This window comes from Mercenaria mercenaria, chromosome 3 (assembly GCF_021730395.1).
Source record: "Mercenaria mercenaria strain notata chromosome 3, MADL_Memer_1, whole genome shotgun sequence".
In the NCBI taxonomy this organism is placed as follows: domain Eukaryota; kingdom Metazoa; phylum Mollusca; class Bivalvia; order Venerida; family Veneridae; genus Mercenaria; species Mercenaria mercenaria.
The window spans coordinates 59770564-59833087 of record NC_069363.1 but is presented as its reverse complement, the minus strand read 5'-3'; the positions used below and the strand labels follow the sequence as shown (position 1 = coordinate 59833087).

The 62524-nt window shown below is 34.9% G+C and overlaps 3 protein-coding genes and 1 long non-coding RNA gene across 7 annotated transcripts; all 4 read right to left on the bottom strand.

Moving 5' to 3' along the window:
* Positions 1–17244: 17244 nt before the first annotated feature.
* LOC123524611 (uncharacterized) lies at positions 17245–21545 on the bottom strand. The gene is made up of 4 exons (XM_045302927.2): positions 21369–21545; positions 20783–20867; positions 19655–19779; positions 17245–18911 (listed from the first exon to the last, which is right to left on the bottom strand). The coding sequence occupies exons 1-4, from the start codon at positions 21409–21411 to the stop codon at positions 18751–18753; spliced, it is 414 nt and encodes a 137-aa protein (XP_045158862.2). The 5' UTR covers positions 21412–21545; the 3' UTR covers positions 17245–18750.
* A 1653-nt stretch (positions 21546–23198) lies between these two features.
* On the bottom strand, positions 23199–29628 carry LOC128555655 (uncharacterized). The gene is made up of 2 exons (XR_008370247.1): positions 28162–29628; positions 23199–28074 (listed from the first exon to the last, which is right to left on the bottom strand). It is a non-coding gene; the product is annotated as an uncharacterized LOC128555655 (long non-coding RNA).
* Positions 29629–31744: 2116 nt separating this feature from the next.
* Positions 31745–38061, bottom strand: LOC123524613 (RING finger protein 11-like). 2 transcript variants are annotated; one of them, XM_045302929.2, is made up of 3 exons: positions 37851–38061; positions 32809–32972; positions 31745–32384 (listed from the first exon to the last, which is right to left on the bottom strand). In XM_045302929.2, exons 1-3 carry the CDS (start codon positions 37956–37958, stop codon positions 32213–32215), a joined length of 444 nt encoding a protein of 147 aa, XP_045158864.1. In that variant the 5' UTR covers positions 37959–38061; the 3' UTR covers positions 31745–32212. The 2 variants fall into 2 exon arrangements, with proteins under 2 accessions (XP_045158864.1, XP_045158863.2); XM_045302928.2 differs by lacking the exon at positions 37851–38061 and adding an exon at positions 34487–34980.
* An 8406-nt stretch (positions 38062–46467) lies between these two features.
* On the bottom strand, positions 46468–58677 carry LOC123524614 (plasminogen receptor (KT)-like). Of its 3 annotated transcripts, none has more exons than XM_045302931.2 (5): positions 58600–58677; positions 52352–52481; positions 51027–51157; positions 50362–50471; positions 46468–48809 (listed from the first exon to the last, which is right to left on the bottom strand). In XM_045302931.2, exons 2-5 carry the CDS (start codon positions 52430–52432, stop codon positions 48706–48708), a joined length of 426 nt encoding a protein of 141 aa, XP_045158866.1. In that variant the 5' UTR covers positions 52433–52481; positions 58600–58677; the 3' UTR covers positions 46468–48705. The 3 variants fall into 3 exon arrangements, with proteins under 3 accessions (XP_045158866.1, XP_045158865.1, XP_053394666.1); XM_045302930.2 differs by lacking the exon at positions 58600–58677 and adding an exon at positions 58281–58413; XM_053538691.1 differs by lacking the exon at positions 58600–58677 and adding an exon at positions 52765–52840.
* Between the last annotated feature and the right edge of the window lie 3847 nt (positions 58678–62524).

The window sequence follows — 62524 nt, the reverse complement described above, 5'->3', positions numbered from 1 at the left end:
AGTCGTGGTGGCAAAATATATTTACCAAAATAAAAATGCATTTTCTCTCACAAATATATTCAAGTGTAAAAAAGAAACAACAAAGTACATTGCTATTATGGAAAAGTTTCAAGCTTAACAATCATTTCAATGTTATTTAAATATATTATCAACATTTAAAACACTCACCAAAGACTGACTTTGCACCCTTATATATATTCATAAACTTATAAAAACAGACAGTTAGATACTACTAGCTCTTTAGCTGATCTACAGCTACAAAGAAGACATCTACAGTTTGCGAGGCAACAGTATGAAGAGCATCGCTGTATAATTTAATTATTTCGTGTTTATTTTTTTTTTCATAAAACAGAAGCTGCTATCAATGGCTTATAGAATAAGTATAGTTCAAGGGAAATAAATCATACATTATATTACTGAAGAAAAGATTTTGTGATGAATTTCCTTGTTCAGATGGACTTTCATTTTCGAATACAGCACTGACTTCAGTTGTAATGACGTATACATATAGATTTGATATGTTGATATATATGCTAAGATAATTTACTAACTTCTTGTTACATATCATGTTCATTTAATAATTTTCATACTTGGCATACATTTTTAGTCTTTTAAAATACTCGAAACTTGTTTGTTAAGGAAAATATGCATATGATATTCTTGATTTTTCTTGCCTAGTTTATAAATTCTATAGCTGTTATATATACTTCTGTATGAACCGCGCCATGAGAAAACCAACATAGTGGCTTTGCGATCAGCATGGATCCAGACCAGCCTGCGCATCCGCGCAGTCTGGTCAGGATCCATGCTGTTCGCTAACAGTTTCGCCAATTCCAATAGGCTTTAAAAGCGAACAGCATGGAGCCTATATAACCAGACTGCGCGGATGCGCAGGCTGGTCTGGATCCATGCTGGTCGCAAACCACCTATGTTGGTTTTCTCATGGCACGGCTCATATATTGAAGCTTTATTTAAAAAAAATCAGTTGTTGAGGGACTAATCCCATTTCCAAAACTTACAAGTTTATCTGTATATTGTATTTGTAGAAAAAAATGATATGAAACAATAAATTACTTATCTATATTAAGTCATAACATTTTAGTAATTTTATGACCCATTACCAGTATAACACCACTTTGCAGTCATTAAATTGGGATCACTTAACTCAGTCCGTATGTCCGTCCGTAGATCCTTCCAAATGCATTTTCATGTACATTTGTATTTATGGATATTTTAGGTTATCAGTTCATGTTACAAGGACCATTTATGCAATACTCGTTAGTGCACGGGTCGGTATTAAAAGGATTTTTGCTTGAAAACAGCGACGATACCTTGTTTTCTTTGCGGACATGTCCGATAGTGTTGTAGCATGTGTATGTGATAGATCTTTCAGTCTCAATTATGTTAAACAGTTGTATTATAAACGGCCAGCCGACAAGCTTTGACAAAAAAGCTTACCTTTATCTGTGTCATTATAACGCAATTCTCAAACCTAAATGCAAGTGTGTCAACCGGATTCGTAACAAATTACTATTTACAAAGCAAAGAAGGTTAACAAGTGTAATAACCTGTAGTAATATTTGCTCTGTAAAAAGTAATTTGTTACTCCAAATTCATGCCCTCATCTGTGAAAGCTGAAAGAAATAAAACACCCAGTATCATATATATGTTTTCATATGCAGCGTATGGTAACATTAGCTCTGTAAATCTTTGATTTTACTCCAAATTGATACCGTCACCCTGACATAACCAGTGAACCGAATCGGCAGTGTAACCCCTCAAATTGTAGATCACACCATATATTTTAAAGATATATCTTCAGTTGTAGAGAGGGGCAAACATTAAAGTCACAGCAGCTCGATATTAAAACAGGCTTGTAATGCGATTTCTGTATTAGCTGCGTTGAGTCGTATACGGACGCGTTTTGTGAAAAGCTGACAGAAGGTTAACAAGTGTATGGCTTTCATACGCAACTTATACTAACATTTCCTCTGTAAATAGTAATTTGTTACTCAAAAGTCATGCCCTCATCTGTGAAAGCTGAAAGAACTAGAACACCCAGTCTCATATATATGTTTTCATATGCAGCGTATGGTAACATTAGCTCTGTAAATCTTTGATTTTACTCCAAATTGATACCGTCACCCTGACCTAAACAGTGGACCGAATCGGCAGTGTAACCCCTCAAATTGTAGATCACACCATATATTTCAAAGATATATCTTCAGTGGTAGAGAGGGGCAAACATTAAAGTCACAGCAGCCCGATATTAAAACAGGCTTGTAATGCGATTTCTGTATTAGCTGCGTTGTGTCGTATACGGACGCGTTTTGTGAAAAGCTGACAAAAGGTTAACAAGTGTATTGTGGCTTTCATACGCAACCTATATTAACATTTGCTCTGTAAATAGTAATTTGTTACTCAAAAGTCATACCCTCATCTGTGAAAGCTGAAAGAAATAAAACACCCAGTATCATATATATGTTTTCATATGCAGCGTATGGTAACATTAGCTCTGTAAATCTTTGATTTTTCTCCAAATTGATACCGTCACCCTGACCTAACCAGTGAACCGAATCGGCAGTGTAAACCCTCAAATTGTAGAACACACCATATATTTCAGATATATATCTTCAATGGTAGAGAGGGACAAACATCAAAGACACAGCAGCCCGATATTTAAACAGGCTTATAATGCGATTTCTGTATTAGCTGCGTTGAGTCGTATACGGACGCGTTTTGTGAAAAGCTGACAGAAGGTTAACAAGTGTATAGGAGAGATCGCCGTGACGTCACGCGTTAACATCTGTTTATCTGGTGGTTGGCAAAACAAATGATTTTAACACCGTTTGCGTATTGAATCAGAATTTTCAATTTTTAATAACTTTTTTGCTCATTTATGGATTTTCAAAATTCAAAAAGATTTGAAATACTAACAATCTTCATATTTTTGTATCCAAATGTCTTTTTTCAATGAATAACCGTTTTAAATGACATATAATTTTAAAAGCGGCGTAGTGATTTTCACAACCTTTAGAAAAACAGTGTAAGTTAAGCGTTCATAATTAATCCATTTTATTTCGAAATAACAATTAAAAGTAATCAATAAATTGCTTGTTTTATAACCTTTCCATTGATCAAAAAATTATTTATGTAATTTGTGTTTTAAGAAAGTTTAGACCGTTAGAAAAACATCACTGTTTACAAAAAAAATATGGACGGTCGGCTTCTGCCCACCCGATCACTGTCTTATCAGTTCTAAGAATAGAATTTGTATACAAACACGATCTCTCCTATTGTGGCTTTCATACGCAACCTATAGTAACATTTGCTCTGTAAATAGTAATTTATTACTCCAAAGTCATGCTCTCATCTGTGAAAGCTGAAAGAAATAGAACACCCAGTATCATACATATATTTTCATATGCAGCGAATGGTAACATTAGCTCTGTAAATCTTTGATTTTACTCCAAATTGATACCGTCACCCTGACCTAACCCGTGAAACGAATCGGCAGTGTAACCCCTCAAATTGTAGATCACACCATATATTTCAAAGATATACCTTCAATGGTAGAGAGGGGCAAACATTAAAGTCACAGCAGCCCGATATTAAAACAGGCTTGTAATGCGATTTCCGTATTAGCTGCGTTGAATCATATACGGACGCGTTTTGTGAAAAGCTGACAGAAGGTTAACAAGTGTATTGTGGCTTTCATACGCAACCTATAGTAACATTTGCTCTGTAAATAGTAATTTATTACTCCAAAGTCATGCCCTCATCTGTGAAAGCTGAACTGAACCGGCAGTGTAACCCCTCAAATTGTAGATCACACCATATATTTCAAATTTATATCTTCAGTGGTAGAGAGGGGCAACATTAAAGTCACAGCAGCCCGATATTAAAACTGGCTTGTAATGCGATTTCTGTATTAGCTGCGTTAAAGGCAAAGAAAATCCCCTATATAAGTGCCCCCCCCCCCCCCCCAAATACCAGACTTTTTAATCCCCAATATACAAGATCCTGTCTGGTCCAGTCTGATAAGGGTCCATAAAACCCCTGTAGACTTGACATGTAGCCTAATCATTGTCAGAGAATCATAAATTTTATTGCCTACAGGTAAATTGGTTATTTCCTGTGTTTTGCATTTTATTAATTGAAATGCTGTTTTTTCAAGTCTTTTATCAGAATGTACACAAAATTATTTTAATTGATAAGATACTAATTTTGATTGCTCAGTCATGTTGAGTAATGTCCTGGCCAATTAAATTATAACTCTTATAGCAAAGCAGTTCTCACTATAAAATAATTATTCAAAACTTAATAAGAGAAATTACAAGTTTGTTTATTCAATGGTTATGATCTTTTTAGCAAAAGTAACAAAATAAGATAAGAACGAAAAAAAAGAAGATAATTGCTGGATTTTATCAGAAATTAAAGAAGCGTTCAGATGCATTTTTAATAGATAAAGAAGGTATATAGACAGAAGGATGTTATATATTAAAATGCTTAATTCCTCTTGTGTTGTCTAAATAGTGTTAACTTTCTTTTATGTAAAATAAAATCCAGCAATAAAGATATATCATTGTTCAAAATACATAATAATTTATTTCTTCTGAAAGCTATGTGCCTGAATGGGATTTTTATATTTTTGATAATAAAAAAAACAGCAATAATGAGATATAATTGTTAAAAAAATTACTTTATTAAAATATGATAAAACACTGTTTTATCTTATCACTTTTTTTATTTAGCCCCAATTCAATCAAGCTTTCTAAACTCGTTATAAAGGTGAGAACTGATTTGCTATAAAGGTGAGAAATATCACCTGCAATTTATTTACTGCACAGTAGCTATACAGTAGCTTATTATGATAAACAGAAGCAAGTCTACCAATGGTCCCGACTTGTGTATTGGCCCTTATCGCCAATACGCAGACCTTATCATCTCCATAGGCCACATACCAGGCATACCAGAATCAGTGTCTTTAAGTCGTATACGGACGCGTTTTGTGAAAAGCTGATAAAAGGTTAACAAGTGTATTGTGGCTTTCATACGCAACCTATAGTAACATTTGCTCTGTAAATAGTAATTTGTTACTCCAACGTCATGCCCTCATCTGTTAAAGCTGAAAGAAATAAAACACCCAGTATCATATATATGTTTTCATATGCAGCGTATGGTAACATTAGCTCTGTAAATTTTGATTTTACTCCAAATTGATACCGTCACCCTGACCTAACCAGTGAATCGATTCGGCAGTGTAACCTACAAATTGTAGATTACACCCTATAAATTTTTAAAAATATATCTTCAATGGTAAGAGGGGCAAACATTAAAGTCACAGCAGCCCGATATTAAAACAGGCCTGTAATGCGATTTCTGCATTAGCTGCGTTGAGTCGTATACGGACGCGTTTTGCGAAAAGCTGATAGAAGGTTAACAAGTGTATTGTGGCTTTCATACGCAACCTATAGTAACATTTGCTCTGAAAATAGTAATTTATTACTCCAAAGTCATGCTCTCATCTGTGAAAGCTGAAAAAAATAAAACACCCAGTATCATATATATGTTTTCATATGCAGCGTATTTGGGAAAAATTAGCTCTGTAAATCTTTGATTTTTCTCCAAATTGATACCGGTCACCCTGACCTAACCAGTGAACCGATTCGGCAGTGTAACCACTGAAATTGTTGATCACACCATATATTTCAAAGATATATCTGCAATGGTAGAGAGGGACAAACATTAAAGTCACAGCAGCCCGATATTAAAACTGGCTTGTAATGCGATGTCTGTATTAGCTGCGTTAAGTCGTATACGGACGCGTTTTGTGAAAAGCTGACATAAGGTTAACAAATGTATTGTGGATTTCATACGCAACCTATAGTAAAATTTGCTCTGTAAACAGTAATTTGTTACTCCAAAGTCATGCCCTCATCTGTGAAAGCTGAAAGAAATAAAACACCCAGTATCATATATATGTTTTCATATGCAGCGTATTAGTAACATTAGCTCTGTAAATTTGATTTTACTCCCAAAATTTTTACGTCACCCTGACCTAACCAGTGAATCGATTCGGCAGTGTAACCTACAAATTGTAGATTACACCATATATTTCAAAGATATATCTTCAATGGAAGAGAGGGGCAAACATTAAAGTCACAGCAGCCCGATATTAAAACTGGCTTGTAATGCGATGTCTGTATTAGCTGCGTTAAGTCGTATACGGACGCGTTTTGTGAAAAGCTGATAAAAGGTTAACAAGTGTATTGTGGCTTTCATACGCAACCTATATTAACATTTGCTCTGTAAATAGTAATTCGCTAGTCAAAAGTCCTACCCTCATCTGGTGAAAGCTGAAAGAAATAAAACACCCATACATATATATGTTTTTATATGCAGCGTATGTAACATTAGCTCTGTAAATTTTGTTTTACTCCAAATGATACCCTCACCCTGACCTACCGTGAATCGATTCGGCAGTGTAACCTACAAATTGTAGATTACACCATATATTTCAAAGATATAATCTTCAATGGAAGAGAGGGGGAAACATTAAAGTCACAGCAGCCCGATATTAAAACTGGCTTGTAATGCGATGTCTGTATTAGCTGCGTTAAGTCGTATACGGACGCGTTTTGTGAAAAGCTGATAGAAGGTTAACAAGTGTATTGTGGCTTTCATACGCAACCTATAGTAACAGTTGCTCTGTAAATAGTAATTTGTTACTCCAAAGTCATGCCCTCATCTGTTAAAGCTGAAAGAAATAAAACACCCAGTATCATATATATGTTTTCATATGCAGCGTATGGTAACATTAGCTCTGTAAATTTTGATTTTACTCCAAATTGATACCGTCACCCTGACCTAACCAGTGAATCGATTCGGCAGTGTAACCTACAAATTGTAGATTACACCATATATTTCAAAGATATATCTTCAATGGTAGAGAGGGGCAAACATTAAAGTCACAGCAGCCCGATATTAAAACAGGCCTGTAATGCGATTTCTGCATTAGCTGCGTTGAGTCGTATACGGACGCGTTTTGCGAAAAGCTGATAGAAGGTTAACAAGTGTATTGTGGCTTTCATACGCAACCTATAGTAACATTTGCTCTGAAAATAGTAATTTATTACTCCAAAGTCATGCTCTCATCTGTGAAAGCTGAAAAAAATAAAACACCCAGTATCATATATATGTTTTCATATGCAGCGTATGGTAACAATAGCTCTGTAAATCTTTGATTTTTCTCCAAATTGATACCGGTCACCCTGACCTAACCAGTGAACCGATTCGGCAGTGTAACCACTGAAATTGTTGATCACACCATATATTTCAAAGATATATCTGCAATGGTAGAGAGGGGCAAACATTAAAGTCACAGCAGCCCGATATTAAAACTGGCTTGTAATGCGATGTCTGTATTAGCTGCGTTAAGTCGTATACGGACGCGTTTTGTGAAAAGCTGACATAAGGTTAACAAATGTATTGTGGATTTCATACGCAACCTATAGTAAAATTTGCTCTGTAAACAGTAATTTGTTACTCCAAAGTCATGCCCTCATCTGTGAAAGCTGAAAGAAATAAAACACCCAGTATCATATATGTTTTCTATGCAGCATATTGTAACATTAGCTCTATAAATCTTTGATTTACTCCAAATTGATACCGTCAAACCCCGACCTAACAAGGAACCGATCGGCAGTGTAACCCCCCAAATTGTAGGTCACAACATAATATTCAAAAATATATCTTCAATTGTAGAGAGCGGCAAACATTAAAGTCACAGCAGCCCGATATAAAAACAGGCTTGTAATGCGATTTTTGTATTAGCTGCGTTGAGTCGTATACGGACGCGTTTTGTGAACAGCTGACAGAAGGTTAACAAGTGTATTGTGGATTTCATACGCAACCTATAGTAACATTTGCTCTGTAAGTAGTTATTATTTACTCCAAAGTCATGCCCTCATCTGTGAAAGCTGAAAGAAATAAAACACCCAGTATCATATATATGTTTTCATATGCAGCGTATGGTAACATTAGCTCTGTAAATCTTTGATTTTTCTCCAAATTGATACCGTCACCCTGACCTAACAAGTGAACCGAATCGGCAGTGTAACCCCTCAAATTGTTGATCACACCATATATTTCAAAGATATATCTTCAGTGGTAGAGAGGGGCAAACATTAAAGTCACAGCAGCCCGTTATTTAAACAGGTGTTTAATGCGATTTCTGTATTAGCTGTGTTGAGTCGTATACGGACGCGCTTAGTGAAAAGCTGACAGAAGGTTAACAAGTATATTGTGGCTTTCATACGCAACCTATAGTAACATTTGCTTTGTAAATAGTAATTTGTTACTCCAAAGTCATGCCCTCATCTGTGAAAGCTGAAAGAAATAAAACACCCAGTATCATATATACGTTTTCGTATACAGCGTATGGCAACATTAGCTCTGTAAATCTTTGACTTTTTTTCCAAACTGATACCGTCACCCTGACCTAACCAGTGAACCGGATCGGCAGTGTAACCCCTCAAATTATTGATCACACTATATGTTTCAAAGATATATATTCAATGGTAGAGAGGGACAAACATTTAAGCCACAGCAGCCCGATATTAAAACAGGCTTGTAATGCGATTTCTGTATTAGCTGCGTTGAGTCGTATACGGACGCGTTTTGTGAAAAGCTGACAGAAGGTTAACAAGTGTATTGTGGCTTTCATACGCAACATATAGTAACATTTGCTCTGTAAATAGTAATTTGTTACTCTAAAGTCATGCCCTCATCTGTGAAAGCTGAAAGAAATAAAACACCCAGTATCATATATACGTTTTCGTATACAGCGTATGGCAACATTAACTCAGTAAATCTTTGACTTTCTCCAAATTGATACCGTCACCCTGTCCTAACCAGTGAACCGAATCGGCATCTGTGAAAGCTGAAAGAAATAAAACACCCAGTATCATATATATATTTTTCATATGCAGCGTATGGTAACATTAGCTCTGTAAATCTTTGGGTTTTTCTCCAAATTTATACCGTCACCCTGACCCAACAAGTGAACCGAATCGGCAGTGTAACCCCTGAAATTGTGATCACACCATATATTTCAAAGATATATCTTCAGTGGTAGAGAGGGGCAATCATTATAGTCACAGCAGCCCGATATTAAAACTGGCTTGTAATGCAATTTCTGTATTAGCTGCGTTGAGTCGTATACGGACGCGCTCAGTGAAAAGCTGACAGAAGGTTAACAAGTGTATTGTGGCTTACATACGCAACATATAGTAACATTTGCTCTGTAAATAGTAATTTGTTACTCCAAAGGCATGCCCTCATCTGTGAAAGCTGAAAGAAATAAAGCACCCAGTATCATGTATGTGTTTTCATATGCAGCGTATGGTAACATTAGCTCTGTTAATTACTGACTTTTTCTCCAAACTGTTACCGTAACCCTGACCTAACCAGTGAACCGAATCGGCAGTGTAACCCCTCAAATTGTAGATCACACCATATATTTCAAAGATTTATCTTCAATGGTAGAGAGGGACAAAAAAATTCACAGCAGCCCGATTTGAAACAGGGTTGTAATGCGATTTCTGTATTTCTTTCGTTTGAGTCGTATACGGACGCGTTTTGGGAAAAGCTGACAGAAGGTTAACAAGTGTATTGGGCTTTCAAACGCAACCTATAGTAACATTTGCTCTGTAAAAAGTAATTTATTACTCCAAAGTCATGCCCTCATCTGTGAAAGATGAAAGAAATAAAACACCCAGTATCATATATACGTTTTCATATGCAGCGTATGGTAACATTAGCTCTGTAAATGTTTGATTTTTCTCGAAATTGATACCGTCAACCAGACCTAACCAGTGAACCGAATCGGCAGTGTAAACCCTCAACTTGTAGATCACACCATATATTTCAAAGATATATCTTCAATGGCAGAGTGGAGCAAGCATTAAAGTCAAAGCAGGTCGATATTAAAACAGGCTTGTAATGCGATTTCTGTATTAGCTGCGTTGAGTCGTATACGGACGCGTTTTGTGAAAAGCTTACAGAAGGTTAACAAGTGTATTGTGGCTTTCATACGCAACCTATAGTAACCCTTTGCTCTGAAATGTAATTTGTTTTTCCAAAATCATGCCCTCATCTGTGAAAGCTGAAAGAAATAAAACACCCAGTATCATGTATGTGTTTTCATATGCAGCGTATGGTAACATTAGCTCTGTAAATCTTCGACTTTTTCTCGAAATTTATACCCTCACCCTGACCTAACCAGTGAACCGAATCGGCAGTGTAACCCTCAAAATTGTAGATCCACCCCCATATATTTCAAAGTATATCTTTTAATGGTAGAGAGGGACAAACAATAAAGTCACAGCAGCCCGATAAAAACAGGGTTGTAATGGGGATTTCTGTATTAGCTGCGTTGGTCGTTTTACGGACGCGTTTTGTGGAAAAGCTGACAGAAGGTAACAAGTGTATTGTGGCTTTCATATGCAACCTATAGTAACATTTGCTCTGTAAATAGTAATTTGTTACTCAAAAGTCATGCCCTCATCTGTGAAAGCTGAAAGAAATAAAACACCCAGTATCATATATATGTTTTCATATGCAGCAATGGTAACATTAGCTCTGTAAATCTTTGATTTTTCTCGAAATTGATACCGTCAACCAGACCTAACCAGTGAACCGAATCGGCAGTGTAACACCTCAAATTGTAAATCACACCATATATTGCAAATATATATATTCAATGGTAGAGAGGGGCAAACATTAAAGTCACAGCAGCCCGATATTAAAACAGGTTTGTAATGCGATTTCTGTATTAGCTGCGTTGTGTCGTATACGGACGCGCTTAGTGAAAAGCTGACAGAAGGTTAACAAGTGTATTGTGGCTTTCATACGCAACCTATAGTAACATTTGCTCTGTAAATAGTAATTTGTTACTCAAAAGGCATGCCCTCATCTGTGAAAGCTGAAAGAAATAAAACACCCAGTATCATATATATGTTTTCATATGCAGCGTATGGTAACATTAGCTCTGTAAATCTTTGATTTTTCACGAAATTGATACCGTCAACCAGACCTAACCAGTGAACCGAATCGGCAGTGTAACCCCTCAAATTGTAGATCACACCATAAATTTCAAAGATATATCTTCAATGGAAGAGTGGAGCAAGCATTAAAGTCACAGCTGGTCGATATTAAAACAGGCTTGTAATGCCATTTCTGTATTAGCTGCGTTGAGTCGTATACGGACGCGTTTTGTGAAAAGCTAACAGAAGGTTAACAAGTGTATTGTGGCTTTCATACGCAACCTGTAGTAACATTTGCTCTGTAAATAGTAATTTGTTACTCCAAAGTCATGCCCTCATCTGTAAAGATGAAAGAAATAAAACACCCAGCGTATGGCAACATTAGCTCTGTAAATCTGTGACTTTTTCTCCAAACTGATACCGTCACCCTGACCTAACCAGTGAACCGAATCGGCAGTGTAACCCCTCAAATTGTAGATCACACCATATATTTCAAAGATATATCTTCAACGGTAGAGAGGGACAAACATCAAAGACACAGCAGCCCGATATTTAAACAGGCTTGTAATGCGATTTCTGTATTAGCTGCGTTGAGTCGTATACGGACGCGTTTTGTGAAAAGCTGACAGAAGGGGCAAAGTAGACGCTTCCGTAATCAGCATTTATTTTTGAAAATATTTCTAAAATGTCTAGATCGTTATCTCTGAAATACTGAAATATCTTACATCCGAGGCATATACTGACACTTTCAGACAACATCAAAAATTATCTTTTGAGCGATTTGACGAAGTTCTGAAAACCTCTATTTACTCTTGCTCCGTTACGGACCCCTTTGTAAGTTGTGTTCATCCCGAGCTCAAATATGTTTTTGTAGATGAAAATCTGATATGTCGTTCTAAAGTCTTGGTAATTTCAATTTGTTAGAAAACGCGGAAAATTGACTCCCTGTTAGCAAAAATAGGGAAGAAGTCCACGTGCATACATTTTGATAGGGTGACCCCTGCACGTGGTAAGATCTTAGACCCGGCCGTCTACATGGAGATAGGACGCATATTCATTTAAACAATAATTACTTGTATGCAGGAATCCTTAGTCCTATAAACATCATAAATAACCAGTTGAATATATATGCCTGTAAAGTACATCTATTTATTTTATTTAAAATACGTACCCGGGTCAAATGCGTAACTGGCCCCTTTCCACTTACTCCCGGAAAAAGCTGCAGAAGGTCGAGTGACGTCATTTTCTGTGTTGTCAAAAACATACATGTGCCTGGCGAGGTTGCATACAAAAGTGCCGGTGTAACATTAATTACCTACCGGCTTTTTGTTTCGATAAGGTCTATAAACAAGTGATAGATCACTTAAGAGGTCTTTAACAATTACCAGACCTGTCCTACTTCTACTGTTTACACGAAAATGTTAATGTTTATGACGAAAAATCTCAAGTGCATATAGTGGGAATCGAATCAGAGTCGCTCGGATGCAATTCCTGAGCCAAATTGTCGACACATATACGTACTTGTCAGAGATTAAATTTAAGGTTATGCGTAAGCGGCCGCAACAATGCAGTAGAATCATGAGAAGTCCGTGTGTGTCATAAATTTACGGTGCACACGTGATTGCATGACTCCGTGAATAAGACATCACTTGTTTCAAAAAAGTCCGTACTAAGTGAAAAATTTCCGACCAATTTTACCAAAATTGAAAATTGATCTAAACACGACTCAATCTGACTAAAGTACTTGATCTTCTAAACGAAGATCTGAGAACGACCCATTCACATTCGTCTTCTGTATATTTTGGATTTCCATTATTGCTATTTTTATGTTATCCAATCAGGCGACTTGTTCGATTGTCAAAGAGTAATAAAAATTTGCAGTTATTCCAGGACTCGAACCCGGTGTGGTGTAACAGGGTCTAAAGTTCACTATTCTAACTACAACAACAACAACTCTGTTCTCTTTAATAACTACTATTTAATATTTCCTATATGCTACGATAATATATAAACATCAAAGTCTTTCTTCATAATTCTCTAACATATTTTTCTAACATATTCACAGTTATTACAAGAACTTCTATTCTTCGACATAATAACTTCAACGTTAATTGCCTCGGTCCGTATCTAACTTATTCATTTTTGCGCGTATCGGACATACGCATCTAACCTAACTGAGTACCAGAATGATACTGAAGTTTTGTCTCAAAACTTCTGCTTATGAAAGAAATTATTCGTGACTTGAGTCATGCGGCGTGATCAAAAGACCGGGTGTTTATAATTACCCTGTCATTTATCCAGTTAGTCAGTTGTCAAAACAATATAGTAATTTTGAAACATGCATTGCTGGACAATGCATTAACTGGGCGATATAATGTAACCTGTCATTTAATGCACATGACTAATTTCTAGACCGTAAAGGTAAGTGTGAAAAGGAATGCGAAATATATTCTTAAAGTACATGACTTATTATTGACCGAAAAGCTATCTGAAAAGAATGCCTAAGAAGTATTTGGTATAATGGATTCTTTAAACCATTATATCACACTCGCCCCTTTCTTGTGAGTTTTTCTTTTAATTATCTATAAGAGAATAAAAATAAAAACAAAAACAAAGATTTACATGAGGCAATCAACAAATTAAACATGAGGCAATACATAAAACCGGCTGATTATTAATACGTAATTTTATTTTTAAAGTTTTAGCCGTAATACTGAAGATTAATGCCCTTAAGTAGAATAGAACACAATTGAATACACAAAATCAAGAATATATAAGATCAATGCATGATATAATATACGCAATCAATGAATAAGATAAAACACATGGTATTCGTAGATATCATTTTTCACAATTTCACAGATTTTTGATTCAGTCCTAGAATATTCAATTTGTTTTTGTTTCAGTCCTAGATTGTTTTTCTTGCGTTTTGAAGTCAAAACCCCATTTAATTTAAATAAAACACTGCATTACTAGCGGAACACAATTTCACAATATTTTTCACAATACTTAACAATGGTTTTTCCTCCCTTGCCCACAGGGGTTTTGCCTTCAAGATTGTAACTGAAATAGAAAATAATAATTGTTTATACACAATATAACTGTCATGAATATACCTGTCAAAAGGAATATTATCATTAAGAAATACTTCGTGTATTAGTTAGACCTGCGTAAAATGTTAATTACTGATATAAAGAAATATATAAGGTCACAAATCTCTAGAAAATACTATTAAATACGCAAAAGTAATATTAATATGAAATATCCCGTAACCTGTTGTATATTATAATGAGTTAATAAAAAAAATCTACTACTTTAGTATATGCTAAAAATGAAACAATGTTCTCAAATCTTATTTAACAATCGGAACGATACTTGTTTTTACGTGTAGACGATAAAGTGACATCATTCATTCCCGTTCCATGGTTGATATCTCTACACTGCAGTTGATTTTAGTTGGATTGGTAAGGGAGGTGACCCATCAGCTTGTCAGTTTTCTCCAAAAAGTCATGAAATATGTTCGTATGTCGCCACGCATTATTATAGCCTTCATTGTTGAGTAATAGCTTAGCCCGGCTTCAGAAGGTCGTTTTCATAGAAGGTTTGACGTGTTGCTCCAGCAGCATTCTCTCGGTTTAATGAATATACAAGCAATCATTTAACATTGTCAAAAGTTTCGTTTGTCTATATAAGAACTTTACATAAGGATGCCTTCTTAGAATCTCTAAATAGAATGTTTATAAATTTGTCTTTTGTATGCCAATCTGGTTCCTGTTTTCTGTTTTTCATTTTTCTATAGTTTTCATTTCATCTTAGTAAACAAAGCGTTGTCGTCTTAAGTCAGGACTGTTAAAAACACCGTAAACCTCTAATAACTATTCGGGATACATTTATTGTAAAATGCAAAATGTTAGTTTCTTCATAAATGTTCAAAAATAATTCTAATAACAGTTATCTCTACGCTGAAAAAATATGTATTTATCATGCACAAATTTGTCCTTAAAGCTTACACTTAGACTCATAAAAACATGTTTTATTCTCTTTCTTTACGGAATTCTGCCTTAAATAGCAGTAATGCAATGAAATATTTTACTAATGAATTTCCAGCTAATTAACAAGTACTACTAATTCATATTGAAACATAACCGCAACTACTCTGACTCATACATAAGAAGCAATCTCCAAGTCTGATTGCAAGGGTCGCATGCCTAGCGACATTATTCTCTACAACTCAACTAAATAAACTTCATGTTCCATATCAATATATGGTCGCTTTTCTAGCGACATAATTCCCCTAAGACTCATAAAATAAGAAACTTCTTGTTTCATCAACGGTCGCATTTCTTGCGACATTCTTCTATGTATAAGCATTACACATGCTCTATGATGGTTCTTGACACATCATACAACGATACATTATAATAATACATTTAGCGTTACACACGCCTCAAAGACGTTACCAACGTCATCTCAAAATCTCATGGAGTTCAGAGCATTTGGGTTATGATTCATACAATGTTATCTTGTCATTTTACTAATTGAGAGCAATTATACAACTTTACTTCCCTAAGGGTATTCCTCACTTAATATAACAAAAAAACGAAGCTGGACTACATGTATGTACACATGCTTGTCAATTTTATATTCTAATGAGTAATCTGTTTGAAATTTATCTTTACAACAATAATGCATTTTCCTTATGAAATATACCATTTTCGAAAAAATTCTATATGATATTCTTGTAAAATAATCTTAATTGTTGACTTAAATGTACGAAAATTCGTAAAATTTAAGAATAAAGTTTCTTTTGGATCGCCTGTAAAATTGTAAAAAAATGTTAAAGAGAGCTGAACATCTCTTCAAATCAAAAATGTATCTAAAGAATTCCCGAATAGCATCGTTGGTATACGAGTTAAAATGAACAGTCACTAACCTGATGGAGTATCGATTTCTTTTTCCATAACCATACACCATGGATGTTCTCTTTCCTTGCCGAGCCTTAAATTGCATCTTGTCCGTACGTTTCGTTTGTTCATGGGGGTTCTAACAGCTGTCTTAAGAGGTTTATCGGTCGTCAGTTCCATTTCCAGTCGTCTGCCAATTCGCAAGTGTTGTTATTCCATTTTATTCGTCGTGGTGGCCTCGTGGTAGTTGGTAGTACTTCTTTGTGTTGTGTCCGCGACGTTTCGAAGGTTCGTTCGAATCCTGGTTCTTTTAAGGCACCAAATAAGTCCCGTGTGGTGTAACAGGGTCTAAAGTTCACTATTCTAACTACAACAACAACAACTCTGTTCTCTTTAATAACTACTATTTAATATTTCCTATATGCTACGATAATATATAAACATCAAAGTCTTTCTTCATAATTCTCTAACATATTTTTCTAACATATTCACAGTTATTACAAGAACTTCTATTCTTCGACATAATAACTTCAACGTTAATTGCCTCGGTCCGTATCTAACTTATTCATTTTTGCGCGTATCGGACATACGCATCTAACCTAACTGAGTACCAGAATGATACTGAAGTTTTGTCTCAAAACTTCTGCTTATGAAAGAAATTATTCGTGACTTGAGTCATGCGGCGTGATCAAAAGACCGGGTGTTTATAATTACCCTGTCATTTATCCAGTTAGTCAGTTGTCAAAACAATATAGTAATTTTGAAACATGCATTGCTGGACAATGCATTAACTGGGCGATATAATGTAACCTGTCATTTAATGCACATGACTAATTTCTAGACCGTAAAGGTAAGTGTGAAAAGGAATGCGAAATATATTCTTAAAGTACATGACTTATTATTGACCGAAAAGCTATCTGAAAAGAATGCCTAAGAAGTATTTGGTATAATGGATTCTTTAAACCATTATATCACACCGGGACCCCTCGCTTACAAAGCAAGTGGCCTACCGACTGAGCTAACCGGCTATCTGATACATTACGACATAAGAATTGTAAATATCAAAAGTCAATGCTAGAGGTAGATTTGCAAGATGTTGTAAGCTAGGCTCTGATTGGCTAGTGAAAGGGCCGTCAGAACGAGGCAATGAATAGGTCGTTTTCAGATCCTATGCGTAGCGTAATAGGAGATGTACTTTAGTCAGATTGAACACGACTTTAACATTCAATTCTTAACAGGTCTTGATATTGGTTGAAAGTTAATACGTCTAAGTGGAGAAAAACACTTCATGAAACAGCACATTTTATTTTACAAAGAAAACGAATGACAATGATGTAATTGCAAAAACAACAACACAAATTTCCTCCAAGTTGATATCCATGAAAATTGTGATGATTTTCTGCACAACTTACATGGAACATAAAACTCGAAGTTGTATTTTTGAAAATAGCCCAGTTAAATGTTCGTGATTTATTTCGGACGTGTCTGAAATAAGGTAGAGAGTTTAAATATATTGGTGGGAAACTGGTCAAAGTACATTTCTCGTTTTCTGAAAATGTTCTAATTTTGCTGAATGTCGTTAATTCATATCAAATTAACGGTTGACATTTTTATGCCTTTAAATATTACGAAATATTTTGCACTGCACAAAGTTTTGTCGACCTGGCAGTCTCTTTTTGTGTAAAACGGTCAGTTTCCTGGATTTTATATTTGTATTGACTTTATATCCACAAGTAACTGACAACTTCTTTACGTGAATCAGATGAGGGGGACCAGAACGGCTTTAAAGAAATAATGTTTATTGTTTATTCAAATCGTTCCCATGTCACTGAAAACAGAGGCCTCGAACTACAAACCTGTTACTTAGTAGTACTCATTTCTTTCATTGTCAAGAAGATAGAAGGTTTTAATATCTTCTCGGATTTTTGGCACATTTCGTTGCGTCTTCTTGGCGCGCGACTGTTCAGGGTATATTAGGGTCGAATAAATTTGCCTTGGTCAGGGAAATACAGCCAGTTTCCGAAAGGAACCGAGATATTATGTCAGTACAAGTTGGGTGCAAGTTTATTGCAAAATGTGATCTCTATCGTGTTCACAAGATGGCGGATTTATTTAGTCTCTAGCTAAACATTTGAGCTGTATTTACTTATTTCTGTAAAATAATTTCTCTACCTTTTCTAGCTATTATGAAACATACAAAATTAATATATTTAAAAGGTTGTTTGCTAAATAAAGAATTCAACAGTGTATAAATGACATAATAAACACACTAAAATGGATGCCTCCATGGCCAGCCATTTTCTGAAAATTCAAGCTGCCATATCTTTTTCAATAGTGGTCCGATTTTTAAAAATTCTTTCAGCGTTATGAAAGACATGAGAAAAAAATGGCTTTCAACCATGAACATGAACTAATTGTCAGACAGTCCTTGCCCTTTAATTAATTCAATATACAAAGGCATTCCTGTTCCTCTATTTATATGTTGCAGTTCATAATCTCATTTTATTCTTACAGAAGATCTGTTACAGCAAGTTGCCTCTTCTTGAAGCTTGTTGCCTCTTCTTGAATCTTGGTTATCGCCTTCATTTTCAAGACCATAAGGATAATGGTCATCTTTAAGTAGTTACAAACTACGAAATTATTTAATTCTGACACCGCTCATCTGATAACTTCTGTTAGAAACAACAAAAGATTTCCAAGTTTGTTTTGAAAGCGACCTTGATCTTCAGTGCTTTGAGTATGAAGGCGATGAGATATTATAGAGTTATGCAAGTCTGTTATGAAAGCAGTCTTGGTCTTCAATACTTCGAGTATGGAGGTGGTGGAGATATTGATGAGTTATGCGTCTCTGGATGATAGAAAGGAAGCGTTGTATATTTGGGTGGAAAACTGATTGTAGCTAATGAGTCCCAATCTGGTAGCGGGTCCTTGACGTATTGTTTGGGTTCTTCAAACTTATCTACAAGAAAACAAAATATATGCAATAATAGGCTGCATTTACTGAAGCAAATATCATAGAAATAATGAGTAGTAAAAAATGTATTAACTTTTTACGTAATGAGATGTTTTATTGTTGTAACGCACGTTTGGGAAACGTTTGTCTACTCTGTTTTGCATATTTTTAAACTATAGGCAGGTACAAGTGGGTCTTGAACATGAACGACTTCAATCAAACCAAGTCTGGTTTTTTGTTTCTTGCTTGCGTTCTGTCCTTCCAAAAGTGATTTTTTCACAGATTTTATTGAGTTTTCGCCGTCTTTTGTCCACGCAACCGACTAGACTTGATTTCTCATTAAAATGGTGTAATATAATTACATATTTCGGCAAAGAAATATTAAAGATTTATGAGCAAAGCTAACCGTTTGTTTTTCGGTATATGCCTACTTCCTTCATTCTAGCATAACAGAGGTTCACTATGGTTCCTAGCTGAACGTTAGTCTTGGGATTTTGGCGAACCTCTGATGGATGAGAATGACTTTTTTTGCAAATATTACATTTATTGTGCGACTACGAGGTGGTTTTGATAGAGTTCCTAATGTCGCAACTGCCTGTTGCCAAGCAACGAATTTCTCGTTTCAGGAAGCTGTACAGTTTGCTTGCAGGGATCGATGGCTATATCAAGGTATGGTTTTACAAATTTGTCCCAAATGACCATTTTGGAAGGTATTTCATTTTCTGAAAACTAATGTGTTGTCAACTTACCTTGGTCTGTCTTTTCCTTCTTCCTTTTTCTGTTGTACACACAACAACCTACAATGATACCGACCACACCCACGGCTAATAAGGACGCTATTACTATCAGACACACCCTCTTCTTATAACCGCCCCTGTAAGAAATACAGCTAATAGTTCACGCGCAGTTATTTAAAGATATAAGACCTCACCAGATACTTTTCCTTTTATTTGTTTAGCGTGTGCTTTTTATTTGATCTAAACACACAGTATATGAACTTCAGAGAACGCCCATAAAATGCATTTGATTTGAAACATAAAACCATGCTTATTTGAATGGTAGTGCATTCTAAAGTGCTAATTTATAAAAATGCGATTCTTAAGAAAGTGTTCATACGTTGTTTTTAGAAAAATCTTATGACAAAAATTAAATTCTGCAAATGCCGTTATGACCCACGTGCTAGTACAATGCACTTATTAATATACTACTATTGAATAACATTTCAGAAGTTAAAGAAAATTAAATCGCAACAGCATATAACTTTTTAATTAAAAATAACACACAATAACTACATTTGGAAAACGTTTAAAGATACTAAAGTGGAACTTTTTAATTCATATGCAGAACGGTCTTATTTTGTTGCTTGCGAATCTTTTAACCCTTTGCCTGCTAAATTTCTAAAACGGACTGATTCATCATTCAATTTGGACAGTACCAATTATTATTCAAAGGGGTGTTAACTGAAATTTACTGACTGAATAGCGAACAGTGCAGACCATGTGCAGGCTGATCTTGGTCTGCACTAGTCGCCAAGGCAGAATCACTTGCCGCCAGCAGGCTAAAAGTTAAATGTATGTACTGTGAAAATAAAAAATAAAATGATAAGATTCCACCTTTTGAATACTTTTTTGTTGTTCTATATATGTCATCGTCAACATATTTTCATATGACATAATATTATGTCGGTAGTTTAGTAGATCTTGGCGATATATCAAGGCCAGGCCTGCGTCAGAAGCTTGGTACATGAGCTTCGGGCAAGAGTATAAAATGCAGCGTAGGAAAATATACATACAAGTGTATATAGGTATAAAAACGTATTCCATTTTCATATTTAAGTTATAGATTATATACGACTGAATGAGCTGGTAAATACGTACTCGTGCTGGTCACACGTGCAGTGTTTCTCTGTGCCATTGCCATTACAGTCACACTCGCTATAGTCATGCCATCCATCGCAAACCACTGCAAAATTAGTATACACAGAAGAGTTTCATATTTACAAAATGGCTTACCAGCGTGTTCTTAAAAGATGATAGAAAATAATAATAATAATAATAATAAAGAATAATAATAATAACAATAAAAAAATTGTCTTTCATAAACAAAGATAAATATATTAAGTAGGTTAAAACAGTCTTTTTTCAAATGTGACCTTCAGATAAAAAAGTGAAATTAGATAAGTCACAACACACAAAGTTTGATGCAAAATGTAAATAGCAGACATCCGGTCAACGATCGTGGAGAAGAATAACCTAGAGGGATGGAGAGAGAAGAGAGAGCAAAGAGAGAGAGAGAGAGAGAGAGAGAGAGAGAGAGTATGCATCTTTAGTGTCTAACCTATGTAATCATCATGCTGAACGACTTATGAGCGTAAAATTTATTTGAATTTATTTGTATATTTTTTCTACTATTTCTCGATATTGCTGAAAGTTTTTATTTTAATAGAGTGTCATAAAAACATACCAAGACACCAGAATGACAGCACAAGATAAAAAGTCCAATTCATATTTGACCGAATGCAAAATCCTTATGCAATCTGTATTTTTCCTTATCATATGGTTATGTGCATCTTCATTTAACAAACATGTCTCGATCCGGTGAGTTTTGGCTGCTCTCCATTTTAGATTTAATATAAAAGTGTTTATAAAAGTGTTGGATTAGATGAAACGTGACGATTAGATCTATTTTTACTTATACAGCTATACGCCTTGTTATTAAACAAACTTATGTTCTATATTTTATTCTATATTAAGCCGGACAAAATACACGATTTATTTCATGTATATAATCACGATCACGGGTAAGTTGGAAAGTAAGAGGACAAGGATAGACTCGGGTAAAATGGCACAAGCATTAAATTAATTTCAGACGGAAAATTATGGTAATCAATCAGAGGCAGCTTCATTTTGTGCTACGATGCCAAATGAATCAGTTAAAATGCCAAATAACCAATATAGGCAGTAAATGGACGCCAGTATGTTATCACGAAAGTACACCAAAGGGGACAACTGTCACTATGTCGTAATGGACTACAGGAGATGCTACAGACTAGTTTTACGATGTTCATAGGAAGTTATATAAAACGCTGGTTTTAGCTTTTGCAGCCCTAAAATGCAATCATCAAATTTGAAAGGGCCGACCAAGACTGGTGACGATCTATCAAGTGGTTCAAAAAAGAAGTTTGCAGGCCTCTAAAGAAGGACCAGCAGAAAATCCGAATGAACTTAAAAGAACCTTATGAAGATGCTACAGATCAAGATTCAAGTTGGTTGAAGATCCATCGAGTGGTTCATAATAAGCATTTGTTTAAATGGTTTTCTATTTTCAGCCCCGGCAACCCTTGAAAGGGACCAATCAGGACCATTTGAACAAATTTGACAGAAGACCTTACAAGCATGCTATAGACTAAATTTAATGAAGGTCCATCAGTTAGTTCATGACAAGATTAACTTTAAGGTTTTTCTATTTCAGCTCTGGCACCCCTAAAAAGGAACAAGAGGTACCATTTGAACAAACTTTAGAGAGAAACAAACAAGCACGTTACAGTTTAGTTGAGATCCATCAAGTGTGATTCGTAAGAATTAATTAAACGATTTTCTATTGTTAGCTCTAATGGCCCTTTCTGCCCTTTAAAGGAGCCAAACAGAACCATTTGAAAAAAAAAATCACTTAAGAGATGAACTTACATGGATGCTGCATTCCTAGTTTAGTGCGGACTGGTTAAGAAAAAGTCAATTGTAGGTTTTCCGTGTTAAGCTCTGGGTCCCATTAAAGGGGCCAAGGTTAACCCATCTGAATAAACTAAAGATGACCATAAAATTTCTATAGACCTAGTTTGATGATCACTAAATGGTTTATAGGTTTTTTTTTCCTTTTTTGATTTCAGCTGCCCCTACAAGGGGCCAAGCAGAACCACCTGAACACAGTTGACAGGGTCAAGCAAAGACGCTTTTGACCAAGTTTGGTATAGATCTATCATGTGATTAAAGAGAAAAAGTTGTTTATAGAAAAAAGCTAATGCCAGACCACGAATGACGAATAAAGTAGCATTGCAATAGTTCATTCTGAACCTGTAGTTCAGGGGAGATAAGTCTTTATCTTTTCCAAAGTAGAAACTGCTTTATACAGCCTATTTATTTCATGCTTACACTGCCTCATTTTATGTTTCAGCTGATCACATGCTCATTTATGTTTGTTTTCAGACAAAATACAATACTTACCAGCTCACTCAACCTTTTGAGAGTGGTGGTCTAACACTGGAATATTTTAATCAAAATACAGAACAAGTCAAGCTTCTGTGAAAATCTTAACATATTTTAATAAAACAAAAGCATAATTTATCAATGATTACAACCATTACAACAAATATATCATTGCACTCAACAAACATACTATGAAAAATACATACTATGAAAAATATAACAATATGAAATGACTACAGCTGAACATGTCTCGGCAGTCACCTGTATCAAGCAGCCATTTATAACACAGTCAGTTAACTTCAAAAACTGACATTTGTTGTAACTCTGATTTCTCTTGAACAGCCATCTGCCTTAAGCAGTAATGCTGTGCCCCTCCATTGGCTGCCTGCTTAATATAGGTCTGACTGTAAATATATACAACAAGCACTTTTTCATCACACGAATCCTGACTGTTTTCCTAAGTGCAAAAGGCTCAAGCTCTTACTTGAAAAAAATTGAACATTTTCTAATTGAAATGGCAAATGGTCAAATGGTAGATAACTCTTTATGGTATTGATTACTGGCTGACTAATGCACAGTAAAGTTTTAGACAGTGGTTGAATAATGCAGGAGAACTTTTAAGCAAATGGCTGAATAACACACGAGAACTTTCAGTAAATGGCTGAATAATGCTCGAGAACTTTTCAGTCGCTGGCTGAATAATGCATGAGAATTTTTCATATAGGTACCAACACATAATAACAATAATGAGAACAATAAATGATATTTTATGAAAGTTTTTAAAAGAATATAAGCAAATTTTCTTATTGTCCGAAAGCAATAAGGGGTTTCAGTTAAAATAGCTGGACATCAACTGCTCCCCTTCTCCTCTCCCCCTTCAATGCAAACACACCAAGAAAAGAAAACCCCATAAATTTTCGGCAAACATTTTGGAAACTGAACAAATAAAATATCCAGTTGATGGCCTCGAACAACACCTTTAAGAAAAGATAAGGCCACAAATTCCAGTTAACTTTCTCTATTAACAAGTAATGGTAATTTTTTAAAACTGAAAAGGAAGCTCCATCTAGCCGACTGTTACTACCCATTATGTAAAAAGAAGTGCACTGTTGCAGTATACATTTAGCACATACACTCTATGAAATAAATAAATTCAAAGCTCAACAAAACTGAAAAGAAATGAATATAAAGAAAGCACATCAAGAAATAACAAAAACTATGACACAAAACAAGAATGGAAGGCAAAATGAAATTATAATCTAGATGTAAATTATTTTGGTAAGAAGACAATTATGATGAAATGTACAAAAGCACAAATCTGGTTTAATACAATAATAGACCCAAAAAAAAAAACAGTAAGAAAAAATAATACTATTTAGTCAATTAATAGGTGATACTAAGATCAGTACCTTGCTTCATTTCATAAAAAGAGAAAATTGTGTAGCTACTGAGAGCAATTGCACAGCTTTGAAGCGACTCGTTCACACATTTTAGGTGAAAACTTTTCCCCTAAAAAAATCTATAAAATGTGGATACTGTAAAAGTGATGAATGGTACAAACTTATGATTTTCTAATAAATAACCCAAATCATTGTGCAAAAGGGAGTATACCATTGCAAAGCTTTTGAAATAAATGAAGATAATCAACAGTCTTCTTTTCATTTTACAAGTATCTAATACTTAACCCTTACCCTGCTAAATTTCTATAATAAACTTGTCCATCTTTCAATTTGGACAGTACCATTAACTGTTAAAAGGGGTGTTTACCAAAAACATACTGGCTGAATAGCGAACAGTACAGATCTTGATCAGACTGCATGGATGTTCAGGCTGATCATGATCTACACTGGTCGCAAAGGCAGAATCAATCGTGCCCAGCATGATAAGGCTTAATCACTAACTTTATCATTTTTCTATGTCATACATATATTTTATGCCAAACTTGGAACATGGAAATGCATATGTTGAAAAATTTCACCCAAACTGTGGGCGAGTAACCTTTAGCTTGCTGGCGGCAAGTGATTCTACCTTTGTGACCAGTGCAGACCAAGATCACCCTGAAAGTCAGTCTGCAGTCAGTACATTTTCAGCAAACAACCCTTTGAATAATAAGTGGTACTGCCCAAACTGAATGATGAACCAATCCATTTTAGAAATTTAGCAGGGTAATGGTTAAACAGATCAATATGAGCATCTCTATTTTTGACAATACAAAATTGATAAAATACCATATAATAAGTACACTGAATATCTGAACACAATAGAAATTTAACAAAGGTACTTCCAAACTAGCCAACTATAAACACTTACACAACACATATTATAATAATGACAATAATATTGTACATATATTCATGTATCCAAGACAAAATGAGACAAATAATAATACAAGGAATTCTGAACATTCATGCAGAAATAATACAAAACCAAGGTCAAAGGCTATAAAGTTGAGTTTTGGAGACCAGTCTCAAAATGCAGCCCTGTCACTGGTCAAGTCTGAGTTTAAAATCAACCAATCAAAAGCCGCAGTTAACGGACTGGGCTCCAAACAAAGTGCTCAATGCTTCCAAGGAGACTACCCTTACCTTTTTATAGGCTTTACTACAAATTCAGTTAAAACAATGTACTTGTATCATTAAGAACAATAAATATATAGTATATACCAAAGACTTTTCTTGTAAATTATTTCATTGAAAAATTGCATAAAATTGGACACAATCTGCTTGCAGAAATCATACAAGTCAGATTAAAATTAGTTGTTTTTTTTTTTTTTTCAGGGGGGAAATTTCCATATCAGGCATGGCTTAAGGTTCCATCTTTTGATTAGTTGTTTCTTTAACCAGCCTTGAGATCAGCCAATGACAATGTTATGTTCCATTATTGGTCTTTAACATTCAGATTAGCATCCTACAGCTTTCAAAGTATTTTTGCTTTAAAAAACCCATCATTTTAATCATATGAATATGTAAGAAACTTTAATATTTCTTGACTAGAAACCCTTCTATTAAAGACCGTATGACTGGTGAATGGTTTTTCTCACTGAAACTCGGTAATATATAATTCTTGCCAAACAGGAGATCATAATTATCACAGACCAGCCAGTAAGTCAGACAATTTCTACATTGCTTCACAGGCACTTTTAATTATTAACTCTTTGAAAGCAGGAAATACACATAAATACATATTTCTAAAACAACTGCAGAAAAAAAAATCCACTTTGTATTTTCAACATTTTCCAAATATGAATAAAGTACTGAAAGCTTAACTTATCCATACATGTTTTATCATACCATATATTCCTTAGTTAACATCCCGTATAAACGTAACACCTCTAACATTAAAAGAAGTTAATTTAGGTCATAAGTGACTAAAATTTTGCTATAAGGGCTATAATCATTCATCAAAAGCTGGACTTAAGATTTATATTTAACACTATAAAAAGAAAAATATATTTTAGGGTCTTTAGTAATTTAATAAACTTTCTCATTTGCAAAAGGTAACATCCCCTGGGGCATTAATAAGGGAATATATGGTATATTCAGCATCAGCCAAAGCTCTTATGAAGGAAAGTAATATGTAAATGAAAAACACATATCTATGATCTATTTGCATAAGCCTTGGATATTACATTACTAAATGTAAACAATTTCTATGTTGGATTTACATATTATCTACATCAGACTTACCAACAAAGGAATTCTAACATAGCAGCAAGAACATACATACTTTTTTCTAATGCACAACATAGAAAGTTTAGGTCTGGTGTCTTCGTGCAATATTCCAAAAGAAGGAATTAAGCAGTTGTAAGCATAACTTACTGATCAGCACATTTTTTTTTGTACAATCTCAAGGGTCTTTTAGTGAACTCTGCATTTTTGTAAATGCATTTTTAAGTCTACATTTTACCATCTAGAAATTCTAGAAGTGCATTATGACTATTTATGGTTAATGTAACATGAAAGACAAGAAAAAAACATTTTATGATTTGGAAACCCCACTCTCTCACATACAGACTTTGTACTGAACAATATGTATACCAACAACGTTAATACTTCCTTTAAATTTGCAGTAACAACTTCATATGACAAAAATGTAAAAATTCTAAATGGTTAATCCAAATCATGAATGGAACCATCCAACTGATACGAGGGAGAGGTCAATGTTTCTAAACAATCCTAATTTCCTTTTCTTAAATATGGTGTACAAGCCAACTTTCTCAATCTCAATCAGAGGATATCACAATATTTGTCTCATGAACTTATAGGCACTGTGATATTTAAAATTAGAATACATGTAGTTCAAAATGCTTCAAAACAGTTATTTTGTATTTTTCATTGTTTTAAAGTGAAAGGCAACACTGTTCACACATATAGCCTACTTGCTCTTAATTCATTGTGGTGAAAGAATTTTCAAAATATATCAAAGAGTAACAATGTTACAAAAAAAAAATGGCAACATAAAACAAAATTTCAGTGTAACTAAGTAAAGAAAAGTTTCTTCATGTAATAAGGCATTCATTTCCCTTTAATCTGTTACAGACAAATATAGCATATAAAACCTCTTAAAAATCACCATTGCTAGATATTCTCTTAGGCTGCAAATAGAAAACGAAAACTATGCAGTGTTAAGAAAATAATATGGTGAATACAGTATACCGGTACTTGTTTGAAAACTCTGCTCTATTTCGCAGACACTTTCTGTTGTCCTCAATCCAAAAATACAAAAAAAAAAAAAAAAAATACAAGATGGCAAATAGATGGAGAAATGTCAGGTTTCCAAATCTTAAACTTTTCTTTTAATTAGATATGTAATGTATGCTTTCTTCATTTACACACCCATTCAATGATGCTAAATATAACAGTATTTATCAATCACACTACAAACACTGGAGTTTATCCATCACTATACACTCATCAGTGTTTCATCAATGACTATACACTCATCAGTGTTTCATCAATGACTATACACTCATCAGTGTTTCATCAATGACTATACACCGTCAGTGTTTCATCAATCACTATACACTCATCAGTGTTTCATCAATCACTATACACTCATCAGTGTTTCATCAATGACTATACACTCATCAGTGTTTCATCAATGACTATACACTCATCAGTGTTTCATCAATCACTATACACTCCAGTGTTTCATCAATGACTATACACTCATCAGTGTTTCATCAATCACTATACACCATCAGTGTTTCATCAATGACTATACACTATCAGTGTTTATCAGTAGCACTGCAAATATTGATTATACACTCATCAGTGTTTATCAATATCACTACACACATTTGTGTTAATATCACTGCATATGTTTGTGTTATTCAATGACTTTACACAGTGTTTATCAATAACAAGGCAAACATTTGTGTTTATCAATGTCTTTACACTCGGAAGTGTTTAGCAATAACACTGCATACAGTTGTGTTTATCAATGATTATACACTCCATAGTGTTTATCAATAACACTGCAAACAATTGTGTTTATCAATGACTATACACTCAAAAGTGTTTATCAATAACACTGCAAACAGTTGTGTTTATCAATGACTATACACTCCATAGTGTTTACCAATAACACTGCAAACAGTTGTGTTTATCAATGACTATACACTCCATAGTGTTTATCAATAACACTGCAAACAGTTGTGTTTATCAATGACTATACACTCATCACCGACAAGTATCAAGGATAATGCATACACAGCTTCACTAACAAACATCGATGTTTATCAATATTAACTACACAACACACAATGGTTTTTATCAACAGGTTTTACACTATGCATGGCACAAATGACTGTGCATAAACAAATCACTAATTATGAGATTACGAACAAGAAAGGACATCTATCAAATGCATTGATAAGCCTTTTAAAATATGCCCAGATAAATAAAATACCAGCTCTGCAACAATTTCAGGTTAAAGCAATATTGCTGCAACGAATTAAGCAAACTTAATGTCAGCCTCCATATCAAAAACATCACTTTTTACATCAATGTGCTACCCTTAATAACCATACCCTACCTAACGGCACTGCAGGGCTGCAGATCATTTTGTAAGTCAATGACTACATTTTGTACTTTGTTCTTTAAAATGTTTCTCGTAATTTTCCCCCAAATGTTGAGTTTTAGTAGTACCCTAAAAAGAATGTGGCATCTATAATGTACATATTTATAAAACAACTGTTCTTTATACAACATTTGTATTTTTTTAAATTTTGTTTGAAGAATATGAGCGATAATGCTTTCTGTTTTCTCTAAAATCAAGCAGATTTTTTCATTCTTCATTTTTGAAAATAAACAAGTACCTGTTTGAAATGAAAGTGTAAATTATTCAAAAACTAATCTGATCTGGAGCCCTAATGGTATAAGCATAATATCAAGTTATAAATTTAGAATATTATAACATCATTTTGCTATAATGATGTAGTTCGAAACAATCCAAATGAACTGCAGAACTGGCAGGTAATGTATAGTTTACATGCAAGTACTTTAGAGCTTTTATAATATACATAGTGTTTTTCCCAGGACCAGAATGGGGCGTGGTGCTGCTGGGGCATAAGGGCACTTTTCCGCGGTTCGCTATGCAAAAAGGACATTTTATCAGTCATTTTAGATCATTGAACTTTGATGAACAAAAAGTAACAACAATGTCTTAAACACACAATTTAATTCACTCTTTTACAAAAAGAACATTATTTCATATAGTACACATAAGACCTATCAAATAAAGCATGTCAGTTAATACTATTGGTTGACTTTCTTAACATAGGCCTACTTTATATTCTTAAACACACAATTTCTTTTTCCATTTTACAAACAGATCATTAATTATATCAAAGTTAATACAATTGATCATTAATTGTAAATACATCATCATATCAAATGAAACATATGAGTTAATACAATTTGCTGACTTTCTGACCTTTGGCCAACTATAGTTTATTAAACAGCTATTTTTTAAACAGTTATAATTAATTTTATTGAAGTTAATACAATTTGCTGACTTTGTTTAGTTAATTTCCTAAACTTTCTTCAACACACAATTGAATGCAAATATTTCCAGTTTAAATATGTATCTAGCAGATTCTGGTCAAGAATCACCACTTGCTACACACAGAACAGTACATTGCCTCAAATTTATGCCCATCTGGGCTCATCTCTTTAACACACTAGCAAAGGGTGACCATCTTGCCATTTCGTGTTGAACTGGGTACCATGGCCAGAATTTTTCTTTCTTTGATCAAGGTCTGGATATTCTGTACCTTGACTCGGCTGCACAGTGGTCGGGACAGACGCATTGTCGTTTGTTGTGTCTGCACTGGCTCTGGAGAGAGAAAAAAAACACACAAAAATAAACATTAATTGCATAGACCGAATAACAGATTTTATAATTCTAGGAAGTATACAAAAATCATAAAAATGGCCTTGAATTGTTCCCGTTTCTTTTTCTTCTTACGCACGACGTATATTCTACTTCTAATAATCAGTCTTATGCATTTTTTCTCAATATTAAAAACAACCACATGAGAAGAATTTAAAAAACAACAACAACAAAAAATACGACTATGCACATACAGGCACACGTTCCGTAAGAGGCAATCATTTGCGGGTTTCGATGCCGAAATTTACATTTTACGGCGTTCATTTTATATTGTACATCTTTCTACTATTTTCACCCATTTGCTTAGTTTAATATTCTTAATTTATGTTGATACGTTAACTAAAAGAATAAAAATTCGTTTGTATGTGCGTCCCTGTAAATATCTTGTAGGAATGATAGTTTTCCCATATTTTACGAAAGAAAATGCTAATAATCATTTGCGGTTTCGATGCCGACATTTATATTTCACGGCGTTCATTTTCTTTTCTATTGTTTGACATATTTGCTTAATTTAATATTCATAATTTATAATACTAGTAATACGTTTACTAAAAGAAAAGAAAAACGTGTGTATGTGCGTCTCTGTAGATATCATGTATCAATAACAGTTTTCCAGAATTTTACGAAAGACAATACAAACAACAATTCATAAATCGTTTTACGAGAAATTTACGAGAAAAAAAAAATGGTTTTAAAAGATACTTACTCGGAATCATTCCGTGACAAAAATCCAAACACTGACATGTTGTTTTTGGCAATTTTTGCGTTTCCTTTTTCCAATTGCGAGAGCCTACGTTTAGCAGACGGCATGTTTGAATCTTAACAGAACTAATTATTACAATTAATATTGCAATATCGCATTAAACTTCCAAACAGCGAAGTGTGAAAAAATAACGCTTGAATCATTAGATTTCAACTTCGAATTTGATAATTGTTATCAATATTGATCAAAGATAAAGTGACCGAAAAGCGAGCACACGCTGTCATGATTACGTCACTCGATTCATGTCACCCGCTATGCGAATCGTGAAATACACGAGCCGGCTTCCTGTGTCGTGTGTCATTCATTAATTACGGGTAAGAAATTATTAACACAATGACATTTTTATGATAATTAGTTGTAAGTGGGCAATTCAAAAGGCACGTGGCGCATACGGACCTCTTGGAGGGCAGCGTGGCGCGCGGGAAAAGGGGCATGGCGCGGCGCCACGCTGAAAATGCCTAGGAAAAACACTAATACAGAGGAAATGCTACATAGGAAACTGACTGAATGTCATCCAAAAGCAAAAAATTTCATCAAATATTCACATTAAGTTTTTTTGACAAAATTTCCATTTTGAAAAAAATGTTAATTTTGGCAACTTTAAGATGCATGGAGAGCTAACTGCTACACTTATCACAACCTTCCAATGTGTTCATCCAATTGGCGCAAACTCTTCATGAAAAATTAATTTATTATGACCATTTTGGACATAAATGCGTCAACTGCATCTCACAATTCAATACGGTATTGTTTCAGGGCCGCTATTTACAGTACTAAGTGAAGGGTAACTATTCCTAGCTGAAACAAAAAAAATATCACTGATTACAATTCTTTAGTGAACCAGCTTAATTTTCTCTCTTTTGTCCAAACAAGTAACTGTTGCCCTTCTCCATCTACAATGAAACTGTAGCATTACGTAACATTCCAACACATTGCACACTGAATCACTAACTGGTTTCATAAGTTGATAAGAGGGCTGCGTCGACTGGTTCCATACACGATGGACAGGTGAACGATCTCATTAACCAGTCATCTATACAGTCTTTATGGTATGAATGCATACAGGGTAAAATGCGCAACTGTTCACCAACACTAAAGTCTCCCATGCATATAACACACCTGTAAACAAAACAAAAATAAAAAGTTTATGAATAATTTAAGCAACTTAATTTTACTGCCTTTTAAACATCGTAAGAACCAAATTTATGCATTGATTACTGCCTTTAAAACATCGTAAGAACCAAATTTACGCATTGATTACTGCCTTTAAAACATCTTAAGAACCAAATGCATTGATTACTGCCTTTAAAACATCTTAAGAACCAAATTTATGCATTGATTACGGCCTTTAAAACATCTTAAGAACCAAATGCATTGATTTCTGCCTTTAAAACATCGTAAGAACCAAATGCATTGATTACTGTCTTTAAAACATCGTAAGAACCAAATGCATTGATTACTGCCTTTAAAACATCGTAAAAACCAAATGCACTGATTACTGCCTTTAAAACATTGTAAGAACCACATGCATAAGTATACATACTCTTTTCCCTTCTTTGAAGTGCCATCATATATCCCTGTTGGAAGGTGACTAATAAGTCCAAGTCTCTTAGCAATTTTGACTTGTTCCTCCTCTGTCAGCTGACTGGCTGTACGGCTCACATTTGGTGAGGGATGATAAACTGGCATTCTTGGTTGGGCATGCTCCTGTAAATAAACACGAGACGTAATAAACATCACTATCAACTGTGACAATTTGATCACAATGACATTACATGTACTTGTTTCAAATGCCTCAAAATTTTTTTAGAGTTTCAACTGTCTGGCCTGATCGACCTAGATAAAACCCCTTCCAAAAAGGTTTCTTCCTATTTTTGTAGCATAATTTAGCAAGGGGGAAGTTTTAAAGGAGAAGAAATGTAAAATAACTCTTAATCTGCTGGTATATCACATCTATTTTCTATTAATTAGTTCTATAATTTCTGACCTTTGTTTCAAACATTGACAATTCTAATGTCCTACCAAAAAAAAAACAACAACAAAAAAATACAAAACAACAGAAGTACTACCCACCCTACTTATAAATTTGAGAGAAGTTTCAAACAATTATTTAGGCCTGTAATGGGTATAGGACTTATAATGCAGCTATTGCAATCCGGTCCTCAGAAAATTCTATCTCAATTTTGAGTCTTCTATGACAAAATCTGCAACCAGACAGAAATCCGATATAATAAAACTACATAATACCTATGAGGATTTTTTTCACATGCTAACCACCGTCCTCAAACATTGGGTTTTAAAAAATTCTGTTAGAATTTTGTAAAACATGGATAAGACTTTCTGCTAGAATTAGATAAATTGTTCTGACATTATCTCTAGATACTACTAGCCTATTTTGCATCAAATTCTTATAGTTGCCTGCTTATATAATGCTTAAGGATTGTTTTGCTTAAGATTAAAGTTTCATAACAAATTTCTCTACATTCTTTCCATTCCATTACTTTGATTATTTTAACCTATTTGGAGCCTCCATGGTTGAGTATTTGGAGCCTCTATGGTTGAGTATTTAAGGTTGCTCAATGCTGACACCAGGTAACTCGCCCTTTTCTTCTTTTGGTGGTTTGAACCCTGCTGGTCATGTCTTGAAGCAATCCAGTTGGCTTGAGATTAAAGGTGTGCCATTTACTGAAGGATCAATGTGTTTTACATAATACCCAACGAAGTTTTCATTTACTACTGAAACTGGAAAACCACTAAAAATTGGACTCCAATATTCTACAAATAACTGCTATCTAGGGTTATTAAAATAATATGGGCATTATACCAGTAGAGACCTATTACCCTATTATACAAATGGGGATCCGATTTTTTTTATGATATTCTAGATCATTTGCAGTGTTAACTGGTGTATTATGACAATGATCTGTTTTATTATCAAAATGACAAGTGCAGTCCAGGCAGACACATTCCTCATTATAACACAATGTAATACACCTGCTATAAAGTTTGTTAATTAATTGTTAATCAATGTTACACACATAATGACATGGAATGACACAATGAATATTAATGAGTATATCATCCCATAAACTTTGTTTAATGTTTAATATGACAGAAACAGCTTAAATACATGTACATGACATTCATTTTCCTATTAAACAAAGGCTGAAAATTGTGTGTTATTATAAAACAATTCATTTTTCTGATGTCACAATTATTACCTCATAGCCTTTATACAGCATGGTGGCGCGCTGGAAAAGAAACCAACAGAAAACAGGCAAACATTTGATGGATGTCGTCAAGGATGTACTTAAAAATCCTTGGTAACATGTTAGAATCGAAATAATATATCTCAATTTAGCTATTTGCTCTTGAATAAACTGATTGTTCGTCATTCAGATGCATAATATTGTATCACTCGGGCTGCGCCCTGCAGTGCCTCATATAATTCCATTTTATAATTATCTCTTAACTTCCAAAATGATGAAATGAAGCAATGACATGAACCTCTATCAACTTAAGTGAAAAAGCCAAAACTCTTCTACAGACCATTCTTCTGGAATCAAAGTAAAACCCAACCTGTAGATACTCATTTCACACCTCAATACCAAAAACAAGCTAAATATTTCTATCCATCAGGCAAAAGACGTATGGAAAATTAAAATAAGTGTAAGGGACAAAACTTTAGTAAAACTATCCAAAAGGATCAAAATTAGAACTTGATCTGCGGATCATTTTTATGCATCGATATAACCAATGAAGGCATTGAAGCCTTCTTCTCCAGTAACTGTTCAGAAACTTGTACCAGATCAACAAGAGATGGACAACAACTAGAATAGCATTCATAAAATGGCTAACACTGCAAATATCAATTATCTAATGCACTCTTTCTCTAGGGCTAATTGTTCAGCAGACTTTAAAAATATAAGTTGTCAATTTAAACAATTTCAACTAAGTCAAGGGCAATAATTCCAGCATGACAAAGACAATCCAGCTGGTAATCAAACCTGACCAAGACAGTATGCCTGTAAACATTCTGACTAATTTTGGGGAACTGCTCAAGTACATGTAATTAAGCAGACACTGTGACAACTTTTGCAATTTTAAGAAATTCAAGGGCAGGTTATAGAAGTTGTCCGAGATATCATGCCCATAAACAATGTCACAAAGTTTGATCAGTGAACATGGATAAGACATGCTTTAGTGAATAAGCAGACACTGTCAATTTTAAGTAAATCAAGGGTAATAACTCCAGCACCACTTGGTCAATCCAGATGTGTTATCAAACATGGCATATTATGCCAACAAACATCTTGACCCTGTCTGGTGAAAACTGGATACTGTTTAACAGAGAGCGGATTCTGTCAATACTTGCAATTTTGAGTAACTTTAAGGTCCATAACTTCAGAGAAGAGGATTTAACTTGTTATGAAACTGGGCTGAGATATTATGCACATAAACATTGTGACCAAATTTGGTGAACATATGGATAAAAGCTGCTGGAGTCAAACAGCTAACAACTTTTACGGACACTTCCCATTCGCTCGCCGACGTAGGTAATCCCATAATATGTCCCTTTTCATGTGTGTATAAAAATGACTACCCTTACTCATTCCAGTGGTTCCAAAATGCAATCTGGTTTATACCAGAGAATCTTGAAGATGAACACCACAGAAACAGTTTCACCTTTAAGATGAACACCACAGAAAATAGTTTCACCTTTACTAGTTTATACCAGAGAACCTTGAAGATGAACACCACAGAAACAGTTTCACCTTTACTAGTTTATACCAGACAACCTTGAAGATGAACACCACAGAAACAGTTTCACCTTTACTAGTTTATACCAGAGAATCTTGAAGATGAACACCACAGAAACAGTTTCACCTTTACTAGTTTATACCAGAGAACCTTGAAGATGAACACCACAGAAACAGTTTCACCTTTACTAGTTTATACCAGAGAACCTTGAAGATGAACACCACAGAAACAGTTTCACCTTTACTAGTTTATACCAGAGAACCTTGAAGACGAACACCACAGAAACAGTTTCACCTTTACTAGTTTATACCAGAGAACCTTGAAGACGAACACCACAGAAACAGTTTCACCTTTACTAGTTTATACCAGAGAACCTTGAAGACGAACACCACAGAAATTATAAGTTTCACCTTTACTAATACAATGTTTTTTGTGAGATTTACACAAGTTTACCCACCCTTACTGTTATGTTGGCACGGACTGTCTTTTTTTCCCTCATGCTTCAGTAATCTGGAATGATCTCTGTCTCATCACAATGTTGCCATGACTTGTTTGAATTCTTTCAAGCAATTAAGCTATTTGTCAGTAAAGGACCTTTTAACTTACTTTTAACTCGATCTCTCTCACTTTTACTTTACTTCCATGCACTTAACACATGCTAAATGGGTTTGCCTTTACTTTCTCACTCTTGTTACCTACTCGGAACTGTCCTTGTACAGTATTCTAATATTTACCATCACTAATTTCATGTCATACACCCCTGTCCATAATGAATGAAAGAGAGGTGTGACAGTGTCAAAAGACAAATAGTTTACTTGATCAGAGTTATTACTTTTCACCTTTATTCTATCCTTATTTTACATCATGATCAACCCATTTTAATACAGACTAGAACTTTTTTTTACGAATCTCACTTGTCCTGACATCACTCTATTTCTGAGTTCACTCTTTACTAACAGTCTCCTACCTGCACACATCATGCGAAGGATTGGCACTTAAAACCAGAGACAGATTGAAGTTTGTGTGTCTGTGTCTAATATTCTATCAATCTATCTATCACACCATAAAACCCTCCTGTGAGTGATACAGTTTAAAAAGGGAGTCAGTGGCACAGTGGTTAGCAGGTTGGACTACAATGCCAGCAGTCTGGGTTCGACTCTTGGTCACGGCTGATATCCGGACTAGTGTTTAGTGCTGGGTTATTTACTTAAATTGGTACTGTTTCCAGCAGTATCTGCCTACTACTACTAGACTGGATGCCGGGCGGGGAGGTAAATATGATGCCTGCCGTGGGCTCGGCTGAAAATAAGTTGTTCCATCCATTCCAGGTGGCGACTTTCGTCGACTACCTGCGTTAAACAAGAAACTTTACTTTTACAGGCCTGACTTGGTGCATGTCAGATTATTAGTATAAAGAGTGAAAGTAATAAAACAAGAACTTGGCAATAATCTGCCTTAAAACAATTATAATTCTGGCTAGAACCCTGAACAAATCTCCGGCAAGTCTGCACACTCCAAGCGCACATCCTGGTTTGGTATCTGGTCTGCTCAAATGAACACATGTGATAATGAACAAACAATACATATGACTCATTTAAGTCACTGAACAGCTGTTCTTTGTGTCCAAACTTCCAAAGGATGAACAAAGGAAATATAAATATCAAGCAATAATGACAACACTGTCTTAATACAGTGAAGTAAACAACCATCAACAAAACATGTAACTCATATCGTTTGACAATAATTTGTAAACAGAAACGCCGCACATGACGAATCCGAATTTACCCGAAGTGAAACCAAAATAAACAAAAACAAGAGACATGCCTGATAAGGTGGTGGGGGTCCTAGAGCTTGGTCAACGCTCTCCTGGCCATCACTGCCTCGCAGAAGAGAAATATCATCGTTACTTTGTGCTTTTAAACAGTTCCCCATCGTGTAAGTTTAGATATTTGAACGTAAATAATTGACAAATTTAGACAAAGTCATTTTCTTCCCGTCAAAACATTGACCTTATAACAACCTTCTCACGTTCATCCGAGATTTGTGACGTAAACAGCTGATAAAAGTAGTTCTAGTAACGAAATATATCAGTGTAACGTCTCTTTTGAAAAAAAAATAACCAGCAAAGCCAAACAGCAAGAAGTATATATATATTGACCCAATTCATCGCTTCAAACCAAAATAATTTGAGAAATGCTATGTCAATTTCCAACACGCAAAATGTCAACAAAATGTTATTCGGTCTGCGGACGGATATCACAGGTGCCGGTTAAGACTAAAAGTACCACGACTGAAATCACGGATGATAACGGAACGTTCCCGCCATATGTCATTATTATCTCAAATCACTGAAAATTATTCTGTGTCGGAAAGGTTTTAACAATGTAACATAAGTTATGTGTACTTTTTTACCGACATAAATCTTTTTTTACGGAAACAAAAATACAATCAATTAAAAAAGACGATCAATTGACATACACAATAAAAAGTAAAAGTAGAATAAAAAGTGAAAGAAAGATCATTGCGCACACAGCACTCACCAAGAGCTGGGTCGCCGTTCAGTTGATACCTGTTTACATGATACAGTTTATTATAATGGATCAAGTTTTAGCTACCCAAACTACCGCGACATGTCTTGCATTTTAACAAAGCGATGAAATGTCCCAGTGAAACAATTTTTTATTTCTTTTCTCTCCGCATTTATAAAGATACATACATACATACATACATACATACATACATAATTTATGGTCCATTTTAGGAACCCGCATATTTTATGAATTACTTACAGTGCACAAGTTGTAAGATCTTTTTTAAATCTGCACGAAAACAGGCTATAAGAAGAGTGTATACAGGCTCTGTTTGGCTCTTTTCGCTTATAAAGATACGTATTTTGGACATATTGCATGGTATTGTAGACTCTTTTTTGATTAGTTAAATGCATATATATGTCTGTCTCTCGGTTTGCCTAGATATTTAAACAATATTTTTTTCGAGCACTATCGACATGGGATGTACGCCGATTTGTTAGTTGATGTGGCGAGAATTTCTAAAATTCTGACAAAATCGGACAAAAATGTAATATAAGATAAGAGCATGCAAGTCTGGTAAGTGGTGAACTTGATGGTTGTCACAGTCGATATGGAAAGCACGCATAAGGTTTAAGAATGATACTATAGGGCTTGTCAGGTTATTTGAGACTGAGCGCAGGGGACTTCTACTTGCTTGAAACTAGGTGGATGCATCTGTCTGGATAATCTAAATGTTTTAGAACGTAACTTTGGAAGGTGATCAAGGTATGATAAGATAAGATAAGATGTAACTTTGGAAATTAATAGTATCAAGATGATGATACATTTTATATACTATTTAGACAAGAATATGTCTATAGTGCTTTTGCATCGTCGTAACACTGGAGAGAGGTGACAAATTGAAATGCACAACGTTGAACCATTTCTATTTGTGTGTGTTTACCTGGTGTATGTGGATGCCAGATGATAGATTTCAAACAAGAGTTTTATAAATATACTGAAATGTTGGCTTGTTCTTGGTAAAAGTGGTACATTTCTAATTTAAAAGAATACCCTGTTAAAAAAAATGCCTGGTGTAATCATTTGATCTTTGAATAGAACTATTTGAAAAGAAAGTCGGATCTATTTTGTTTTTCAGATGTGTAAAAATTCAGCTGAAGTTCTATAAGCCCCACCAGCATACATAGCCTATGGAGAAACAGTCGTGTCGTTTTATCTCTCAAAATGGATAATTGAAACAGATTTATTTATACATTTATACGAGGACAGATTCTGTTAGCAACACCAATAAATAACGAAACTGATATATCTACAACTCCTTTCCTCAAAAGAATAATTTTACGAAAATTACATTCCTAAAAAACCTGGCGGCGTGTCCTTGGGAAAGGCACTTTATCGCGATTGTCTCAGTCGACCCAGCTGTAAATTAGTATCTGATTCAGCAGATTGCTGGGGAAAGATGTCCTAATTTGTATTTAATCGTTCTCAAAATGGACTCACTCGAAGCATACATAACTTTTGTTTAGTGTTTCACATAGCGACATTAAACCAAAATCCGCCTTTACCTTTTACTTTTACCCCAACGGTTGGCTGAACGTATGCAGACTACCTTTTCAACAATATGGTAGATATCAACAAAATGACTTTGGTAAACTAACTTTAGTAACGCATTTAACAAGAATCAACCTCATAAACTTCTCTACACACCGACAGCATGGCGTTTTTCACTGAAGCTTTAGCTTTTGGCCGCTCCTTCCGGAGAGGCCGTTGTCAAACTGTTACCCTAGATGCTAGATGGTGATCACTCCACACGAGTCTTTATAATTGCCAGGATTCCAAGACTCTGCCATTTTTTCATATATAAATACCAACTTCCTTCTTCTATCTCTTATTCTAATTTCGTAATTTCGACTCTTTACTGCTGATACTGTGGTCTACCGAAGGCATCGGTCCACAGTATTCTTGCTTGTTTTGTCCTTGCTGTCTGAAAGTTTTACCTACTGTCAGTTTTTCCACATTCTTACGTAGATGTTACAATACGTAGGTTCCTGGCAAACTGGACAGAACTGAATGGGCCATATATGTTCTTACGACTAATGGGCGTAACAGAAATTGAAGAGGACAGCATTTTAATAATGAAAAATCCCAAATGCCTGTGGCGGGATTCGAACTCGGGTCGTCCGGGTGGAACTTCAATGCCCTAACCACTGAGCCAAAGAGTTGACTTCCTGACGCGGTTGTAAGAGATTGGTTAAACTTACAAGTTATGTGTAAGCGACCGTAACATTATGATTGATGTGATAGTCATTCTGGCATAGAAAGTGCCATTTTCGGCACGAGATAAAGCCCGTTCCCGGACGAGCTGTCATCTTACGACTTTTGGGCGAAACAGAAATTGTAGATAGCATTTTAATGGTGAAAAAAATTGAAAGTACCTGTGGCGGGATTCGAACCCAGGTCGCACGGGTGGATGTCCAATGCTCCAACTCCTACTAGAAAGGAAGATGTACGGAGGCATAAACATTCGTCAGCTTATGATCGGAAATTGTTCATTCTGGGCTCAACCGTCTGCAATGACTAAGCAATCTCCAGTTACATACCACAAACCATTTTCAAGCCAATGGACACTGTGACCTTGATCTATAACAAACTGCGCGTCGAAACACAGTACTCATCTACTCAACCCAACAGTTCAAACAGTGGAAACTAAACTGCAGACAGATAGATGATCACTTTGACCGTAACGTTTGACTACGAAACCACAACATCAAGAGGGATCCATGGTGTATTTATTTTTGAAGTAATAGTCACTTGTGATTTTAACCTTAGTTCTATTTAGCAGAAACAGGTTTTGTACTAACAGTCACTGTGACCTTGATCTTTGACCCATCGACCTCAAGCTCGAAAGCGGTTATCTTCTGTCCACTGACAATGCACATGCAATGTTTGAGGGTCGTAAGTCAACACGACCTTTGACCTCAAAATCAATAGGAGTCATCCACTACCCATGGACAATGCACCTAGGAAGTAAGAGGACTGAAGTTTAAGGGTCACTGTGGGTTTCACGTTTAACCTTAAAATCAACTGGGGAAATGAACAGCCCTGAAAAAAAATCCTGCCAGGTTTAAGGGGTTCTCAAGAACTTCTGCAGAAACAGTTTTTGTACTACTAGTCACTGTGACCTTGAACCATGACCTAAAATCAATAGCGATGAGCAATGTACCTGCTAGTGTCAATGCATTGAACTGAAATGTTTTTTTTGTACTAACAGTGATCGTGAGTTTGATCTTTGACCTCAGAATAAATAGGGTTATCCACTGCCCATTGGCAATGTGCCCGACAAGAGGATCGTAGATCAAGTGGTTCTCGAGAATTTAGGAAGAAAATATGTTTGTATTAACAGTCACTGTGACCTTGACTTTTGACCTACTGACCTTAAGATCAATAGGTGTAATGCACTACCCATGAGCAGGGTTGTAGTAATGCTAATGGTAATGCATTAGTAATGCATTATTTTTTTCAAATAATGCCAAGTAATGATAAATGCCACAATTTTAGCATTGAAAATAATGCTAATTTAATGCCAAAGTAAGTAATGCTAATGCTTAGCATTACTTAGGCATTATTTTTTGTATCACTGGAAAAAAATAATACACATGTATGCTGTTATTTATACAGGTTATAGTAGTTCTCTAATAGATTTTTGTTTGATTTTAATAAACTGTCTGATGATATAATTGCCTTTTGTTCAATGTACACCTGAAAGATTTTGAACAAGAGCTGTCTCCATAGGATGACACATGCCTCCGATGGCACTTTAAATGAATAGTTATGGCCGAAGTTTGAGTTTAGGACCTTTGACCTACGGAGCTGGGTCTTGCGCGCGACACGTGGTCTTACTGTGTCACACATTTATGCGTAGTTATTTTAAAATCCATGCATGAATGACAAAGATATGGACCGGACACGCCCATCAATGCACTATCATGAAAAAAGACCTTTAACATCTAAGTGTGACCTTGACCTTTGAGCTACGGACCTGGGTCTTGCGCATGACACGTCGTCTTACTGTGGTACACATTCATGCCAAGTTATTTGAAAATCCATCCAACGATGACAAAGATATGGACCGGACACGCCCATCAATGCACTATCCCTTAATGTCTAAGTGTGACCTTGACCTTTGAGATATGGACCTGGGTCTTGCGCGTGACACGTCGTCTTACTGTGGTACACATTCATGCCAAGTTATTTGAAAATCCATCCATCGATGACAAAGATATGGACCGGACACGCCCATCAATGCACCATCCCTTAATGTCTAAGTGTGACCTTGACCTTTGAGCTACGGACCTGGGTCTTGCATGCGACACATCGTCTTACTGTGGTACACATTCATGCCAAGTTATTTGAAAATCCATCCATCGATGACAAAGATATGGACCGGACACGCCCATCAATGCAATAACCTTTAATGTCTAAGTGTGACCTTGACCTTTGAGCTACGGACCTGGGTCTTGCGCGCGACACGTCGTCTTACTGTGGTACACATTCATGCCAAGTTATTTGAAAATCCATCCATCGATGACAAAGATATGGACCGGACACGAAAAATGCGGACAGACCGACAGACTGACAGACCGACAGACCGACAGTTCAAAAACTATATGCCTCCCTTCGGGGGCATAAAAATACATTTAAAACCTTGGACAACTCCAAGGTGCAAATTTTTAATAGCCATAGAAGTGTGACATAATAAGATTTGTCACCCAAAATATCAAACAGCATCTATTATCTTTTGACACCTTTTTATCAATTAACACTATGCCATTGATAGTGATGTTTAAGACCTGTTTAAGGCAGCTAGCTTTTACATATCATGTTAAATTAGGCTGTTAGGGAGCCATTAAACAGGTACTTGACTTTCTCTAACAGTTTAAATGCTCATGCATGCTGTACTTCCAACATTAGGTATTTTTATTTTTTTTTTATTATTTTTTTATAAAGTAATGGTAAAAGAAAAAAAATCAGATATAATACCAGGAAGTCATACACGTATTTAACTATTCATGTAGACGACCTAGACCTAGGTAAACTAAAATGATTTAATGAAAAACAGTGTATGTGATAATAACATGCAATGATTCTCAAAAAGTAATGGTAATGCTAATGCTAATGCACCCTATGTAATGCTAATTTAATGCATTATTTTGATAAAAATGAGTAATGCTAATGCTAATTTAATGCCATCTTTTTCCAAGTAATGCTAATTTAATGCATTACTATTGCAAGTCATTATTAACAACCCTGCCCATGAGCAATGTGCCATTCTAGGCAAACAGGTTCTGAGGACACTATGCAGAAATATTTTTGTAATAAGTCACTGTGACCTTGACCTTTGACACTGACCTCAAAATCAAGAGGGATCCTCCAATACCAATGTGCAATGTGCCTGCAAAGTTCAAGAATTGTAGATCAAGGCACTCTCAATATAATGATAGGAACCTTTTTCATACTAGCAGTCACTTTGACCTTAAGCTACTGACCTCAAAATCAATAGGGGACAACCAGTGCCCATGAACCATGTTCACATCAAATATGTGGATCAAAATTAAAGTTGTTAGCAGAAATGACATTGTTAACACATGGATGACCTACAGCATCACATATGTCCCGAAGGGCATGTAAAAACATTCCTTGAAGAAAGAGTTGTCTTTAATTCTGCATTTATATTTACCTTTACCAAATGTGTTGTAACAAGAATCATGTCAACATTGTCTGACAAATGCCAACTAAAAATGCTTGATAGAATAATAAATGAGCCATGCCATGAGAAAACCAACATAGTGGCTTTGCGACCAGCATGGATCCAGACCACCAGTCTGCGCATCCGCGCAGACTGGTCAGGATCCATGCTATTCGCTAACAGTTTCTCTAATTACAATAGGCTTTGAAAGCGAACAGCATGGATCCTGACCAGACTGCGCGGATGCAAAGCCACAATGTTGGTTTTCTCATGGCGTGGCTCAAATAAAGTCCACATCATGACCATAACTCTTAAAATAATCAGACATAAAAGTCCCATCAATACGCATATGCCCACTTCGTGCTGATGAAGTATACCAAGTTTCACTTCTGTTGGAGAGAAACAGTAGGAGGAGTTGAGTACACAATGTTTTCATGTTGTTGTAACATTTCAAAGTCAAACTACAAAAACAATAATTGGATTGTATGTCCTGACAATATGTGCACATCAACTTAACATTGACGATGTACTAGTATATAAAGTCTCATTTCAGTTGGATAAGAAGTTGAATACACAGTGTTCTGATGTAGTTTAATAGGTCAGTCTAGAAAAGGGCGATAACTCCAAATTAAATTATCAGACAAAAAAGTCCCGATAATATGCACACATCCACTTCATACTGAATGAAGTTTACAAAGTTCATTTCAGTTGGTTGAAAACTGTAGGAGTCGAGTACACAAAGCGTATGACAGACAGACTGATGGACTGACAGTTCAAACACTATATGCCATCCTCCCATGTCTTCAACACAATGGGCAAAATAACAAGAGCTGTCCGTAAGACAGCCAAGCTCGACTATTCGAAATATTGTCCCAGAAGCAGGAAAATATTACCCAAAAAGGTTAAATATTAAAAGAGTTTTAAGTTCAAAAGGGGGCATAATTTGACCAAAATGCATATCAGTTATGGGAATTGCTGCTATCAACTAGTTTTATAACCCCGAAGGCACATGTGAAGTTTTAATTCAATATCTGCATTAGTTTTGGAGATAGAAACTCGCATGTAAAACTTTAACCAGAAAGGGGGCATAATTTGCCCAAATTACATGCCAGAGTTATGGTACTTGACCCAGTGAGGTTGGTAATTGATCTAGAAAAAAAAAAAAAAAAGAGTTTCAAATCTATATGCCTTTTAGTAATTGCTATATGTACTTGCACGCAAAACTTTAACCAGGATTTTCTAAGTCCAAAAAGGGGAATAATTTGCTCAAAATACATGTCAGAGTTATGGGACTTGATCCAGTGAGGTTAGTAATTGATCTAGAAAAAGAAAAAAATAAATTTCAAATCTATATGCCTTTTAGTAATAGCTGTATGTACTTGCATGCAAAACTTTAACCAGAATTTGCTAAGTCCAAAAGGGGGCATAATTTGGCCAAAATGAAGGTCAGAGTTATGGGACTTGCTGCTATCAACTAGTTTTATAACCACAAAGACACATGTGAAGTTTCAAATCAATATCTGCATTAGTTTTGGAAATAGTAACTTGCATGTAAAACTTTAACCAAAATTTTCTAAGTCTAAAAGGGGGCATAATTTTCCCAAAATACATGTCAGAGTTATGGGACTTGATCCAGTGAGGTTGGTAATTGATGTAGAAAAAGAAAAAATAAGTTTAAAATCTATATGCCTTTTAGAAATAGCTGTATGTACTAACATGCAAAACTTTAATCAGAATTTTCTAAGTCCAAAAGGGGATATAATTTGGCCAAAATGAAGGTCAGAGTTATGGGACTTGCTGCTATCAACTAGTTTTATAACCCGAAGACACATGTGAAGTTTCAAATCAATATCTGCATTAGTTTTGGAGATGGTAAATTGCATGTAAAACTTTAACCTTTTAACCAAAATTTTCTAAGTCCAAAAGGGGGCATAATTTGCTCAAAATACATGTCAGAGTTATGGGACTTGACCCAGAGAGGTTGGTAATTGACCTAGAAAAAGATAAAATAAGTTTCAAAGCTATATGCCTTTAATTGATGGCTGTATGTACTTGCATGCAAAAACTTAACCAAGGTGTGACGCCGACGCCGACGCCAGGGTGAGTAGAATAGCTAGACTATTCTTTGAATAGTCGAGCTAAAAATTAAACATTTTGATCAGAGTCTTGCTGATATTTTTATTACATAAGTATACATAGAAATTGTATAAACACCAAAATCTTGCAGCATACGGCCCTGTTTTATAATATTTATCCCTTCAAAGTGAATTCATGAAAACATAATATAGTGTGAATCATAAATCCCCTGAGAGAATCAAATATAGACTAAACTGAATAAAGTTTGCCCAGCATAATGTTAATAGTGTTGCACCAACAAGCCATATAACAGAATAAAATATTTGATCAATAGTACAAGTGTTAGCATGTTATTAATAATATATCTTAAGAATATGTTTTAACTTCTTTTCAGTTCAATAATTTTGTCTTTTGAAAAGAAAACATCCAACAACATGTACAGTTCTATACATGTTTAACCCTTACCCTGCTAAATTTCTATAATAAACTTGTCCATCTTTCAATTTAGACAGTACCATTAACTGTTAAAAGGGGTGCATACCAAAAAGATACTGACTGAATGGTGAACAGTGCAGATAATGATCAGACTACACAGACGTGCAGGCTGATCATGATCTACACTGGTCGCAAAGGCAGAATCAATTGCCGCCAACAGGCTAAAGGTTAATTTGTCAACAGCTTCAATTATACAGACTGATCTTTACTACAAAAATGGATTCTAAATGCTTAATTTACAAGGGCAATAATTTCAACAAACATCACTGTTTTTTAAAAAAGGAGGTTCAGATTACCTGTTTATATTCAAATTATCCACCCTCCCAGATAAGCCTACTCCCAAAAAAGATTTATGTCACACAAAATCCAATTTATACAGTCTCTACTGATCATATCAAAAATTGAAGTCCACCACCTCAGTTAACCAGATAAATATTATTAAGAATTAGCAAAATTATCTGTTTCTGTTGCTACATCTAATGCAATGCTTCTATTTGGCACAGATGAAGATGATCTGCATGAAATTTTAGAACACGTAAGATAGAAGTGCCGCCCAATATTTAGGAGAATGATTTAATTTGAAGTTGATATGACTTCGGTTTCTTGAGATGTTTTTTATGAGTTATAAGACAATTCAACAGGGTTTTTATGCTAGCATGTTGAATAAATCAAGCTTGAAAGTGACTTCTTAGATTTACATACAGGATTCAATTAAATTTCTTTACATTTAAATAAGTTAAATCTAGCATCAACATGATTCTTAGATATACGTACAGCATTCCACAAAGTGCCCTTACCTCCTTAAGACTTAAATCAAGCTTCAACATGATTCTTAGATTCAACACAGTTCCTTTGCATTTAAATAAGTTAAAAAATCAAGCTTCAACATGATTCTTAGATTCAACAGAGTTCCATTACATTTAAATAAGTTAAATCAAGCTTCAACATGATTCTTAGATTCAACAGAGTTCCTTTACATTTAAATAAGTTAAAAAATCAAGCTTCAACATGATTCTTAGATTCAACACAGTTCCTTTGCATTTAAATAAGTTTAATCAAGCTTCAACACAATTTCTTTAGATGTGTGAAATTACCATATGATTCAAGTAACAACATGCTAAAATACCCCTAAACTTCAATTAGATATGCTTCTTAATGAAAACATTGAATACTCCATGAAACCATTTTTTAAAGGTCCAATACTAAGGAAAGTGAACATTTTAATTTCTTTTAAAAAGCACAGAAACTATTTCATTTTATTGGAAAATGAAAGTTGGTATGTAGAAATTCGAAATAAATCGCAGTATATGTACAATTATTTTTCTATGAAGTATGAAGAAAGTTAAAAAGACCTGGGGGGTCATTCTGTCGATTCATTGAAATTTCAACATGATACACATACATTTCTTTGAGTTCCAAAGACCTTCTGTAAATTTTGACCTGCCAATCTTCATTATTTAGTGTCTTGCAGAAGTCTATGCACTGGCTATGAAAAAACATTGCCAACTCACTTTCCCTTAGTAATGGACCTTTAAAGAATTATAATTTATGTTTTGTATAAAAACTGTGCATGGCATTTACATCTAATAAAAATATTAACCAGAATATTTTTTAATCATACAGTATATATAAACAATAACATTAATAGAAAGTGATATAAATAAATTTTGTCTAAAAGTAAATGAGACTTTTCACTTCCTTAAGACTAAATGACATGGTTAATTAGCACTTTTGATAAATCTAAATACACACATCTAGTTTAGCACTCTTGACACATCTACATACAAACATCATTCAATCTTTTAAAATTTTGTTATAGAAGTGATAAATGTTATTTTCCCTTTTGTCTTGCAGCATCTATACTCTGTAATGTAGGCAGGTTGTGTGGAAGTTGTATATAACTGCCCTCTTGTTCCATCACTCTCTCTGCCTCAGCTGCAATACCATATATAAATACAGATATAATACAATTTATTCTGGGTACTGTTATAGTTTTAGGGATGCAATAAACAGTGTTATGGAAAGTTAGCACACCCCTGTATGCTCTGTGAGGGTCTGCTTGACAATTCTTTTGGGATTGGGCTACAAGAAATTAGGAGTAAAATACTACACGAGTTATTTCCATTTTAAAGAACTTTTCATGTAAAAGTATAATTTAAACTTGTTGAATGTGAAGAAAGTTTTAGAAAAACAGTCCTTAAATTACATTTTAAAAACAAGAGGGCCATGATGGCCCTATATCGCTCACCTGAGTTTAATTGCTTGGTTAAACAAATTTCTTTGCTAATGCTTCAAAAACAAACAAAAAATAGGTGAGAAGGTCATGGTAAAGATTCTACATGTGGTCCAAATTTCCATGCTGTACCTTCAAAAACAAGAAAGTAGGTCAGAAGGTCACGATTAAAACTATTCAAGACGAGTATTGAAATCTGTATAAAAAATATACAGGTGGTCCGAATTTCTATACTGTAACTTCAAAAATGAAAAAAGTAAGTCAGTAGGTTACGATTAAGACTATTAAGGATGAGTATTGAAATCTGTATCAAACATTATATATGTGGTCCAAATCTTTTTGCTGTAGCTTCAGAAATAAGGTATTGGGTCAGGTCAGGGCTAAGAACATTAAAGATGAGTACTGAAATCTTTATCGAAAGTTATTGACGTGGTCCAAATTTCTATGCTGTTAAGATCGGTGTGCAAAACTGTATATGTCATCCAAATTTCAAGGCTGTATCTTAAAAAACAAAAAAATAGGTCAGTACGTCAAGGTCATAGTCAAGTAACCCCTAATGCACTTGGGGTCATCAGGTAATTATAATTAAACAGTCTAGGAAATATGATCAGATAATTTTTAAAGTAGTTTTTCTTATACAACTCATATAAGTGACCCCCGGGGCGGGGCCTCTTTTCACCCCAGGGGCATAATTTGAATAATTTTGTTAGAGAACCACTACATACCAAATATCAAAGGCTTAAGCCCTGAACTTTCAGACAAAAAGATTTTTTAAATTTTTTCCTATATAAGTCTATGTAAAACTTGGGACCCCCGGGGCAGAGCCTCTTTTCATCCTAGGGTAATGATTTGAACAATCTTGGTAGAGGACCACAAGGCAATGCTACATACCTAATATCAAAGACCTAGGTCTTGTGGTTTCAGACAAGAAGATGTTTAAAGTTTTTTCCTATATAAGTGTGGACGGCCGAACGCCGGACAGTGAGCGATCACAATAGCTCACTCGGAGCCTTTGGCTCAGGTGAGCTAAAAAGGCAACAACCCTGGTTATTGAAGTGATCCTGATGAAAGTTGCACATGCACCACCACCCTATAGTGATCTATACTTGTGTAAAGTTTCAGGGGAATACTTAATATCATAAAGATGCAATAAATTAAAATCTGCTACTGTGAAGTGTTATAAATTCTAAACAATAATGCATATGACATGATATTTTACTGGTAATAACAAGAAATTCCTGTGAAACAGGTTACCTCTACATCTTTGCATCTTGGTACTGTATGCCAAATCATATTGATAGCCTACGATAAAACCAAATGGAACCAATGGTGCTAATGCTGCTGGGCTCTTTTTCTTAACAAACCTGTGTAAAAAAAGTTTATTATATTATTCATTTCTATATTACTCTGCATTGAGTTATATTCAAGATGGTTTTATTTTTGCTAATATTTAAAAATAATGTTTGCAATTTCCTGAGTCACAGACTAATGACACTGTAAAGAAAAAAAGTTGAGATAAAAATAGAACTCTGCCTGTAACCAAACACAAACAAGTGTCATCTACTCCACATTTTTTCCATAAATCAAGGGCACATAACTCTGAACTTAATACTTTTCTCTGGTCAATAAACAAGTTGGAATGAGATCTAAATACACCCACATGAATACTTCCATCTAAATATGATTCATCCTAAGGATTGTTGAAGAAATAACAACTCTAAAGTATAAAAATAGTCAAATATAGCATTCATATTTCCAATGCCCATAACTCAAAAAAAAAAAAATTCAAACCCAAGAATCCTTTTATTAGAATTATGACCAACTACATTTTTTCATCTTCCTAAAATCACACAATTTAGAAGAAAATTTAAATTGAAAATCTTCAGCAGGTGTTTGAATAAGTCAGAAATCTGACTTACCCTGCAATGCCCATTACAGCTAATGTTGCATAGAACGCACTCCACCATTGGAACATGTCACGTGATCTCGCAATCATCATGGCCGCCTGTCGTTCTCGCATCTGATTCTGCATCTGTATTTGTCGTTCCAGCTAAAATGTAAAATCTCATAACTCATATGTGCAGGCTATTTCAAGGTTATACAAAAATGTATTATAAAATAATGAACTGGCATCAATCCAAAGTGATCTTTACAGAGTTTTAGTAAATTACACAAAAACAGGTGCTGTAATTATACAGAAGAGCTAGTAACAAACAAGAGCTGTAAGAGGACTATTTTGATGCTTGACAGTGAAATAGTGTGTATCTAAGGAAACTAGAGCTATCACTGCAGTGATTAATACCTGTCCTCCCAATGGGAATCATGATATTTAATAAGTGTTTAAGTCGAATCAATTTAGTAACAAGCACGTGCACATTCTGTGAATTTACATACAAAGTCGAATAAGTTGTTATGTGAATACTTTGTTATGTGGGAATTATGGATTGTAATGCAATTACAGGGCAATAAGTTACTGAAGTGATCCCGATGAAAGTTGCGCATGCACCACAGCACTACAGTGATCTACATTTGTGTAAAGTTTCATTAAGGTTCATGGATAAGTTACATACATGTATGCATAAAAATCCCTAGTTTTATTAAATGAAGGAGAAAGACTAATTTTTCTGGCCCAAGGGAGATAATCCTAAATATGAGCAAAGGTCATGTGCTAACTTACAATTATGTGACATTTAGTGATTCTAGCTAAAATACTTTTTGAATACATGTAATAAGGATTTTCATTTTCAGACAGAAGCATGCATGACCGACTAACAGCCTGACGGACAACATCAAATCTATATCCTTCCACTTTCAGCAGCGTAAAATAACAGAGACCGAAAGAAAGTACAGTAAGATATTAACCATAATTTCTAAGTATAAAAGGGATATAATACACGAGTTATACAAATAATTACATAGTATGAGTCACGAAGTAGAACAATTATTTTAAGTCAGAATCATATCCATTCATCATTAACAGATAGCTGGAATGAAGATTTATAGTTCTTGTGCAGTGCACTTACTATCAAAATAATTCAAGTTCTATTGTAAAAACTTTTTGCAGTTTTGCCCTGTACAAGGAAAGTGCTACAGACAAACAAAATGACAACTATATCCTCACCCTTCAGGCAGAATAAAAATACCTTCTTTTGCAGAAACGTGTTTGCTCTACAGAGGTTTGTCATAATTACAAAGGTAGGGATAACACTGCAGGTAAATGTTTAACAAAGTCTAGTTACTATACCATTTCTGACTGGCTTTTCTCCATAAACTCTTGCTGCTTCTTGAAATTCTCCTCCATCACTTTTCCAACAACTGAACCCATAATTATTGTTAATTATTGCTTCTGAATCCACTTAAGATATCACATGAACCTGTACATAATAATAATAAAAGGAAATGTAAATATATGTTAGTCTGTCACTCAGTCTTATATATTCAATAAACTGTTTTACTGAAAATAGTTAGAAACAATGTGTGAAACTATAATATTTTTCTAATACACATGTACTTTCCTTGTTACTAGTATCTTAATATCTTTACATAATGTTTACGGATTGGAATCATCATTATCATCATGGTCTAAAGTAGCAAGTGGTGTGCCCCAAGGCAGCGTCATTGGCCCTGTTTTATTTCTCTGTTTTATTAATGACCTACCAGATGTTGTGTCCGGTATAGTAAAAATTTTTGCAGATGATACAAAACTTTTTTCACAAGTGGCAACTGTCGAGGCCTGTGAACAATTACAATCAGATTTAGATGGACTGTTTGATTGGAGTGAAGAATGGAAATTAATGTTTAATGCAAAGAAGTGTAAAGTTTTACATTTAGGATCAAACAATAAAAAGTTCACCTATACCATGAGAGAATCTGATGGAAATTATGTAAGAGTAGGGCAAGTGCCTTTCGAGAATTTGTTTTGTTTGTTTTGGGTTTAACGCCGTTTTTCAACAGTATTTCAGTCATGTAACGGCGGGCAGTTAACCTAACCAGTGTTCCTGGATTCTGTACCAGTACAAACTTGTTCTCCGCAAGTAACTGCCAACTTCCCCACATGAATTATCAGAGGTGGAGGACGAATGATTTCAGACACAATGTCTTTTATCAAATCGTCACGGAGAACATACGCCCCGCCCGGGGATCGAACTCGCGACCCCGCGATCCGTAGACCATCGCTCTCCCTACTGAGCTAAGCGGGCGGGCTTGCCTTTCGAGAAAGACCTAGCGTTTACATCTGATGAATGTTTAACTTTCGATGAACACATTACCTGAGTATTACAAATAAAGCTCAAAAAACATAGGGATTAATCTACAGGTCATTTGAATACTTGGATAAAGAAATGTTATTACCTCTGTATAAAACCTTGATTAGACCAGTTCTGGAATATGGATCATGCATTTGGTCTCCATTATAACTTAAAGAAACATATAAATTGGAAGACATTGAGAGAAGGGCAACTAAACTTGTAGGATCATTACAAAATTTATCATACGAACAGAGATTGATAAAACTTGTAATTGGTCTTGTGATTCTAGAATATCGAAGGGATCGTTCCGATATGATCCAGATTTATAAATCAGTTCACAATCTTGATGATATGAAGTGGGACAATTTGTTTTCATTGGCTGAGAGGACAAGTTGCATGGACACTATCTGAAGTCCAAAAGCAAAAAGTGTAAACATAATGTGAGACTATAAATTTCTTCAGTCTGAGAGCAATTGCTTTTTGGAATAATTTAACAGAAGAGACAATTTCTGCAACTAATCTTAATCAGTTTATAAGTCTGCTAAATGAAGAGAACTGTGTGTGCGTATGTTTGGGTTTAACGTCTTTTTCAACAATTTTTCAGTCATATAAACGACGGTGTCTACTTGTAGCAGTGAGCTCAATGCCCAACTTTGTAGTGCTGCCTCACTGGAATATCACGCCGTAGACACGTGGCATGATACCCCACCCAGTCACATTATACTGACACCGGGCTGACCAGTCCTAGCACTATCCTCTTAATGCTGAGCGCCAAGCGAGGAAGCTACTAGTACCATTTTTTAAGTCTTTGGTACGATGCGGCCGGGGATCGAACCCAAGACCTCCCACACTCATGGCGGACGCTCTACCACTAGGCTACCGAGGCGGTACTGGAATACTAAGAAATTCAAGCCCAGTTGTTAAGCGCAGTAAGAGAACATTAATTTTACTAAAACTTATTTAGCGAAGAGGATTTTATGAAGAGGAACTTTAAATACAAGAGGGGCCATTAAAGCTTCGGCTAATACTAGCGGCCCTGGATACATGTACATTACAGGAGTACCCTAGGTTCTATTCCTCACTGGCCCCTTTGCTTTTTCATATTTTCTTTAATATTTTTCCTTTTCTAGAAAACGCAGTTTGTTTGATTATGCCGATGACAACACCTTTTTCAAAATGACATCACAAGATACAAACAAACTTCAAAATTAAAAATAAAATTAAATTTAAAAAAAAAAAAAAACTGTCACAAATTAATTTAATTCTGATATTGAGATACCCTTAAAATATACTGTAGATCAGCATTTTCACAGTGCCCCTTTTTAATTCTGGTACAAATGAAAGTTGTAACTAGCCTTGTTTTCTGTTCACAAGTAGTGCTTAAAGCTAAATTAAATCAGACATGCCACACTGATCTGTCTACAATGAATTTATTCTTTCACTCCCCTCTCCACACTAAATCCGAGAGTTTAGTAAACATAAGTTTGCTTAATAAATGAAAAGTTACGACATATTTACACTGCAAAATATATCTATGATAGTCTTACAAATAAAATGAATAACTTAAGTTCATTAAAATGTCATATATTTTAGGATATCTTTTTTGTATTATTAAGATGACCAAGATATGTGATGTATGTGCCACCAGCGGATCAATCAGGTGAAACAAGTTCAAACAACTGACATATTCATCAATCTATATAAATTTCAAATAAAAGTAGACATAATAATTTGAAAGAACAAGAGGACCATGATGGTCCTGAGTCGCTCACCTCTTCCCACATGACCCAGTTTTGAGTATGACGTCGTTTTTTCTATTATTTGACATAGTGACCTAGTTTTTGAGCTCATGTGACCCAGTTTTGAACTTGACCTAGATATTATCAAGATAAAAATTCTGACCAATTTTCATGAAGATCCACTGAAAAATATGGTCTCTAGAGAGGTCACAAGGTTTTTCTATTATTTGACCTATTGACCTAGTTTTCGAAGGTACGTGACCCTGTTTTGAATTTTACCTAGATATCATCAAGGTGAACATTCTCACTAATTTTCATGAAAATCTCATGAAAAATATGGCCTCTAGAGAGGTCACTTGTTGTAAAGTTTTTCTATTTTTATACCTACTGGCCTAGTTTTTGACCGCACATGACCCAGTTTCGAAACTGACTTAGATATCATCAAGGTGAACATTCAGATCAATTTTCATGAAGATCCATTGAAAAATATGGCCTCTAGAGAGGTCAAAAGATTTTTCTAATTATAGACCTACTGACCTAGTTTTTGACCGCAGTTGACCCAGTTTCAAACTTGACCTAGATATCATCAAGATGAACATTCAGACCAACTTTCATACAGATCCCATGAAAAGTATGGCCTCTAGAGAGGTCACAAGGTTTTTTCATTATTTGAACTACTGACCTAGTTTTTGATGGCATGTGACCCACTTTCAAACTTGACCTAGATATCATCAAGATGAACATTCTGACCAATTTTTATGGAGATCCATTCATAAGTATAGCGGCTAAAGAGGTCACAAGGTTTTTCTATTTTTAGACCTACTGACCTAGTTTTTGATGGCACATGACCCTGTTTCGAACCTGACCTAGATATCATCAAGATGAACATTAAGACCAACTTTCATACAAATCCCATGAAAAATATGGCCTTTAGAGAGGTCACAAGGTTTTTCTATTATTTGACCTACTGACCTAGTTTTTGATGGCACGTGACCCACTTTCAAACTTGACCTAGACATCATCAAGATGAACATTCAGACCAATTTTCATGAAGATCTCTTGAAATATATGGCCTCTAGAGAGGTCACAAGGTTTTTCTATTTTTAGACCTACTGACCTAGTTTTTGACCGCACATGACCCAGTTTCGAACCTGACCTAGATATCATCAAGATGAACATTCAGACCAACTTTCATACAGATCCCATGAAAAATGTGGGCTCTAGAGAGGTCACAAGGTTTTTCTATTATTTGACCTACTGACCTAGTTTTTGATGGAACGTGACCCAGTTTTGAACTTGATCTAGATATCATCAAGGTGAACGTTCTGGCCAAATTTCATGGAGATCCATTGAAAATTATGGCCTCTAGAGTGGTCACAAGGTTTTTCTATTTTTAGACCTACTGACCTAGTTTTTGACCGCACGTGACCCAGTTTCGAACTTGACCTAGAAATCATCAAGGTGAACATTCTGACCGATTTTCATGAAGATCCATTGCAAATTATTGCCTCTAGAGTGGTCACAAGGTTTTTCTATTTTTAGACCTACTGACCTACTTTTTGGCCGCACGTGACCCAGTTTCGAACTTGACCTAGAATTTACCAAGATGAACATTCTGACCCATTTTCATAAAGATCCCATGAAAACTGTGACCTCCAGAGATGTCACAAGGAAGTTTACGGACGCACGGACGACGGACGCTGCGCGATCACAAAAGCTCACCTTGTCACTTCGTGACAGGTGAGCTAAAAATATGCATCATCATCTTAAGTATTTGCCTCACTCTACAAGAGCATACTCGCAATTTGGTTAAAACTTTGTACACATGCGTAGCAGGCAGGACTGACTTGGCCCTGAGTAAAAGTGTCTCTATGTACAGCTGGACTGGCTTGGCCCGTGTAGTAAGAGTTCTCTATGTACATCAAGTTAAAAACTGGTAAAACGGTAGCTGTAGTTTAGTTGTTGTACTGGCTGGCCAAGACCGACTTGAAGCCTTCCAGGGTTGTCTGGTCAACAGTGACATGAGGCAGTGAGTTCCAAAGAATGACAATAGCGGGATAAAAGCTTTGCTGGTAGGTCGATGTGCGAGCTCGGATTTGGCAAAGACGTTGGTTGTGCCCTCTGGTGGATCTGGCAGGAACAAGTGGTGGGTCTGGCATGATGTTGACTAAGTTGTGTAAGATTTTGAAGAACATGGTTGTTCTTGCAATGTTTCGCCGGTGTTGTAGTGTGTCCCATTTCTGGTTTTGTAACACTGCTAGTCCAAACTTAGTTGTTGAACACAAATCTAGCAGCTCTTTGCTGAACTATTTCAAGTTGATGGTTGTAATTTTCGAAGAAGGGACACCTAACTGGTGAAGCATATTCCACAGTAGGGTGGACACAGGTCTTGTATGCACTGGTTTTAGCACTGACCGGACTGGAATGGATGTTTCTACGGAGAAAAGATATGGTTGACTTTGCTGTCTTGGAGATATTGTCGACATGTCTTTTCCAGGAGAGGTCATCTGAAAGAGTGATGCCAAGATTATGATACTTTGCACTAAGTGTAGATTTCAGGTTTGTTCCATGTAGACTATAGGTTGTGATGATAGGGTTTCTCTTCTTTGGATGACTTCACACTTCTCTGGATTGAAGTCCATCTGCCAGTCCTTCCATGTATACGATGCAGCACTTTAGTATTTTGAACATTAAATTTATTGATATATTGCTTCCAAGATAATCCCAGTACATGCAGTTCTTTTAATCAAATCAGGGTCACTCAAAATGAAAGACCCTGATCAAAATGAATACATATTAATTTAATTTTTTTTTACCAAGTGCAAGCATATAGGCCCCCAATTTTTTGGGCACGCTCCTGCGCCGCAGAGCGCGCGCGCAGACATATGTTGTACCATGTCATGCACTGTAATTCAACCTACCTATATAAAAGGTGAAAAGTCCACAAATATCGCGTTTAAAAAATGACAGATTTTCTCCTGTTACTTAAAAAAACTATCTTAAACGGGAGATTTGTGGACTTTTCACCTTTTATATAGGTAGGTTGAATTACAGTGCATGACATGGTATGATATATGTTGGCGCCCGCGCTCTGCGGTGCAGGAGCGTAGCCCAAAAAATTAGATATGGCACAAAATCAAAAAATGTGGTGCCTATGAGTGCAAGTCTAAATGTTCTCTAAAATTACCTGAATTCAATATTTAAATTTATGACATAATCAGACTATGCATGGTCTTAGAATGTCTCTATGTTATTTATAAATTTGATTGTATTCTTTGCTTTCATACTCTAAATTTAGTTTTAACTGCATCTGTTTGTACGTGACTTAGAAATTAAAGGTTAAAATGTAGGACACCTATGAATGAACAGGTTAAAAGGCAGAACGCATAAATGAATATACCGATATATATTCCTATAGATAAGTATTACCATATTGATCCCTGTTAAACATATAATGCTTTTGCAAGTTTATTCGATGAATAATGGGTACTGTTATGACAAAATACCTTAAAAACGGTGCAAATTCGGTCCTTGTCCTTGTCCGATATTTGTGCGCGCTTGATTATATTCTCTCAGGGTTTGACTAGATACCGGAAAGAAAGGCATGAGATGAAAGGGCACGCATGCTAGTACGCAACTAATGAAAGAAAATGTAATGTATGTAACAAGTAAGAAGACGAGTTTCACTTTATTTTAAAATGTGTTAATATAATAATTTAAGGAATTAATAATTTAAGGAATTAATAAATACCTAATAATTATTATAGGAAACCAAATATTGATATAAATTCATTGATTTAATGAATACATAAAATAAGAGTGTCATAGAAATTTAAGTATGTATGTTGAAAATGCTTTTACTGTTAGAACAAACGAACTATAAATGAAGAAATCAGTCTGAAGGTATATTTTGTACATCAAGTTGTTTAATGAGATGTGTTTATGTAATATGTAAATTATATGCATGCATCAAAAATCATCCTTAAAATAACACAATTAATTAGTGGCATTGAGGTGTCAATACCATACCATAAAACACCCCCACAAACTTCAGGTGGCCACATAAAACTACAAAATCACACTTTCTCCACAGGTTGCCAATATACAAAAGACGATAAACCCCCTACATTGGATCTTAATTGATCATTGTGGGATCTTTACATAAAACAACACTGTTTGATGTAAGTGGCATAATCCTGTGTATTGTAAATGATTAAACCCCTATCAAGGATTTATTTTACCCTTTTTGACCAATTAGAACATGTTAGAAATGAATTCCTGAAGTTTGTCTAGAGGCATTGTGTTTTTTATCAGTATCATGAAAACTTGGAGCAATCATGGCAGGACTCATATGACATATTTGCCAGCTATTTTAATCATTAAAATGCCCCGATATTCATATTTCTGGTTCATATGTTAAATGTAAATTCAATCGAAGGCAACGTAATTTTGACAAGATATTGAACTATAGTATTTTTCTTTTTAGATCTGATGTACATATATGATACTTTAATCATTATAACTTGCTTATTTTTCAAACTTTTCAAGGCTATTTTGCATGTTCTAGCAGCAAAAATATTATCTTTTCTACACTTTTTTCAAATTAAGAGTGCGTTACATCTCTACAACTTTGGTTCAAGCTATAAATTTGGAAAAAAAAAGAATTGAATAATAATTTGATGTAATATATCAGCTGAAAGCTAATGTATTTTTCTTTAACAAAATTTGATAGTTAAGGTCTTTGATTCAATAATGTACTAGTAAGACATGTTACAAAAATAATAGAATTATATATGCTAACCCGTTACATGTAAAAAGAGCTTATTTTTGACTACTTGAGCTTGCCGCACCAACTGAATTTTGAATTTTCTTAAAAAAAAAACATTCACCCAACACTTACATCTATATCATACCTTACTTACAAACTTTATTTCATCGTTCTATCACATCTGGAGTTTGAAAGATGTAGCTTTTTACATGTTTTTTAGCCGAAGAGGACACTTTACTGTGCACGATTTGCCTTAGCACATTGTTTAATAGATCTAATTACTTGTTTTCCTAAAATAAACGACAACTAATAAGATTTTAAACTTTTATATAGAAACATTTCATATCTTAAAGGGCAAGGAAAGTCTAACAATAAAGTGAAAGCCATCCTCAAACCTTTCATAACGCTGAAAGAATTTTTTAAAATTGGATTACTATTGAAAAAGATGTGGCAGTTTGAAATTAGAAAAAATGGCTGATCATGGGGGCGGCCATTTTAGTGTGCTTATGACGTCATTTACACACTGCTGAATTCTTTATTTAGCAAATAACCATTTAAATCGAGTGATTTCATATGTTTCTTGAGTGGAAGATATAAAACATTGCAATTTCTTTAGAGAAATCATTTTACAGAAGTAAGTAAATACAGTTCAAATTTGTATTTAGAAATTTAATAAATCCGCCATTTTGTTTTTGTTGTCATGGAAACAAAATGGCCGCATTTTTTTTTATAAAATATTTAAATGCCCATAACTTTCTCATTCTAAAACCGATTTTGAAAATTCTTTCACTTCTTTAAATGATTTAAGAAATCCTAGCAGATCGATTTGATATGAGAACAACATTGCCTTTCCCTTTTATTATGAGAATCATGAGTCAATAATCTTTATTTTAGTCTCGTCAATGTGCATACAGTACATGTTAGAAAAGATATACATAACATTATATAAATGTACATTGTCACTCATATAGCCAGTAACTTGTTGCAAATGGTGTTAAAGGTAAATCATATTAAAAGTCGCTGGCTGCATGGGCTGATTGAAAGGAGTTAATGGTGATATAGAGATATGGATAGATGTTGATTGCGCTATATATGAGAAACCTCTAAAACTGTTTTTTATTTTAAAAAAGATTTGAAGCAGCTATAAATGGAGACAAATGAAAAAACACAAATCTTGTAAAAGACTACACATTTTGAAACATACTACTAAAACATTACGATAGCCGTGTAATATTCCCTTAAAGTCAAAACATGTGCAGAGAAACAAATGATTTTTTTGTATTTTCTTAGACTGACATGGGTGGTCTTTTTGTCCTACTTTCGTGTTTATCACTTTTCCGTATTAATCCATCGGAAATTCTTCGGGATCATGTGATTTTAAAATTAATTCAAACGAATATCCGTTTAAATAACGTACTAATCCCCAATGATAACGTGATTCCCGCACAAACTCGAGGACGCGTCCATTTCATGATAATAGATATTAAAAAATATAATAACAATTCATATTGCTTGTGCAATATTTGACAAGTAAATAGTAGTATTTGTTTTATTTTAACTGTCCAATAAGTATATTGCACAATAGTTCAGTCGGGTAGAATGCAGATACCAATAGCAAATCATCTAATCGTTTTGTATGAGTTCGAATCCTCATTACGATTTTTTAAAAAAAATTTTTCTTTTTTTTCCCCTGTCGGTTTTTAATTCTGTTCCCTTTTATGGTTTCTAAGTGCATATATGTCTTTATAAAACATATATTCATTATTCGCTTTCTATTTATATGTTTAGCGCATGCATTTAACTAATATCACATTATTTTTCTCAGCTGCCAGATATTTCTCATTTGTCATTGTGTCATAGTGAAAAAGAAGGAATCTTTTTTATGCAAAAATAAAAAGAAATTAACTGCCGTGAGTTTCGAACCCACAAGATCTGATGAACATAATGAGTATGCTTTACCACTGAGCTAATTTGTAATTGGTATGCAAGCAAAAACATTTAATAACTTACATCTCAATGAAACGTGTTCCGCAAAACTCGCACGCGTCATTTCATGATAATAGATATTAAAAAATATAATAACAATTCATTATCGTTGGGGCATATAATATATTTTGCTTCTATTTATAAATTATAGCCTCGTCTCGGAGCATTCTTGCGAAAAAATCCGAAGATGCGCGGCGGGTCCGTAAGCAATTGGAAAACATACTTTCGGTTTGAAATAGGCAAAAGTTTTTTGATATTCTTGAACATTAAGGACTATTTGGTCAGATCCGATGCAGTGGGTCATATTTTCAGTAAATATGAAATCTCAGCTACAAACTCTGGTTTTCATATAATACTCGTTCGGGCGTTAGACTACGGTTAGTAGCGGACCTTTAAGACAACCAACGTTCAATACAACAAAATAAATATACAGCATGAGGTGCCACTTACGATATTCCGTGTCACCGATGTAGTCCAAAATATTATGCAATTTTCCGCCTAAAAGCCATTTTCATGCGATTAAGCTTATATGATGCTTAATGTAAGAGGAGTCCGCAGATGATTTTAAGACTATATCTCAAAAGTTGATTTTGAGCTGCCTTGTAAAATGAAGTGAAAGTAGGTATTTCCTGTTGTCTACCTACGCATATTAGGTTTCATCACGTGTCTCAGTCACG

Coding starts and splice junctions, on each gene's coding strand:
- LOC123524611 (XM_045302927.2), bottom strand. CDS start 21,411: ATGAATTGGACTTTTTATCTTGTGCTGTCATTCTGGTGTCTTG. Junction 20,868..21,368: donor GCTGTCATTCTGGTGTCTTG/GTATGTTTTTAT, acceptor CTAATTTTGCAG/TGGTTTGCGATGGATGGCAT. Junction 19,780..20,782: donor TGCACGTGTGACCAGCACGA/GTACGTATTTAC, acceptor TATTTCTTACAG/GGGCGGTTATAAGAAGAGGG.
- LOC123524614 (XM_045302931.2), bottom strand. CDS start 52,432: ATGGGTTCAGTTGTTGGAAAAGTGATGGAGGAGAATTTCAAGAAGCAG. Junction 51,158..52,351: donor AGAAAAGCCAGTCAGAAATG/GTATAGTAACTA, acceptor TTTACATTTTAG/CTGGAACGACAAATACAGAT. Junction 50,472..51,026: donor GCTGTAATGGGCATTGCAGG/GTAAGTCAGATT, acceptor TTTTTTACACAG/GTTTGTTAAGAAAAAGAGCC.
- LOC123524613 (XM_045302928.2), bottom strand. CDS start 34,660: ATGACGAACAATCAGTTTATTCAAGAGCAAATAGCTAAATTGAGATAT. Junction 32,973..34,486: donor TGCTGTATAAAGGCTATGAG/GTAATAATTGTG, acceptor GTTTATTTACAG/GAGCATGCCCAACCAAGAAT. Junction 32,385..32,808: donor ACTTCAAAGAAGGGAAAAGA/GTATGTATACTT, acceptor TTTTGTTTACAG/GTGTGTTATATGCATGGGAG.